Raw genomic sequence first — 72089 nt, 5'->3', positions numbered from 1 at the left:
CATTTTAATAACGAAAAATAATGTAAAAATACAGTAATAATGGTAAATGAAAATTATAATAAAAGGGAAACCCACAAGATGCACAATGCAGATGTTAATCACCTGCTGAATTGCATGAAATGCCTTCCTAAGGAAAAAATGCAAAATCCAAAACCCATTAAAATCACGAGACCGTGGTCATAAACTCACTTTCAGTTACATCCAGAACCACTTTGCAAAGCAGTTACTTAGAGTGCTTCAATTTTGGTAGTCCCAGGTTATTTGAAAGCCAACCCAACAAGTATACTACACTTCACCAGAGTACTCTAAACTGTGTGCTATTGGAGTAATCTGTCAGATAACTACTGGTTAGCCTCTGTTCTGCAGTGTGCATGCCCCATAAGCTGATAGAAAATTTCAGAAGAGTTCTTTATGATTTTTTTTCTTTTTTAAGCAAGGGTATAAATTCTCAGAATTTATTTTACTTCTATAACATACTTGGAATCAAAAAAGTAAAAGAAAGTTACTTGTAGACAAAGAAACATCTGGGTGAAATTTCAGTATAATGAGAAGTAAACCACCTGGAAAATAAAACAAGTAATTCCTTGTATAAGTACAGTTGTGATACTGGTTTCAGTGGCTCTCATATTTAATAACTAAATGGGTCATTAATATCTCCTCAAGGTGTAAGTTGGTTCTTTTCTGACATCACTAATTTCATATTACTTTTCCAAAAATTTGCAAGTAACATTTATCTCTTAACTTCTACCACTGCATCACATTTTGCAAAAGACTACCAACATTTAATTAATAAGTGCATAGTCACAAAAAATTTAAATGCAAGGGAGGATGGTATAAACAAAGCATTATTAATAAAAACAGGCAAAAATGTTGACAAAGACTGGCATAAGTCGATTTGCTGGAGTGACTCAGGAACCCGAAATTCCCATATTTAAGCCACTATATAGGTAATGTGCTCTCAGTCTTGGTTGACACACACCAGAGAGTGTGCAGATGGTCTCTGCAACAATAGTTACCCTCAGGAATAGCCATTTAACAGAGCATTTATGCAAGAATTACCCTGCTAACTCAACAGACACTTAAGGCTTCTACTTTGACACAGATCTCATTGTGTAGCTCTGGTGTAAGTGGTCTGCAACTTTTCTCAAAAAATATTAATACTTTGGAAAACTAAATTTTTTTAAATAATGTATATGAACTTCCAAGAAGTTAAAATATTTTATGTAAAGAAGAGCATGATGTGAGAGGATCTTTCCAGTGACAAACCATTTTAAAAATAGAAGACAACAGTGAAGAGAGAAATGCAAAATTTCTGCACAATAAAGTATCTATCTTGACTAAAAAGTAGTGTAGATAGCATGATTAGACCTTAGCATCTAGCAGATAGAATGTATTCAAAGAAAAATCATATTTTTATTGCTGGGGTTTAAAGAAAATTTAAAAGAAAAGGTATGTCATATTTTTAAACCACAAGCATATTTTTCTCTCAGAATATAACATTTGATAACATTTGAGGCTTGCTTGATACTAAATGCTCATTATCTTTGGTCAAATCTAGTCTAAACCACAGAAGCCTAGAGGTTGCCTAGCTTTAATTGTCTCTAAATGTTAACATAATTTATTATGTCTTCTGTGAAATGGCTAACTTACACATAAGAGTGCTCTATTAAATGCACTTCTATTGTCAAAGTCAGCTGCTTCTGGCAGTGCCATTCTTGAAATTCTGCTGATCTAAAGGTAATGAGAACTGACAGGCAACATCACAAACATTCCATGGTAAACAGTCTGTTAGATGAGGAATTAAGTGAGTGCTACTGATTGATTCTTTCTACATTAGTGAGAGCTACCAGAAAGAATAAGGGTTTCTTGACATTCACTTGCACATCAGGATGAATAATCCTATACATTAAAACATATTGGAAATAACCAGCTACTCTAAAATACATGGAGGCATGTATATAAATGACTTTCAAAAAATTTTAGTATCATGGCACCATAAATCACAAATTTCTTATGTTTTCCTTTGCTGCACAGTTTTTGTTGTATCTGTGTGAATTAGAGAACCCCAAAAGAGTAAAACAGGGGGAATGTTCTCACAGATGAGAGAATATCCTAGTTCAGTGCAATTCTTTCCAACTTTCAATACAGTGGTGTAACTAATGGTTACAGACCCAATTTATAGGTGTCGTGCCATATTCCTCAATTAGTGACAAAAATAGAGAGCTCTAAGTTCTGGCTGTGCATGTCTATAACTGCAGGGATCAATATAATCATTTGAAGTGTATGTGCTTGGATTGGTCTGTGACCACTACTTTTTGTCCTATATCTTGTGGACCCAGCAGTGTAATTTCTTCCTACTGACAGCTTTAACATAGCATTATCATGTCATCCTCTCAGTTCTCTGCTTTAAACAATCCCAATTATTTTTTGAACAGCTCTGTTGCTATCCACTGGACTGTTTCTAAGTAATTTAATGTATTCAAATGCTCAGTGCTTTTCCTTAAATTTTCATGTACTTTACAAACTGGTTAACATTTTTCTCATACAGTGTCTAAATGTTTAATTACAAAACTGAATAGTATGAAACCTGGAACAGACTTTTTGAATGCCTGCTTGATAAAACTTTCAATTTAAGAACTATTCAACATTGTTCAACTCTCTATGTACCCTTCTATTATGGTTTCATCTAGACAATGTTTGCCTGACTTCCCTATGAAAATTTTGTATGTATTCTTATCTCTAATTTCCTACTCTTCTCTCATGCACAACTTTTTTCCTGTCAAAAAAAGACATTAAGCTGTTTTGATTTGTTTTGCTGTTGACAGATGAATGTTGACTGTTAAAAATAAATGGCTTATGTTTTTGTTCCAGATTTCTGAGCATTTTTTGTATATTGAATCTAGCCTGAATTAGCTACAAGTCCCTGACCATTTTACTTTTTTTCCTTATTGTTTTTTCTTCAAAGACAACGTATAAATTTCTAACTTTCTAATCCTCAGTAACTCTTCCCTTCCTTCACAATTTCTGATATTTTTTTAACGCTCAAGAACACACAGTTCCTTATGTTGCTTATATGAATAGCTGTAGGTCCACTTTATCTGAGACTTTTACCAATATTCCAACATCCAAACATTCCTGTCCTCACATTAGCTCCCACAATTATACATGTCCTTAGTCGTACTGAGTTTCTGATACTACTTATGTTAATAATATAAGCTGAGAAAAAAATCTTCAAAAAATTGTGGCTCTTGTCATCTATCATCAACCTTCTGTTTTCGCTGAACACCTCACATAGGCATTTCTTGGTTTTATTCTACTAATTTAGTTATGTCTTTTTTTCATTCTTGTCCCTCTTTTCCTAGTGGTTTATTCTGTTCCTTATCCCTCCAGGTTTTCTCCTCTCATGCTATAGCAGTTTGTCTTAATCCTTAGGAATATCATTATTTCTGAATTGATTGATTCCTTCTTGAGTTTCAGATCATTGTAAAGCTGAATTTAGTCAGAATGAACTAAAAATATAATTTATTCCTAATTGCCTTACTCTTTAATTTTGACCCATCCCAATTCCTTCTTCTTCAGTGTGTTTTTCAGAAGTTGGAAATCCTTTATCAAAAATCCCCTTCATAATTCACTTGTAAAATGCCCAATTAGATGCATAAGAGCAACTCTACTGTGGCTTTCTAGCTTCTGAGTACTTGCCTTTACACTCTGAATAATATATTGTAAAACCATGTAAAAGAAAACAGAAAAGACAAAATTGTTGCCTTTAAATACCATTTCCCCACCCTTCACATTTTCAATAGTTGTACCTTTCACACACAGCAATACAGAAATTTAGACTGTTAGAAATTCTACAGCTGCTTCCTATGACAGGTTTGTTAAATCATGGTAAGAAAATTCACACAAAAAATGTTTCATTTAAAAGTCAATAAAATCAAAAATTTTCAAGATAACAGCTTTAGTGCATGTGAATTTTTCAAAGCAAAAAATTTTGCCTTTTATCTGATTTCACAAGGAACTGTTCAGAAATTGTACAGAGGTAAGAAAAATTTTGTAAATTATTAGCTTTAGATATGGAAAGACAGATTATTTGGGAAGGTTAAGTCACATGTTATTGACTGTGGTTGTTTAGTTTGCCTTTTTTGTCAGTAAATTCAGAAAGGACAGTAGCAACTTTTATAACTCAGGTTCCTTCAGAGTGGAGATGCACTAATGTTGATCAACCCAACCTGACTAAACAAAACACTTATTTTTCAGTATTCAGTTAAATAAAAACCAGCTAAAACACATACGTGAGTGCACACACACATACACACACAATGTTGTGCACAAACTTTCACACTCATGGAAGAGCTGCTTTTCTAAAGCCATCTGTTTCCCACTGATTGTTCAATAAGAATACAGGCAGCACACACTGAGAAAGATCAGAGAACCCTGTGCTCCTCATAGCTATTACTTTGTATATCTAATTTATAAAGCCAGCCAAAATATTTCCATCCTCTCTGTATTTCTTAGTATTGATTTGTCACACTGTAAAACATAAACTTCCAAAAGCAATTGACCTCTGAATGTACGCAGCCTATCCTCTGAAAATTCTTTGTCTATGTCAATAGAAAAACTAATTCTTACAGCTCTCAGTTAATATCTAGAAAATACAGATTATGAAGTTGAACATAGTCCTTTAAAACGAGCTACGCTTGTAAATAACTCAACTTAGCCGAGACCACTTTAGGAATGGACATTCACTTCTTGTGTCATTGAAATTGACTTAATTATAAAACATGTGACAGGAGGTGATTGCGGTATTTAATCCTACCCTGAGTATATAGCCAGGGAAATAGTGGCTTTCATACCATTTCATCTGATGATAAAGTCACATTTCCTAGCTCTCTCATATTAGAACAAAAAATCCAAATAAAGGACATAGATATGCACTGGAAAGTGAAGACCAAGGAGATTGGTACATAACAAAAATAAATGAAAGTCTCAATCACTATTTCATATAGACTGAGAAAGCAGGAATACAGGTTTTTGTGAGTAAGCTGAGCAAGAGTCCAGATATAGAAAACAGCAATATAGCTGTCCTCTTGACTGTAACCTGATATAGGAAGATCCAAATGGACCACCACAGAGAGAATTGCATTTACTGTGCTGGGGTATTATGTAAAGATGGCATAGTTAGGAATTCAGGACTTCCTTCTAGATTTTTCCCCAGTAACTTTGCTTTAAGGTTTTTTAATAAAGAACTTTCAGCATAATTACTTTTTTTAAAATGATCTTTTCTTAATTAACATTAAACATTTCCTTTAAAACTTGATTTAATATTTTAATTATCATTAAAAAATTCCTTTAAAACTTGATTTAAATTTAATAACTTGATAGTCCTTGAATAGGACTATCTCTGATATTCTCAAAGGAATAACAAGAGTTATTTAGACAATACAGAGGCGATATCTCTTAAACTCTTAAATTGCTCTCCCTTGTGGTTCTACTTATTATTTGGAGATGATAAGAGAAGGATCAAATGATGTTTGGAGAAGAGAAAAAAATTCTCTGCTTTGCTTTGAACATCATTAGTCCCTGGTTAATAATTACAGAAGAAAATATTGAATTACTGTCTGCTAATTCAACTTCAGTCTGATAGGAATTCACATAGATGGTGCTTCTCACATCATCCTACAAAACACCTACTTCTTTATGACAATGAATATTTCAGATTCATAGAATCATAGCATAGTCTGGATGGAAGGCACTTCTGTGATGATCTAGTTCAACCCCCTGCCATGGGCAGGGACACATTCCAGTGGACCAGGTCGCCACAAACCCCACCCAACCTGTCCTTGAACCCTTCCAGGGATGAGGCAGACATGATTTTTCCGGGCAACCTGTTGCAGTGGCTCACCAATCTTCTGTTCTTGTCAGTTTTTCTAATGCAATAAACTAAAGTACTAAATTCCATAACTAAACGCAAGGAACTCCCTTTCAGAATGTTAATTACCATAACCCCTAAGTCTTTTTTGCTGTCTGTACATTGACATTATGATTAATCATCTTAAAAATGTACTTACAGGATTTTTTCCCCATGTATGACCTTTCAGCTTTAGTGAAAGAAACTTCTGCTGTCTTAAAGCACAGATTAAGAAAAAATATTTTAATGGGCAGTTCAGAATAATTTCTGAGTATTATTTATTAACCAAACAATCATGATTTTCTATTTTCTGCAGCTTTTCATCACAGTTTTATGTTATTTCCAAGTCATGGTAAATATAACATGGGATTAGAAGGAGATTTGTCATGAATTTTCAATTAAATGTTCTAATAATCTGGTATAGTACTTTTTCTTTGACAATTGTAATATGGGGTAAATAAAACAAAAATATCCTTGCTGATTATGATCTTTGTCATCATCATGGCTATTATATGCATGAATTCTACGTGCTAAACACATATCAATGCTTTTCTAAAATATGAAAGATGTTGATTGTTGGATACTAAATGCAAAGAAATTTAATAAGACTAAACATGCAGTAAAGCCAGACTGAAATTAAATCTAGGAAAAATAAATAACATACTGTTATTTATTCACTTAAAAATTAGATTGGATGCAGATATTTTTTCTTTTCTTGCATTTCAATAATATTATTTCCCTTCTAAATTTCATTAATATTAGATTTTGCTGATGCACTAAGAAAAAATCTATAAAATATGACATATTAAAATAGAAACAAATGCAATGAGTCTAAGGCAGATTATTGGAAGAGGGGAAACAAATGCAATACTTTTCCCTAAAGGTCTTTCTATCATGAAACAGAAGATAACTTTTGAATTCAGATTTTCCAGAAATATTCATATGGAAGTTGTTTCTGGAAGGCAAATGATTCACGAACGAAACAGATATAATAACTCACAAATAGCATGTAATAATGTTCAAAATTAAAGATAAAAATACACAGGATGACAGTTGCATAAAGTGACTAGCTTTTGAGGTTAGAGTGTAGGAAGATCATAATGAAAGCTTTCCTCAAAATGGGATGCATCACTTCATGGTGTTTTTCAGCCAAAATGTAAGAAAAAACCCAAACCCTCCCCTATAAGGTGTTATATATAGCATCAAAATATTATGTAGAACCCTGTTGATATGGGGTAATTTTGCATACTTACTTGTTTACTGACTGACTAAAAAAGATTTTTAATATTCAGCACATCAAAATTTTAAGTTGCAAAATTTTAGTCAACACCTTTTTATTTTTTAAGATTTAAGGTATAAGATTTAAGATATAAGGATAAAAGGAGAGCTAGACTTATGTGGGAATTAAAAGCTTCACAAATGTAACTGTTTAACTATTTATTCATGTTGATTGATGTGCTTGTGATTTGTTGATATTTTTACATGTTCTGAAAGGAAAACAAATTCTCTGAATGTATTTATATGTATATAAAATGTAGGCTAAAATAGAACGGTCTCCTAGTTCAACAAACTAAGGATATGTCCAAGGAAACTGCAGAAAAGACATTTGGAATAGAATATTCTCAGCAAAAATAATATTATGACATTTTTCTGTCACCAGGTGGAGGAGCCTGACCTTTCCAGTCAGGAACTCAGTGGTCCTGACTGGAACTTGAACTGTGATTGTCACTCTGGCATGCAGGAGAGTATTGGGGCATTTCTAGGTAAACAGCTACCAGAAGAGGTATTTGCCAGCTGCAAGATTATGAGTTATGATTTTCAGCGTGTAACCTGTCAAAATCTATTAATCTCTTCTTCTCTTCATGCACACTTCTCTTGGGCATGTACTGACCAGGCTAGTGATGTGTTGAGACAAGACCTTGAGTGTATACAGTTCTACGATACAACAACCTGCGCATTTACTTCAGAACAGGACATAGAAAATATCAAAGCTATGTTTTATTGGAATTTTATCTTCAAAATGAGTTAATTTAGATGGAGAAAACTCAGAGTATCTGAACAGAATAGAGGTCAGAGTTATGCAAGAAAATGTCTTCCTTCTCCAGCAGTCTTTCAGAGTGGGTTTTTCTTCAAGTTTACTTTCAAGCCAGCAACTGTCAGTGGGTTTTTGGCTTGCACTAAACATTAGGGAACACCTGAAAGAAATTATCTTTTTTTTTTCTTTTTACTTGTTCAGTGTCATGACTATCTTCTACCTGTTTTTCTTAGTCCTCTCAGTCTCTGCTCTTGCAATCCTCCTCTAACGGATGAGTATCTTCCTCCTCTCTCCTTCCAGCCTGCCTATTATCCTATGAGTGTGATTGCACAGTATACCACATCACAACATAATCTTCCAACAGATAGAAGAAAAACGAAACATAGATGACAACCACTTCCAAAACTGTTCTCACCATTCAGAAAGATTGAGTTAGTTTTCCTACAAATACTTGGAGTTGACTACTCACAACCTTTATAATTCAATCCTTACTCTATTATAAATGTCAGCATACTTCAGTTATCAGGACTATGTAATTAACCACATGGATTAATTTCCTGTTTTGACTGATGTATCCATGCTGCAAAAATTAATGGAACTTTTATGTGCTTTGGATACAGAACCTATTTTCTAAAAATTAGTAGTGTGGTAGTTGCATAACAAAGGTGTGAAAACTTGACTCAGCAGTGAACGTCCACACTAGAAAAAAATGAAAAAAAATTGAATGTTGGAGTTGCCAAAAACATCTTATCAGCAAAAAGAGTTGGTTGACTGAGCTCCTGACTGGAAGGTATGAACCAAATGAGGCAAGGATGACTGAACCTGCAGTGTTCATGCTGAGAAAATCAGCTGTCTTGTCAAGAAAGGAAACGTGTCGTTAACCCATGATAAAGTAAGTCAATGATTAATAAAAGTACATTGAACTACAGAAAATAACCTCTCCTCCTCACAGTGGAAATAACACTGCTTTTTTACTTATGGACACACTGGTAGTTCGAAGTAATTTGAGTTAAAATGTAAACATGGCTGCATAAAAATATTGTCAGTGGGTTCAGTAGACTTTGAAGGAAATGAAAATAATTATGTTAAAAATAATTCCTTCTCTAATTTGACTCTTTCTGCACGGCTTAAAATTCTATTACTTTTAATGTCATTCTTGTTTATTCTCTTTTGTAAAAAAGGATCCTTCTAGCAGTACTCAGATGGCTTTCAAATGTAAATCAGACTTTTATCAAGGTATTCTATGCCAAATATATTATTTCTCCTTTTAGAGTTTTGCTTCTAACTCCTCTTCAGCAGCTTGTACCAGATTGTATAATTAGGAGCCTTTCCCTGCATTTCATTCTAATCCTCAGTACTATCAATGACTTAAGCAGTGAAAGGTCCTGTTCACACATATCCGTTTAGAAAAACCCACCAAAATCAAACCACCAAATCTCTTAGCTATATCTGGATTCTATAGCCATCCTATGACCAATTTCAGATTGGTCTTCCTACTCTTAGTGGAATTATAAACTTGAGTAAAAACAGATATTTTAGATTTACAAGAGAGGCCTGACTCCGAGGTATTTGAGTGTGAAATTCTGAGTTTCTTGCATTTGGGTCATCTTGGGCTAATGCAGCTTCCTTATACGACTAATAGATCATTTCTGCTCTATTTGGGATTCCCTGGACAGATGCATTGGAATACAGTAAGATCAGAAATGTCCTAGAACTACCTCTTTCCATTTTGGTAAGTTAAATTCATGCCAAATCACACATTCAATTATTAAAATAATATTCATCCTCAAAGTTGAGCTTAGTAGGGTGTACCTGTCTAGACACTGCTGATTTTTTACAGACACATATTCTTGTCAGGCATTTCTTCTGTTTTCCTGAATATTCTAAATATATCTATTTGAAATATTTATTCCACCTTAGAAAAAAGTTCTCATTCCCTCTCTTCACTATTAGCTATCAAACTGACAGTATCTTCAAACAATGCATTTTTCTGCACAATCACATGACTATGTACCTGTACTGCTTGTGGAGTGGTTTGATTGTATTGATAAGGAGCTTAAGAAAGCAATTTAAATAGCAACAGTTTAAGATGGTAACATTTCCCATTTTTTTTAAAAAACTCAGTTTGTGGAAGCCTTTCTCAAGGGAGTGTTGTGAATACAACTCACATTAAAACTGGTTACACAATACCTAGTTTGTAAAAAATGCATCTATGCAACCACAGGTTTTTTGTTTTTCTTTTTTTTTAATTTTCCCACTGAGAGAAAGAATTTGCAAATATTCTACTGTTAAATTCTGACTGTTTAGCTGGACAAGATAACTGGTAGCTGCTCAGTATGCTCAAATAGCTAGTCAAAATACTCAGGGCATATTCTTGCACCCAATCAGTAAATATAATTTTATATTTGTGTAAAATATCAGCTTAAAACTGAATTATTGTTTTCTCTAATATTTCCTAATGAACACCAGTAACTGAAACAGGTACCCACTGTCTTGCATGATGCTTTGTCATTGGCACCTACTCTTAGAGACGCATCCATCTGGTCAAGTGGCGTTGAAATACTTGTGGTGGCTACATTTTCTGGGGCCTTTCATGTAGTTAGATGGTAATATGGACTTCTACAGACTAAGGAATTAATTACTGACTTCACTGGAAATTTTACCGAAGGAATGCAGTGCTATGCCCAGGGTGTTGTGTTGCTGTAGGTTGACTTGTCTGATTTTTTTAACAGAACTCTAGATGCAGCATAAACTTGCATGACATGAAGTCAGGCTGTGGAGCTCCAGCTTTGTGAGAGAGAGAAACTTTGCATTCAAGCTCAGACTGCATTCAATATTTGATGAATGAAAAGAAGTGCTATCACCCCTTCAGATAGCTCTGAAGTAATAATAATGCATCATGACTGAAATATTAGAATAGCTTCCTCTTTATATTTGTCAGAAAGTCATGGTAGATCAAGTTGGTGATCACACATGTAAGATAAGACCACTATTGATTTTTTTAAATTCATTTTTGTGACTACAGACAGTCTGTAGCACAGACCACACAATTTCCTAAACCTTTCTCCTCTACGCTAAAGACAATATTGTTACAAAGCTGTTTACCAGGGAAAAATCAGCAACCCCTTCCTCTTTCATCACCAGACTGGATTTTCAGTGTATCCAGGGTCATCCTACTTTTACAATCATAGAGTAGTAGAATCACTTATGTTGGAAAAGACTTTTAAGTTCATCAAGTCCAACAATTAACCCAGCACTGCCAAGCCCGCCACTAAACCACGGGCTAAGTTTGCTGAGCTAATGTCTACAAGGAAAATACTTGATGCTCAGGAAGAATGACATGCATTTCCATGGAAACCATAACACTTAAGTTCAAATAAATTTGAATGAAGCTAAGCATTGCATTCCAGCTGAAGAATAGAACGGTCCAAATAACTTGTTTTTTCAAATGCATATCTAAACATATAATCCCCTCTCTCTTAGGAAAGAATGGAAACATTATTTAAATCCTGTCCCTGCTGAAATGAGTAAAATATAGCCTATAATGTTATAACTCCGAATCAGATTTCATATACCTAAAATATGGATAATAAGGAAAACAAATAATTTATCAGAGTTGTGAGTACACCAAACACAAAGAACCAGAAATAGCAGTCTGTGAAAGGACTAAAAGATAAACTGCATTCAGGAAAAAATTGAGACATCTTCAAAGAATATTAGGTATATAAGGACATGTAATAAGGGCAGGAGACGAAAAAGAGGATAATATTTATCCAGTAAAGGGAAATGGGAGAGTAGATGAGAGTAATATAGTTGTGCACAGTGGGAAAGCGATTTTCAAGGATATTAGATATTGACATCTGTTTTTCTTCCTGAACTAAAATGTAAACATCTTCGTGAGTTTAGGGAGAAAAAATATAAATCTCTGTGTGTGTTACAAAAACAGTGTTCACTGTTTGAAACCTATTTTATCTCTTTTTTTCCCCAACATTTTTTTCTTGTGCAGATTGCTGTTACGTAGACAATTTCACACAAATTTAAACCAAGAAAAGAATTTTGATCCACAGTAGGCCCGTGGAATACTGGGGTTTGAGGCTGTATGTACATATTTCCACAAGGTCAATTCCTTCTGTAAAAAAACAAGTCTTTATTTTGGATACCTAGACCTCTCTTGGATATGGTCAAAGGTTACAGTAAAGCTATTTGAACAAAAAAATCATTGCTGTCACAGCACAGCAATCAAATGCAGAGAAAAAGTCAGAAGACAAAGTGAGCTGAAAAACTGAATATTAACATCAGTCAGAAGGCTGATCTTCTCAACAAAACCAGGGTTTTTTCTGCTTCTACCTTTCAATTGGTTTTTAAGAAAAAAAAAATAGCATTTTTTAAATAGCAAATCTATTTGTCTTTCAACTTTACTACTGTATAACAGGACATGGGGTTAGAAGAGAAACACTGATTTGGTTGCAAAAGATGTTTTAGGAATACTTGTCAATTACAAAAAGCCTCTTTTACAATAAAAATAGTCAAGAATTATTGAAGTCCTGAAAATGCCAAAAATTCAAAATAAACTTCCTTTACACACTTTAAATTAAAATCAAAACTGTACATTTTTTTAACTTAGATACTTAGCTTTCTTAACTGTGGAGAGTTTTCTTTCTTCTAGTTTAAGGTACTAAAACTTGAATATTTATTAACATAATGACCAAATAAAAGCTAAGTTATTCTACATCCAAACTGAGCGGCCTAATGCACTCTTTTTAGTGTAGTGGTGAGTCTCTCTTATTCCCCACTCATGCAAAGTGCCAATACATTTATTGCTTTTTCATCTTTGCTGTTTTATCATTTTTTCTGCAGTGATATGCTTCTGTGGGGAATTATGCTTCATTCAGTAATGAAGGTGTTCTGAGAAATCACTTTAATCTGAGGGAGGTCTGTTGCCCATCCCACATCTTGATGGTATGTAACTGGCAAATACAGAAAAAAACCCCACAAACCAAAAAAGCCAGAATAAAAAGATTTGAACAAGGTCTATTAGAAAAAAATTATTTCTAGGGCAACAAAAATATTTCTCAGACGGGGAAATAAGACAGGAGGCCTAATTGGAGAGTTGGAGGTCTTGGGAAGGCAACCTGAGTGTTATTCATTTTAAAGCAAGTTCAACAATTCCAATAGAAAGAGGGGATGTCTCTGCACAGACTGTTTAATTATCTTAGAAAGCTGTCAAAAAAAAGCACGAAAACTGAAAAAAACCCATAACATGGCCTTTCAGAGTGAATAGCTCTTCTTTGAATACTAGTATAGTAAAAGAAATATATCTCAAATAAAAGAACATATTTAAGAAACTACAAAATTAGCAAAGATTTTTCAACTGTGTACCAAGTGGTTTCTTTATTCAGCCAGGGCTCTAAACACTACTCAGTCTCTGTAGACATCAAAGAATGAAGTAACTGTTAATTGAACTGCTAAGTGTAACAATGTGCTACAACTAAGAAAAAATGGAAATATTTTGTGCACAGAAGCTGCTCTTGTTAGGAAAACACAAAGTGAATAATGTAAAACTGGAAAACAGGTTTCCTATGGGAAGCTGATGTCCTTATTAAATCTGAAATAGTGTATGATAAAGATCACAGACAATACATCATAAATGATTGTGTTTAAAAAATCCTGTTCATTGTATTAAAGAACACTACCTTAAAGTGGGGAAGTAAAAATTCATAGGAAAATAAGCTTTTAAAATGAAAAGATAACTTCTATGCAAATTACTAAAAACTGGGCCTGAATCTTCATTTTGCTTTTCCAAGAATTATGAACTTGAAGAGCATCCCTTCATACAGATAACATAAGTCAAAAACATCTAGCTCTTTCTCTTGAGCATTACATAAACATTACAAAGTATTTACACAGAAAGAAAAAAATAAAAAGCAAGGATTTAAATGTTCTGATAAAATTGACAATGCTTTTTGTCTCCCAGCCTGAGAAAGTGGAGAATATGTATAAGAGAAACCTCAAATTTATGAGAGTTGTTGATGCCTTTCACTTTCTTCTGCTTAGTTATTTTAATAATATCCTGAACATGTATTCTCATCCCTTTCCAGACTTAAACATTAGCATGTAAAACCATTAGAAGAGTGAAGGTTCTGACACCACTGAGAGTTTAGTTTTTGCAGAAAAATTATTTTCCCCTCTCCCTCCCTTCTTATTTGCAAGAGGGAGGAGCAGAACGAAAGAGATGTGAGAATCAAGACTACCACTGTCTCTCACTTTTCTGATATATGCATATTTTAAGGTAGATACTTTGAAAATGTGCAAAACCACTACACACAAGTAGTAACAGAATGGTTTTTTTGTTGTTGTTTTAAAGTCTAGAACCTTTAAAAATCATATATAAGAAGGCTTTTCCAAGATGCTAGTTCTCCATTATTCTATTTGATCCAGTTGCTAAACAAAAAACCCAAACAACACAATGAAAAAATTGATAGGATCATGACTTTATCAGTGAGTTTGTACAAGTCTTTTTCTCAAGCAGAAAAGCATTAAAAACAATTTTCCTACTTAGAGCCTCACCTTTAAAAACAAAGCCTAGATTTTAAAACTGATTTAAAACTGATTTTCACAACTTCTTCTGAAGCTTTCACATGCGTATCACCTTCTTCCATACACACATTTCCTAGCAGCCTTCAGCATTAAAAAATGGAAGTCCCACTGCCTCACCGCATTTAGAGCAATTTGCAGCATTTAACAGTTTTGTTTTATTCTTCAGCAAAAAAACTTATGGGCACCTTGAATGCAAAAGAAAAAAAATGGTCCCATGGAATAGGGTGCTGCAATTACTACTCTGCCCACTCTGATGTGGTGGGGGAAGGTTCATGGTGTGGAGCTCCCCACACACCAGGGTGCAGAGGGTTGATAAACCAGGAGTTGCTCTGGCCTTTCTCTTGCTGAATACAGCTCATCTATCCTCCACGAGAAGAGTTTTTGCCCTTCTCCCAGCGTCTGAAATGCAGCAGTAAATTTGTGTCTGTTCAATGATGGATGGAGGTCAAAGTCTCTTTGTTTCAATAAGGTTTGTTTCAGCAAGCCTAATTTATAAATATCAAAATTTACATAAGTGGCAACTCATCTGACATTCTGATGTTTACTTATTTCACTTACTCAAAAGAAGACTTTTTTAATTCTCTTTCTGGATCACTCATAATTTTTGCAACTGACACAATGGGAACACGTATTGATTTTGTTTGAAGATATGGGGAAACTTGCACTACTACTCATTTAATGAGGAACCCACTAACTATTTCTAGTCCAGTGCATCTTCATCTCTTCAGAGTTAAATCTCAAAATAATACAGTCCATCCTGTCAAACAATCCTCCCTGTCAAGAAATTTAAAACCTATCCTTGCAACCAGACAGATGTGGAACAGTAGTAGAAAAAGAAATAATTTCAATTATGCTCAAAACATTCAAGTCAGAGGTGAATAATACAATACCTGCACATTTCCTCCTGTTTGATCACATGGAAAATATCTGTTCAGTATTTCTGGTTTACTTTAATGATTCAGCTGGAGTTCAAAGTATGCCAGCACCACACCTGCTACGTCTACTGCTGAAACGCTTTCCAATTATCAGCAGTTAGCAAAACAAACCACCCAATTCATGCCACATTCCTGGCAACAATATAAACCAAAATGTTTAAGGGTTTTTTAACCTTTACATCCTCATGTGCCATCTGTTCAATGTGCAAAACAGTGTGTTGGAGAGGGGACCTCATAAAGGGGAAATTCACATTTAGGTCTAGTGCTGCAATCCTGAAAAGGGATTTCCTCTGAGTTTAGACAGAGGGAAATTACAGTCTCAGTGACAGAGATATCTCCCAACCTTTACAGGCAAGGGTGAAAAGGGACACTGTTGTCATCTTATTGCAAAGCTCCCATCCCTGCTTGGTGATTTCTCATGGGCACCTCCTCACAGCCCTGACTCTGACTTCTTCACAGCACAGCCAACAAACTCCAACTCTCTCCTCAGCCAGCTACCCCACTCTTTTGTAGCGCTCTTCTTCCTATTGGACACAGCTGTGGCCTATTAAGGGCAGGTCTGTTCCTAATCTTTGGTGATTAGTACAGCTGCAACTCCTCAGGTGTGAGATTGCCTTCTGCACTATTTTCTTACCTTCTATCCCTCCACAGGACACTGCCATCCTTTGGTTTTTTAAGAAGACATGTAGTGAAGAAAGGTGGAGATGAAAGGCAACCTCAAGGAAACTTAAGAAAGCAGAAAACAGTAGTACATATGAGATGCTGACTGGAAGAGGTAGGTGTAAGGTTACTATAAAGTAGAAGTCTCCCCTGTCTGAGTTTTTTAACTAAGAAAACAGGATTTGGAAAACAATTTTTAATTGTTGGTTTTGTTTGATTGATTCTGTTTCTGTTTTGAATGAGAATATATATACCCAAAATAGCTTTGTACTCAAAATTTTGGTAGCAAGACTAAGCCTGTGTTTTAGGCACAAGCTTCATTGGAGAAACTTTGAGTTTGTGTTGCCATTGAAAGAAGAGAGAAGTTTTGGAAGAACACCAGAAATTTCATAGTCTGGAAAAAAAAAGTTGAAAAAAAAAGTTCAACGCAAAACCTGATTATTCTATAGGTGTTATTGGGGCAAAGCTTAGGACAATAGCTAGAAGTTTCCTGAAATGGACCAAAAACTAGATATGATAAATTATAGCAATTATAGCAATTTGTTGGACCAGATGCTACAAAATGTTCATTTCACAGAGCTATTTTGTAAAACTCCTATTTTCCCATGGTAAAAGACATCAAAGAGAGGAAAGGCTGAATAACAAACCAAAGATTTTCCCACAAAACAGGCAAGAGACATGGAAACATCAGTTTTAAGCCTTCTAAGAGAGGTGATTTGTACCAAATATTAAAAGAACTTTAAAAGATTATAAGGTGACAAACCCTGGTGTGAAACAAATAATTACAACAAAGAACAGATTAAAAATTGAAATTTTAGTAATTTATCAGAATGTTCCATCCATGAAAATTGTATTAAATTTATTCTCCAAAACATTTTTGTAGCAAGACTTCTACAGTACTCGTAGTAGGGATTCTGGGAATACCTGGAGATGAATCTTTCCATTGTCAATTTCTTCTCACAAATGGCTCAACATAGGAATAAACACATGGTGTCTATATATTCAGGTCAACCTGTAGCAACATATCAACTATGAGATTATTTCTGAAGCTACATAAAAAGCACATTATGGAAATTTTCTGATTTTCTAGGAGGTATTCAACAAAAAAAAAGATTAAACTAAAAGCATGAGTGAAGCTATAAACATCTGAAGACAGGTAAGACTTAAGAGAAACTCATAAAAGCTCCAAGTTTATAAATGGGCACACTATGGCAATCCCAAATAGTGAACAAACCCAACCCCCTGTGAATAGAAGACTACGCAATACATGAGCCATGAGAATTCTGTACAGAGTTCAGGTATCACATTAAAGCTACATGAGGTTTTATTAGAGCCATAATAAGTTCTATTTTATCTTGGTACTTTAAATGCACTTTCATTTTGTTTTAAGTACACCACAGGACATCTAATTCAATATTTATTGAGAGTGTCACAAATGATATATGAAACAACAGTTCCTAAGGATTTGTGTAATGTTTAGTGACAACTCTAGATTGCCATCAAGGTCATATGCCTACCTTTCTTGTTCTCTTTTGTCATTCACTATTTTGACATTCCTTTTCCCTTCAACGAAATTCAAATTAGCCTATAATTAGAAGTACCAGGAACACTTTCTATTCCATTTAGTTTTATGCACAACACTTGGAAAATTTAGACAGAATTAGGCAGCTTCTTGTAGCAACAAGTAAAAGAGCTTCCATTATATTTTTAAAAGATAAGAAACAACAAAATAAAATTATATTTCCATTTGGATATAAAGGAAAATAAATTTGACATACAATCCTCCAACTGTTTTGAGACAATTGAACCTGTGGTTGGACTCTCCTTTCCACAAGAATCATGTAAGAAGATGTTGGCAATTTGGTTATGCTATGTGCCTTTGGACTGATCTTAATTATCAACCACCGATATAAAAAAAGTTCAAAGGGACTCTGTTGTCCTGTGGAAAGGATAAATGGACAAAGGAACAAGAGAGAAGGAACCATCACAGAAAACTAATCCCCTCTGAGGCACCAAAAAAATTGCAGCTGTAAATGTCAGTGCAGAAAGACCATTGTCCTAGTCTAGAAGACAGTGACTGAGGTGGTTTTTAACAAAGCACCAAGAACAACAGACAGTAATGGCAAATACACATCATAAATGAGGGGCCTTCTGCTTTTGTGCCAGGCACCAAAAAGATTCTACATATCCAGCATAAATGAATTAATGTGTTGGTTTTTTTAAATTTTTTTAAAGTCTTTGCAATTCAAGTGATGTCTCCATAATAACACAGCACCCTTCTGTCCTTAGGGAATAAGAATGTGCCTCTTTTTGTTGGAAATTTCAGGCTTCTTTTACCTTTCCTCTATGCACTGAAAGCGGCTAAGATTTGTGGGAAAAATAAAAATTTACATTTATGTAATTGAAGTGAATTCTATAATTATTTTCTTTACTGCAGCATATTAAGCATTGGTAAATTTGGGTGAAATGAGTTAACAATATTATGACAGTGCTGTGAGCTGGGCCCCAGCATGGTAAGGTTCCTGCAATGTCTGCTATATTTTTCACAGGACATATCAGTTGTGATACAGATTATTCATTCTCATGACTTTGTATTTTACCAGAGAATAGATTTTTATGTTATGAGAGAAAACAAGATAAAAATGTTCCTTGAACATTGAATTTGTGTTAATACTACTGTATTTTTTCAAAGCACATTGTTTCATGTGACATTGTCAAAAAATAAGGAAAATCCAGTGCTACCTACTTATTAAAGATATGATAGTCTTTGTTATGCCACTTGACAAGTTAATAATTTTAACCTCTGATTGCACTCCCTGCATGATCAACATTGCAAATTAGTGTTTGTCGTGACTGTATAAAAATTTATATTTCTTGCATGTAAGTTTTGCATAAGATTTTACTAAAACACTTAGCTACATTGATAAAATTTGAATTGTGACCTCAAAAGGGCTAAGTACTCTTAAAAATAAGAAAAAATATAGAGCTTTGATTTTCTAGAAAATTGCTTTAACATGAACCACTATGAAGAATTATTGACTTGCAGGCTTCATAATTAAAGTCTTAGTCGTTATTTATACATTTGTTTCAATGCTGTATTTTTTCCAAAAGCATTTAATTATTTTCGCTAACACAAATATTAGTGAGTGTGACAATAATTTATTCTTTACAATATTTTTACATTGTAATTTTTCATTTGTGAGTATGTAATATTGATTCACAAATTGAAGACCAATGTAGCAAAGAGACTGAGATTCAAATAAGAAGCTGAACTATTCTGTGTTAAAATTCTGATTTACAATTCATTAATTTCTTTTGAACAGATTATTCTCTTCACTGTTTTTTCCTGCTTAGACTTTCCTTAGACTTTTTCTATGAACCTAAGCATTGTAATAATTACATATCTGCAAACTCATTGCAAGAAGAATGCATTCTGTTGCTTGCTGCCAAAACCTACAGTTCATGTAGCCAATTGTTATCTAAGTAATTTTATTTATTGGTTGACAGGATGGACTTTCTTTTATATAATTCACAGCTGAAATATAATTTAATCAACTAAACTTGTTTCATGAAAAGATTTAAAAGTAGTATTAGCCCCAAACTGATTTTCTATGAACATAGCAATACTTAGGCCTCATAAATTATTGATGAGAAACAAACTGATGACATAAAAGGCCACCAAGTTCACTGAAATGTTTGTGAAAAAGTATTTACACCTCTAGTCATTTTAATTGAGAGAAAATTGAAAAATATAAAGAGATAATAATAAAAAAAACTAGGAAAGGATTTTCTATTCTCCAATTAAACTATTTAAATTCTATATTGAATATACTTTTTTTTCTGAAAGAGATTTTAGTTTTTCCACAGTTTGAAAATATTTTACCAGGGCCACGTAATTCAATAAAGCAACAAAATATCAAAAAGTCAAACATATTCTTTATCCTATTATAGTAGTCCCTCAACCAATCTTTCTTATTAAATTAACCCCCTCAAAGCAATATGCTTTTTCCTGAATTCTTTTTTTGTACAGCAACATTTCTCTTCCCTGTTGCAAAATTCTCTGACTTCCTCTTTTTTTCATCAAAACAGAAACCAATGAAAAATGTGCCCAGTATGTGGCACAGATGAAATTTCCTTGCACTGCTCTGTGAAACAGAAGTGGAGGGGCTGACTGATTCTCCTTCTAGGAGCTGGTGAGCAGGGTTAATCTACCAGCTGTAGCACATTGACTGGCACACTTTGGAGAGGCTGGATGATGCAGTGAAATTCATCCCTTACCCAAAGCCACTTTGCTCAGCTTGTTGAGGAGCACATACTGCCTTTCAGTCCTTCAGGAAATCAGGTATTTTCCTATCTTTCAGATGATACCCTAAAGAAAATTACTTTGATGAGTATGTTTTTTTAGCACAGTCTAGAGAATGCAAGACAGAAATAATAAAACAAACAAAATATTTTTACTACTGTCTCCCAATTGTGTACCTATTTTCAGAAATCTTGGGTGTTTTCCATTTTCCACAAATTCACAGCTTTAAAGAAAAGCATTTTAAATTTCCCAGATCAGCATTTTCATTCAGCTTTTTTAGCTTTGAGGTAAATGGCCCTTCATGGATTTTTTGTCCATGAATTTTTCTGATTTCTTTTAAACTGCTGGTAATCTTCAAATTTTCATTTCTGTGGCATAATTCCCAAAAATGTATGCAAAAGTATCCCAAAAATATGCAAAAAAGTATTTAATTTTTCCTGCTTTGAACTTGTCACCTCTAAGTGATATTTGATTGCTCACTAATTGCTTTGTGTCTCCATGTAACACAATGTTTTATACATACCAGCATGACTTTCTCCTTATGTCCCTTTGGAAAAATCATAGTCTGCTCAGCTATTTCTGAGAAAAAGCTGGATATTTGATTATCCTGCCTGTCATTTTATTTTCCAAATTTTGGTTAATTTTTTTTTTCTGATAAGACAATTCTATTTGTAGACAGTATTCAAGAAATGGACTCTGATTTTCATGATGTTCTACTGGTCTTCATGATTTTATTATCCAGAATTAAAACAACTTAAAGGGTTAAATTAATGCTACATACTTATACTTATTTGAAATTACTAAAATGAGAAAGAAGTATAACTTTAATTTACAGAAAGAGAAACTTTCTCTTCTTATCTGACAAATTATAGCCTCTGATGGTTGCTTTACTGCTACCACTGTCCATCCAGCATTTAAATTACTGTTTGACCCTCTGTGGTATCTATAGAAGAAGCTAAATGCAAGGCTTCTCCTAGTGTGCCTTGGCTTGGACCTTCATTCTAGCAATCCCAGTATCCCAGATTGTGTTTATTATCCATCCATTTCATCAATTAAACAGCCAAGGAGATCAGTTCCATAATTGACATATCCCCTCAATATTGGGCATAACCCGAGTCTTCCCAGCTTCTTCTCTTAAAGTATCTGTTTTCATTTTTCTCCTTTGAGGTTCCAAGTTCTAAACACAGGTGGCTTTTTCCTTAAAACACATTTGGAAAATATAGTGAAACTTCCTCCTCTCTTATTGTGACAGACTCTTAGCTATGCCTGATTCTTTTGACATCCAGTGTCAGGAGGAGAGTAGTAATCCTGGGAAGCGGAGATTAGCGCAAAATAGTTCTTTGAACAATATGTAGCAGTGGCACCAGTAAATGTATCTCTGACCCTTAAAGTTGTTTTTTTTAATGTTACTTTTTTAGAATAAATAGAGGAAATGATATTGGAGACCATTTATACTAAGAGTTATGGGGCAAAATAGCTGTACAGAGAAAGGTGTCAGAAAGTTATCAGGATGTCTGTCTGCACAGACTCATTTGTATCTTCTGGAGAAAATAATTTGGATTCAGTGGGTAATTAATTTTATGCTTCCCTCCTCTGTAGTATGATCCCAGAATATAGAAAAATATGTAAAAGCAAGGGACCATACAGTGCTTTGTACAGGTGAGACATAGATCAGTGCATCCTTAGTTTATTGTTTATCTGTTACAAAATCAAAGACCAAATCTGTGCAGCAGCTGATCTTAGTGTAAATTTCTAGGCTATGTAAGGTTTAATTCTACCAGTACAAATTGAAATGAAGCCTGGGAATTCAGTTTGCTGTGTTCCCATTCATGCCTGTGTTTTTTGCAAACTTCCATCAGGAATGCTAATTTGTGTTAATTGATGCAGCTTTTTTCTCCTGTTCATGATAACACTCATTGTGAATCTGCTTGCCAATCAGAAAGATCATAATAGACCACAATGGAAAGTTTACTAAGAATAACCAGCCACTTCTGCAACTAATATCAGTAGCATTTTCCTATTACATATGCCTCTTCAGGGTGAAATAAAAGCTACAGGAAAAAATTGTCAGGAGCATCAATTAGCACCATGAGAGATTTTTACACATTCAGAGAAAAAGAAGGAGCAAATTGTTAATGTATAGAATATGGTGCTGAAATTGAATGAAAAGCAAACCAAAACAAAAGAGATTATTTCTAAACCTGAACCACACTACAGAAAGAAACAGCAATTGAAACTTTTCAAGTGATTGGATAGGATAATAGAACATAAGTTCATAGCTCACTTAGAAATAAGAGGGCTGAAGATTAGGTAAGTTTTAAAGCTTGGGTTTTTTCATCTCTTTCCTATATGTTTTAATGCTGTATACTGGAAAGAGTATACAGCTCTTGCACTCATTTTGTGGTAATTTCTTTGCAGTGAAATGGTAATTTTGAGAAGGCTACTGCCTTTCAGGAAAGTTTTTGATGAACTGATGTGTATCCTCTGTCTAAATAACACTGGCATGGAGGCTGGTGTTACATGGAAAAGCAGATTTACAATTTCTTCTTTCATTACAGGGGTGTAAGATACTTCTTTGTATCCTCCCATGCATGATATCAAATTTTTTATCCAGTTCTAGCATGCGGTGAGTTAAAGCAAAAATATATTCACCTGAGGGAAGATGTCTTTCCCCTTTTCCTAAGCACCACAGATCTATCAATTTATCTCCTGAGAACTGTTCTTAGAGGCAGTCCTTGATCATAAATCTGCATTTATGATCCCACTCCAAAATCTACAGCATGGCCATACCACTTTGAATCTCTTTGGCCTGCCTAATCTAAGTTTTCAGTTAAAAATCATACCCTTTACCTGAAATAAAAATGCCATCATTAAAAAATAAAATTCTATTTCAATGCTTCCTGTAAGCGCCAGTGGTTTTTCACAACTAAATTAACCCTTAGGCCAAGAATTTAGAAATGGTATTATATTTTTTCTGGGCTCACAGTCAAAAGGAAATTGAGATGCATCTTGGAGACACCTAAAACATAATTCTTCAGTGAGCATGACTATCTTTAAAACATGCTACTCTTTCCAGAAACAGAGGTTGAGATTAAAAGATAGTATGTAGGCCATTGACTCTCATCTACTCAACAGAGAAATTAAGAGTGCAGGTTAATAAATACAATAAAATAGTGTGTTCCAGCCACTGATCTATAGCCCCTCTAAAAATTGCAGACAGGCTGTAGAACAAACAAACAAAAAACTCAAGCAGATAAAAAAATCCAACAAAGTTTAAGCAAGACAGTCTGAGTTAGATTTTTAGCTATCAAAACTACAAGGGCTTGGAAGTCTTTTGGTATTTTTTGGCCTTGACCTATATGGTGGACTAACACATAGCAGCATGACAACATCAGGTGGTCCCAATTAATGATCTGACACTATTAGTCAGGGGTTTGTCTTTTTTTTTTATTATTTTTAGAGCTGTTGATCCAAATGTAAACAATTTTGCTCGGGAAATGATTGAGAGTGGACAAACAACAATGTCCTCTTGGAACAGCTGTTATAGCAGGAGAAAATATTTTGAACTCTGCACTCATTAATTTACAAGGTAAGAGGAGGAGCATGTCAAGCAGTAGGGAGCCTGAGAGAAGAACAGAGAACTGGATGAGGTCAAAGAAACTGCCAGATCTCTCTGCTTACTATTGGAAACTGTTTCAGATGCTAGGAGCAAGGAAAATAACTAATCAACTGTCTACTCCCTTCACAAGTCCCAGAACAACCTCTGAGGCTGCCATCTGTCCAAAAGAGATTACAGCTCGACAACCCCTCATTAACTATCTAAAAGTTGTGAAGTAGAAGGGGTTGAAAGTCTTCCACTGCAATACCTTTCTGTTAAAAGCATCTGATCTGAAAATCTATTGTAAAGGAACAGATACATTTGGCAAAGAAATATTGACCAATATCGATAGGAATGTTCCATCAATGTTGATTCTTGTTTTCCTGCCTTGGGCTTTGGGCAGTCCTGCAAGGCAAGTGTTCAAAAGTTCTGTGATTACTGTTCTGTGTGATGAGTGGCTCCCAGTGAAGTGTGTTGAACTGTCAATGCAAAGAGCTGTACACAAGCCACAACAGCACCTTTCATAGGATCCCAGTCTTATGCCAAGGCCCTGACACACAGAAGATAGCTGCTGTTAACACCAAAAGCATAGTAAATATGGTCTATCCAAGCAATCAGTAGATGCACAATTGTTCACTTAATGCAAATAAGCAAAATTACACAAATAAGAAAAATAGAGATAAAACGTTTGAATAGGAAATCACATATAAAAAGAATAGAATAAAATTAAAAATTGGTTTGCAAGCTGTCATTTAAATGCTGTCACAGATTTCTTGCTGAAATTGAGTACAATCAACTCAGTACACCCACAGGCAGTATCAAGAAATGAAATAAAATAATAATCTGCAGTCTGATAGTCTTAATATCGCATATTGTGGTGGGCTACTCTTGCTGATAAAAGATACTGTATCATGGCCCATCCTCAAGTGGGCAGGGGACAGAAAATAGAGTGAAAAGTTCATGGGTTGAGTAAGGGCAGGGAGAGATCATTTAACAGTTACTGTCAAACAGATATGAAACAGACTTGACTTGGGGAAATTATTGATTTCATTACCAAACAAATCAGAGCAGGGTAATAAGAAGTAAATCCAAATCTTAGGAATAGCTTTCCCAACTCTTTCCTTCTTCCTAGCGTAACATTATTTCCAATTCTCTATCTCCTTCCCCCAGAAGCACAGAGTGACAGGAAATGGGGGCTGTGGTCAGTTTATTACCCACTGTCTCTGCCTCTCCTTCCTCCTGACTGTTGTCCCCTTCTCCGGCGTGGGACCCCTCCCATAGGAGACAGCTCTCTATAAACTTTTCCAAAGTGACTCCTTCCCATGGGCTGCAGTATTTAATAAACTGCTCCAGTGTGTGGATGTTGGACCCACAACATCCAAAAGCAGCGTGTGGGGATGCGTGTGTGTATGTTGGACTGGTGATCCCCTTTTCACATCTATCTGATTTCCTATTCATTTTCTCTTTCTTCCCTCATTTCTTTTATTATTTTATTCCTCTTACTATAGATAGGGGTATAGCATGTATCAATTTCCGTGTTGAGTGTGTAGTATGATAATAAAATTTTGTGAGCTTCTTTGGACTCTTTTGACTTTGCCATTCATTTTTACCCGTAAGGATCTACAAATTCTGGGTGCTCCTTTTGGCATAGGTATGAGAGGTTCCACACTAGCATGACATCATAATGAATGTAGCGTGTAGCTTTCAGTGACAGATTTAGAGTTTTACCCAGATATAAAAAGAAGGACTTACCTAAAGTGGATTTAACTCATTAGCAGAGATGGAAGTGAAATTTAGATTTCTCTGATTCATAGAGAGTTTAGTAGATTATTTGGACAGCAGAGTTATTCTAGATAAATAGAGTTATTCTAGATAAAAAAGAACAGTTTTCAGAAAACTCTCAGCAGAGTTGATGAGAACCCATTTGAACATGAATTTTCAGGACACTGCATGGCAAATTAAAAGTCTGATGATCTGCCTCCATTTTCACAGAAGGTCAGGAAAAAAAGAATTGCAACCCAGACTGGAATAAATGGAATGGACAGTGTACTAGTCAAATAGTTGAAGACCAGAAAGAACATCAGTTCAGAGAGAATATGACTGGTCACTAAAAAAAGGGTTATCATTACTGAAGCACAAAATATCAAATTCAGTCCAGATACAATCTGATTAATGGATAAAGAAAAATGTGAAGGACATATACTTTTTTCATGGATTCAAGCCAGATGACAGAAGTTTTTATCATCAGTGTAAGCACCACAGGACAAGATGTATTACAGAAGTTTACAGATAAAATTAACTTTGTGCACAACATGTTTTTTTTGAAACACCTTTTACTGATATATTGGACAACTGCTACTTAAGAACATGGCAATGTTCATGATGTGGCACTGAAGCATGACTGTGTAAAGCATCAGTGCTTAGACTCTCTGACACCACCATGGCAAGTATATGCATCCAAAGAAATTTTTAGAGCTTATCTGAAAACAGTCATCATCTCATATGCAAGACAATTTCTGAATAAATTGTGTCCAGATTGAGATGTAATTACTATGTTCTCCATCACAAAAGGCATGTAAACTGAGAACACTGTAGTAGGGTCACATCACTATCTATGGAAAGCAACATGATCTAGAAAAATCTAATAAAAGCTGCAACACATTTGGATATAGCTGCACAAATATTTAAAAATTTATGTTATCTCAAATACAAAAATGCGATTTTTTAGATGATACATAGAACTGCAGTGAAACACGTCAAAGCCAGGGAATGAAATTTTACCTCTAATGTGATCTAACTCTGTGGCTGCAAAAATGTTATGAAACAGAGAGAGATAATGTAATTTCACCTTCACATCAAGTTTTCACACAAAAAGTTTTTTATGAGGATTGGCTTCAAAGGACATGATGGGCCATGGAGCGTAGTGGGCTACAGAAGATGCTATGGTACTCTGTTAGTGTAGAAGCTTTGTTGATGATAAATGACAGGAAGAAATAGTCTGAGAATATAGAAAAAAGAACCATCAATATAAAATTATAGTGCTTGCTTTTCTTAGGTTGAAGATATTCAGAAAGAACTAGTGTGCGAAGAAGTAGCTGTGTCTGAAACTACAAACATAAAATAAAAATCAAATAACCAAAAGTGTTATTGTCTAGCAAGACTGATGAAGTGTACAAAAGATGCTGACATTTTAATGAGCATTTATATGCTTATTTTTTCCAAAATGCATTGTGTTTATGAGACAACTGAGCATAATGGGCCATTCTTGAACTAGGGGTTATTTTTGCATGATGGTATATTTAAATAATCATGAATTAGACAAAAAGGAAAGTTCTGCTACCACAAACTAAATCTGCCAGTTGGGACCATTAAAAAGGGCAATAATTTTGTTACTCCCCTTTGTAAAGAGATTTATGGTCTGTTGACTACAAGTGTCATGTTACCCCAAGGAATAGTCAAGTGTTCAAATTACTGGAAATGTATTATCCATGATATGAAATGAATTGATTTTTAATGGGTAAATCAGCCATATATTTTTGGATTTGTGTATTTTTTGCTTGGATAACTTGGAAGAATTACGTCCTTTCAATATAGCCATTAGAGAATATAAGGTTGCATTTAGTTGGCAAAAGCCAGCACAAATAAAGGCAATAGAGACCTATTAAGAATTACAGTAAAAACAAATACAAAACCAGAATGAGTAGGAGAGTCATAACAGCTGTAGGAAAGAAATAGGACTACAAAAAAACTGACTGAAGACAACTTTCCTCCATTTTGTGCTGCATAAGATTATCGTGGGGATATTGCTATGGTCCCATATTGCCTAATAAAACAAAACAAAGCAAAACCAAAACACCTGGGCACTGATATGGGACTTACATTCCCAAATAAATGTAAATAGGAGTATACAGGAACTATTTGGAGATGTAATTTTAGAGAGGTTTATAATATCTTTGTCTTTATATAATAAAAAACAAAGGGGGAACAAACTCTATTTCAGTTGAAAAAAATTATACTCAGGGTTTGTTTTGTTATGTGGTGCCAAGGGAATGAATGATGAACTGAATCAGGATGTAGATATTTGTGTTAATTAAACACACTTGTTGGATAGCTCAGCCCACTGAATGTTTTCTTGGTGTATCCAATGATGAAACAGTTTTCACTGCAAGCTGTATTTCTCCCAGATTTTGGAACACGTCTCTAAAGTTTATGCAGTTCTATTCACCCTCGTTCTCTCTTCAGAAGCAGCACAACTAATGATGAAACCAACTTTAAACAGGCTGCCAACAACTTTTTGTCTCCTATCTAGTATTTTCCCTTTTGCATGTACTGTTCTGGAATGCAACAGATTGCAAACAAAATGTTTTTAGAATTTTTATTTGATATACACAAGGGAAAGTAGATATATATGTTTACTTTTGTAAGGAGGAAGCTTTATACCTGTTTGAAAACTATCTCTGTTAATTATTCATTGACTGTCAGAACACTGCTTGAATTTGAATTGCACAATCGCAGAATAATTTAGGTTGGAAGGCACCTTCAACGCACCTATTTTCCAATCTTCTGCTCAAAGCAAGTTGAGTTATACTAAGGGGTGTATGAAAGTGATGTTTGGTGGGACACTGAGGCAGGATGGCCACCAGCTGGCACCAACTGGCTTATGGGGAGAAGAGTGAATCCCTGCACATTCCCAATGGCAGTGTTGTCACATGCATAGTGCAGAAGAAACATGTCACTTGTAACTGTGCTTTTATGTGCATTTCAATATGTAACACCAACACTGAAAACATCTGGAACCCCAACAATGCTATATAAAACCCCAGATGAAGAATCCTGTTTTCTGATGCACTTTCATATGGGTAAAAGTCTTTAATAAAGTTTTCTGACATTGTTTTTGTCAACATATGGTCCACATTAATATTTATGTTTAAGAGAACAAAAGAGAGAAACAGAGGAATGATTATATGAAAATCAAAATACAAATATAAAAACGAGGAAAATATAGGTAAAACAACCAATACATGATGTTGCTAGTGCTGCAATTACTCAGGAAAACATGTCAATCTATCTAATAACAAAATTATAATGGAAATAACTAAATGCCTTATCAGACAGGAAAACAGATGAACAGGAGGTAGGAAAGCACTTATGTAAATAGCAACACAGCAAGTAAACAAAACAAATCACATGCAGACAGTCACACAACTTGCTACCTTTGATAAATAAATAAATATATAAATAAAGTATTCTTACTCTAGACAAGGACAGAATTATAGAAATAGGGTATCCAGTCTCCCCAGCTTTATAGGAAAACATAGAAGGAAAAGTTTACAATAGAGAAACTATGTAATCACTGTAAAGAAACATAAATCTGGAGATTTATGTTGCTGATAGTAAACACTGTTAAGCACCAGCAGTAATCAGAACAGGCATATTTGCTTAACAAAATTGCAGAATATGTTTTGATTGGTTTTTGGTTTGCTTCTTATACTCTGTAATTTATTTGTATTGCTCCAGCTGGCAAGAACAGTGTTGCCAGACACTTTTGTGTTTATGACCCTGGAAACATACCTGAGAGTACAGAATAGAAAAAAAGTAGTAGGAGTTGTTTAAAGAAATCCTCTATGATATCTTAGTGTGAAAAATAAAAAGTCTCAAGTTAGATAAGCAATTTCACAGTTGTTTACGAGCATAATAATTTTTTAAACCATATTAATGAGCAGATTAATTATCAACAATTTATAAATAGAGTTTTTATACCCTGATTATATTTTAACAGATTACAGTTCTGTGGTCAGCCTCTTCTTCCTCCTTCCATTGATTGATTCAGCAGAAAACTAACTCCTTCTTGTCTCCTCCTTCCCCTCCAAAGATACAGCTACAATGTTTTAGCCAGATTATGTCCCTGACCCTTAAAACTGCACATTCCCACACATCCTAGCACAAGTTAGTGAAGTAAATTTGCATAAACCCATGTTAAGTTTGGTTCAAACTATCAGGAAACCTCATCCTAAAAGCTCAATACTGCAAACAGAATCAACATGGAAATGCTAGTATTGCCAAGTTCCTCTTTATTGTTTGGTATAACACTTTTGTTCATTAGCTTAGTCCACTTTGAGTACTTCCATCTGCATTCAAGAAACTGGTCAAGCATTTCTGTCAGCCCATCTTGATATGGAATTAATATTACATCTCTGAAAATCACCTATGAACTGGAAAATTCTAACCCAAAATATTCCCTTTTACATGGTCATACAATCCTACTGATGCCTCAGTTATTTTATTTCTTTATTTTAATCTTAAAATATTACATGGTGCCTCAGCACATCATTAGAGACATCCCAGCTTTGACAGGTCTGATGTTTAAATTAGCACTTCAGCAAATTAAACTCCTAATTCCTCCTTGTGCATCTTAAACCACATTTTAATAAAACCTTGGATTTTTCACAGCATGTCTTTTGAAAATATGGAGTTAAATTTAGCTCTGTAATATTCGCATATAACAAAGCTAACCTGATAAGCTTCTTTATTTTCTTCCTGTAGGGACCTGTACATATTTTTCTACTATTTACCCTCATCTTATAATTCCTAATTCTGACTGCACATTTACCCTCCTCAAAGTATTCTCAGAAGTATTTACTAGTGTTGCAAATCTTGGCCATGTAAGAGCCGGGCCTTAAATCCTTGCTGCACAGGGAGTTAAACTTCTCTAGAGTTGTGAAAGACCCTACAGATGGAGTTGGAGAAAGAGGGACTTAAAGTGTCAAATGAAAGACTGAGTCACCCAGAGCATCAGGGTGGAGCACTAATGGACTGGTGAGCCATTTTCATGTGCTGTCACAGGACTCAAGACTGTTGTCCAGGTCTGGGCTCCACAGTACAAGACAGGCATGGAGCTCCTGGAGCGAATCCAGCAGTGTGAAGTGAATACAGTTAGGGGACTGGAGCTACTCCCTTAAGAGGAGAGGTTGAGGGATCTGGGCTTGTTTAACCTTATGAATATAAACAAGTATTTGGAGGGAGAGCGCCAAGAGGATGGAGCCAGGCTCTTCTTGGTGGTGCCCGCCAATAAAACAAGAGGCAACAGGCAGAAACTGTGCACAGGAAATTCCAACTGAATATGAAGAACTTCACTGGGTGAGCATGAACTAGAACATATTGTCTGGGAGGTTGTAGAGTATCCCTTACTGAAGATATGAACTTTTGGATGCAATCCTGTGCCATGGGATGATGCTGCTTGAAAAGAGAGGTTGGATCAGATGAACCCACTGTGGTCCCTTCCAGCCTTAGCCACTTAACCACTCTGGACTTCTGTGATTTTGTGTGGCCCCAGAGGTAAGGACTTAAAGAGCACAGTTGTTTGTCTTGAACACGGTCAAGATAATGAAATGAACTTCCCATAGGATGAGTCACCACAATGGGCCTGAGATAAGCACAGAAGGCAGGCAGGCCTGGCAGAGGCAAGATCTGGTTAGCACATCCTGGGTAATGCATCTGGACAAAACTTCCCACTATGACAAACTGTGGGAAAGGAAGCAACCTCTCATGCACTTATCACCCCAAGTTATGGAAGAGATAACATCTGCAATGACCACTGAATCATTTCCAGATGCTTCATTTTTGGGGCCTTCCATTAGAAGACTGTTCATGACTCACAGCATTAAAACCCCCTCTCCAGGGGAGGTACCTGGGCATTCCCACATGAACCTAAATTTACACCAGCCTGTTGAATTCTTTGTTTCGTGGGCATCCCCCACCCCAAATGGATGGCCTGTGACCATGACTGACCAACAGATATCTACTTTTCTCATTGCTGAACTCACAGGTGTTGATATCTTTCATCTTCACTGTCTGCTCTTAGGCTTTCTTTGTCTTTGTTTATTTTCCTTATAAATTTTCTTAGATCATATTTTATATTTTTATATTGATATATTTCTATAGATAATATATAGGTATATGCACCAGTCATTCAGGGTTGTTCCACTCTAATCTACCCCAAGAGATGTCTTATCTAGAACCTCAGAGGTGCCTCAGAGGGGTAATACCATGATGGTCTCAATCACCCAATCAACTGGAGGAACCACCCCCGCCCATTCTTGAAAGGAAATGATTACAAAAATGTCTCCAAATCCCAAGGTTTCACTTTAAAATAGAAGTGCACAGATATTTAAATGGGGAAAAGAATCTACAAGCAGAAACAGAAAACAATTCTACTTTCTTTATCTCTACATGTTCAGTCTTTTCCTCTGGTTACTGGAACAACCCAAAACAAATTCCATACTTTTTTTCCTGTGCCTAAGATTTTAGAATGAATTATCTCTTAGTCTTTATAGATCCTGTAGATGGCAAACTTCCTCTACTGAGTGTGCTCACCCATCGCAAAAAACTCCTTTCATGAGCCTACCTTAAACTTTTTTAAAAGGATACCTAGTGTTTATACAGAAACTGAAAACCAAATACATAGTTTTATTATCTATCATGTTGTATTTCAAAGGCAAAGAATGAGTTTTTATCAGAAACTTAAAAATAGAGTTTTAAAGTCTTGCTTTTAAGTCAGTTTTAGACTTGGACAGAAGGACTATAGTTAACCTTGGAAAGTTCTCCGCAAAAGCCAGTCATTATTCTCAGCGTGTTTTATCAACAGCTTGTGACTGTTGCTGTCTTGTAGATCTTACTGCAAGGTGCTACTGTTTCCCTGCACTGCAGAGGGGTTTTGGAGCATAAAATTGTTTTTGAAATAGCACTATGGCTAAGCTGATGTTTTGACTGACTCTTAAAATGCTCAGTTTAGTCCTGGGCCCAGATTTAAATCCTGCCTGCATTGCTACATTTAATTCAGCTGCATGCACTACTGATAAAGTTGTTCCTGAGATCACTACTCTTGAAATTTGAAATTACCCATATAGTCTTCTCAGTGCAATACAGAATTACTCTACCAAAGCTCAAGTTCTATTTCTTGGATTAACTCCATGTGCTTTCCATATAATATTCCAATATCTTTGGTTTTGGTATAGATATGTCAGTTTCTGCTTTTCTACTTTTATATTTAAATTTCCTGCATCTTCATCAGCCCATATCACATTAAAATGTATATACTTACTTATTTTGTTGGTCTTCATACTGCCTTCCTTTCTTCCTCTCTCTCTCACCTTTTTATTTCATTTTTTAAATATAAATATTTCTACTATGGTAACCTGTGATGGGTCAGACAGATTTTAAAGAGCTTTTACTTGCACTAATCCATTTTAGGAACTTCTTTATTGGTTTAGAGAGGCAATAATTCTTTTGTGGCACAGCACAACAAGCCAGGTAAACAGAAAAGAACTTTGGCATGGATTCAGATTTTTTATGAAGCTGTGCCTGACTTTAAAAAGATTTTTGCTTGATTGCTTTTTATTGTCTCCTCCTTAATATTAGTGATATAATTTTGGAGGTAACTGTATGTTAACCCAGAAGACTGAAGGATCAGAAATCATGGGAAAGTCCAGTCAAAATAAAGGAATCAGAGAGTAACATAGACAATCTTAGTTAACCTCGTAAATTGGGAAAAACAGAGTTATCCTGTGTACTGACAAGTTTTCATCTGATGAGCTGCAGGCATCCCATTAAAACTTGGTTGTATTACTTACCATAGGATGCCTATAAACCTCTCCAGCATATGACAGCTGAATGGGAAAAGTAAATGAAATACAAGATTTTAACGTGAATTATTTCCTGCAGAGCTGAGAATGCTATTTCACAGGACTGAGCTGAAATCTTGTTGGGATATTGCAGTGAAAAAAAAAAATCTGCCAGCTGATATAGGGAAGGACAGCTAAAAGGAACAAAAAAAAAAATGTAGAGCTTGTCTTATTGAAATAAAAAAAAAATGTTTTGGCTTAAGTAGAAGGAAGAAGAGAGAGAATATCAATACATTTTGTTTAGACAGTGAAAAATCAGGCAAGAGGAGACCTATTAAAGCTAAAGGATAAAGTTGTCAAAAGAAGAAAAAAATGCAATGTGAGCATGAATAAATTTATGTTGCTAATTAGTCATTTCAGACCGTGAGAAGCATCAAGTATTGAAACATCATTTTATTCACAGCAGTGAAGGACAAAAAAATTCAAAAACCTCCTAAGATGAAGATTAAGAAATGTACAAGAAGGCTTATACACTATATCTTCCTTCAATAACAGGAGCTCAAGTCACTGACCCAGAAATCTTATAGCCTTGAGTTCCCAAGTGCACATGTATTTTTTTTAATTTCAAAGTTAATATAAAAGAAATTGCATTTTAGTCCAGGTTCTATAAATCAGATTTTAATATTTGGCTATTTTAGAACTGCATAAATTTCTTTAGAGGAGTTGTTACTGTAGAAGACAGTGAGATGCTCTTCGAGCAACTGGTGATAATATTAACTTCACTTGATTGATACAGTGAATGTGACCACATAGTATACACTACCTGGAACTATTTCCATGTAATTATTGCTGTGACATTTTTCAGAATGGCTCTACTTGACATTTACAGTGAAATGTAGTGCTATTCTGAAAAATGTTTCCTTATATTCACTTTTTTTGTGGACATTTTAGTCTGCCATCACAGTAGGACACACACTGTATATGAACTTTCACTTGTACAATGATTTTCTTTAAATTGGATAACTTATGCAGTAACCTTTAGTATAAGGACAGACATTTTATTAAATTTATCCCTCTGTTGAGTACAGTTTCAATTTCTCAGTATGCATACAAAAATTTTCTGTATGTGAACTATTACTACTACTCTGAAGATGCTATACTGAAAGTATAATAAGACAGACAGAAGTATTTTTGCATTCTTCTGAATGCTGTAAATAGAAAAATAGAGATCATATTAAAATGTAAATGTTGCATGACCTCTAAATTAATTTTTCTTCATAGAATGCATATAGTTTCATTTATAACGTATATAATTTCATTTATTCTCCCTCCATTTTAAAGACAAAAATAGAGATTCTTTGTAGTTAGTACTTTGAGGGACTGCAGAAATATGACTAGTATTTTATTGGGCTTTTTTTGTTGTTTTTGTTTACTTGGTGAAAAGCTTCACTTTGTATTTTAGGAAAAAGGAAATATTTATTAACATAAAAGTGAGACACAATTCTTATTTTAGCAATCACTTCTATACAATTTGAAAATATCAGTTACATTGCATATTTTTACATGCAACATAAAATCTTCCTAACTTAAGGAAAATAGGGACTTAGGTGGAGCTTGGCATCTTAGCTACATTACTGTCCCAGTTTTATTGTAAAATTTGTCCAAACACTCTACATCTACCTATACTAATCTTTTTTTTTATTGAGGAGAAATCCAGCACGGAGTTATACACAATTTCCAAGGAAGCCTATTAGTGTGCAATTATTAGCATTACATCAGCAAAGCTCTTTGCTGTCCTGTCTCATACCGAGGTGCCCACTGCAAAAAGGCTGGGTGCAGTATTTGTCCTAGGAAAAATAATTGACCCCAAGTTTTCCAGCATAAGGATAATATGTTACAGGCTGTTTCTTGCTGCTGTGTCTTTCCTTTAGGATGTGGTGAGATATTTTCAGTCATCATCCATCACTGGCAATTGCTGTCCCTTTCTAGATGGGTGATTAACAGACACCAACGATATTGTAGGAATTTGTAGACTATGCAAAAGACTGCTAGCACAACTCTGCCAGTTACAGCCTCAACAAAAACTTTCTCCATTTTTCACAACAATTTATTATACATTTTTGAAAGTCCCAGAAACATTTGCATCTTTTCATATTGCCAGATTGTGGAACCCAAATAATTTACTTACATGAAAATTCCTTGGTCATGAAATATAACATTTTCTAAAGCTCCATTATTTTATTGAAATAAATCTTTAACATCTCCTTTGAAACAGCTTGTGATTTTCCAGGTTCTTCTTTTTAATTGTTTTGTAGTCCAGCCTATTATCGACTGTTTACTCATTCTAATTTGTGGATTTTAACTCTGAGTTTGCAAAATTCAGATGGAAATTGTAGAGTATAAATACTCTTAAGCCATTCTAATATATTAATTTACTGAGTATTTGAAGGAATTAATTCTTTTGATATTGAGTATGAATTCAATATAAATTTTGACACTGAATATATTATTTTGATATTTGATATGTTGAAATAAGTTACAATTTCAACTGATGTTTTTGGAAGAATTTTCATCACTTTAGGGTTTTTTTTTGTTTGTTTGTTTTCCCTACTTTTTCCCCTGAAGGGATCATTAATAGTTTATTTTGCTTGTTGATTTAAGAGTTAGGAAAGAAACTCCACTGCTTTAAATGATGCTTTTGTTTCACTACTTAGAAATTCAGATGTACAGACTAATACTCTCAAAAGTTTTTTTCTTTAGATTATTAGTGCTATTCTAGGAAAAATATCAAATTTCTAACAATATCTCCCTTTATAGTCATGCCTTGCTTCATTTTAGCTCACTGCCACATCACAGACATTTCTCAGATCTTCTATGGTAGCTTTATTCTTAGCTTATCATCTTCTCTTTGTAATTAAGACTATCCTACTCCAATATTTAAGTTTTACTAGTTAATAAAACCTCTCTCTTGCTTTTTCTACTTCAATACAACTTCTTCTGCTAAGTTCTCACTGCATTTTTTTAATTTTATGTTGCAATGTCCTTTGTGCGTAGGCTTTGTCCTGAGCTGTCCAAATAACAGTTTGTCCCCTAAAGAAATCAGTAGTATCTACTTCTAGCTCCTCAAAATGTTTCTCTTTTTCCTCCAAATAAATATTAAGTGCTGTGAGTCTTATCTTTAAAAGCATGAAGGGAGAAAGTGTGGTAGTCTTGTGAGAAGGAATTGTTAGAGGTTGCCAAATCAGGTGGTTCATCAGAGGTGAGCCTGCTGCAGCGCAGCTCCTCCAAGTCCAGCTGGTAGCGAGGGTGAACATGTGCTCCCTGTAGGTACACACCCCTACAGACACACAATTGCACTTAATGTAAGTGTGCACATGGATGGTCACACAGAGAAACACTGATAAAATAAAAGCAGAAAAATCTTGGTCCTGCTCTAAATGATCAAGATAAAAATCAGACATGGAAAATACAGAAGTATAGATAATATAGTTTTCATCCAGCAGCTGGCCTCAGTCTTTTGCCCAGCAGCTGGCCCCTGGATTCACCAGGCTGCCTCGTGTAATAACATGCAAATGGCCCTTTTCAGTAGGTGGTACCAAGCTATGGACACACCCAGAGCTGACTGGCAGAGTCCTGGCTTCTCCAGGCAGTCCCTCCTGAAGCCAACTCTCACATTCTTTGGTTCTTCAGAAACTGTTAACCTCTCTGATACCTGGATCCCAAACTTATTCTACTCTCTGGCTAGTCTGGTCTGATTCTCACTGCTGAAGTAGCTGCACAAAGGCTCATACACACACTATATACACATTCTGCTCTCTCCAGGTGCTGCACCATGGACACGTGGGCTCTGACCCTTGGCCTGACCCCAGTAGCTGCACTCAGGCCTCAGGTGAACAAATGTGCTGACAACCGACAGCCCTCAGCCAGTTAGGAGAGGAATTTTATAGGAAGGCAAGGCACATTGCCTACTATTCACTCTATTTTATGATGCTTCCTCCTCCTCAAACTCTGCCCTTTCCCCATCTTAGTTTCTCCTTCAAGCGTTACATAACAAACATTGCATAATTCCAGAATTCTCTTCCCAGCACTTCATAATGAGCCACATCAACCATGGCTCTGTTCACATGCATCAAGTAAAAGAAAATTTAAGCAAATTTTCACCAGCAATTTTTCCATCATCCATCTGGCAGATTTAAGTTCAGTAAAGGAATACTTAAGGAGCTGCCATTGTGACTTTTTGGGCAAGGTAAAGGCTAAATTCAGTCCTAATTTGAGATCTTAATTGGGATAAATTTCACATGTTGGGAATGATTTTTAGATTATAATTTCCAGAGATAATTTTCTCTTTATTGTACATACATTGCATGTTCTACACACTGTGTCTGTAATATGATTTAAAGCTGTAATATACCACAAAGTTATTCACAACTAGGTTCTTTTTCTCATGAGTACCTATTTTGAAAAAAACCAACCAGATGAATATATAGTTGTCATCCTTTTGACGTTGAGTGTATGTATTTTTAATCCATCAAAAATGTAACAGAAGACTGAGTGAATGCATAAATGTGTTTGCAAATACCTCTCCTGAGGCTTTGCATATTTTGTGCTATGTCACTGTGGCAGCAACAACAATAGTCTTTTACTAATGTATATATTTTTATACATCCAGTGAATTGTTTCTCCCTGCAGTAAAAAGCTCTTCTAAAGAAAATTTGAACATATATATTGTTGAATTACAACTGCTAGCCTCTATTTTTTCTGATTTGTATTACATTTAAAAAGATAAATGCAATATCCAATGTACACTTATAACAAAAAATACATATTTTAAAATCATCTGAGCAAAAACTTGCAAAACTGTACCGCAAAATATTTAGAGCTAAATTTACTTAAATTACACTCACTTTAAGTATGTATACCTTAATTTACTCATTTTATATTCTCCAATGGGTAATAAAATGAATGTGGTGAAACATACAAAAACCAATTTTAAGCTAACACATCGAACTAGGAAAATGCTATGTGTTATCAGTATTCATAAAATCTGGTCAGAATAACTTTGTTAGTAAAGGTTTATGAGCAAAAAACTACCAACATAATATGAGAAGAACCCAGTCCTCTCTGAGGATTTTGGCCCTCTGATTTCACTAACTTCCCCATGGAGCTTATTTCTTGAGCCGAGATACTACAGCATAGATAGTCCAAAAATTAATTAAATATTAATAGAATTGAAAAAAACCCCAGTCTGAATAATGAAAAGGTGCTAAACACTGTTGCTAAAATAGTTAAGCTGTGTATAAAAGGCTTAATCTAACCATTAGGAAAACATTTTCAGAAAAGTGTTAGTGATTAAAATTTCTAAAATTAAAGCAAAGAAACTGAAAAGAATTTGAAAAATGCACCTTTTATCCTTATGAAGTTATAATAGTGTGTTCACACAAAATTATTTCAGGGATATTTCAGCAAATAATTTCTGTAGGCATTGGGTTTTTGTTTTGTTTGTTTTCTGCAATTTGAAATTTCACTTGTGGGGCCATCTGTAATCACACCATCTAATGGTTTTACAGATAACTCTCAATAACTGTGTTCTGATGTCAGTGGGCTATAAAATTTTTGTGCAACAATGGACTTAGAGCTTCTGTTGGAGAAAGGGTGCATATCTTGTAAGGAATTTTTCAAAAGTAGGAGAAAACAATATCTGTGGAATTCAATATTTTTTATTCATTATCCTTGAAAAAGTTTCAGGACTGTGAAAGTGTTCCATTTTACAGGACACAATTCAATTACTAAGATTTCTATTTGATCAAAATATACACAGTGTTTTGCTTCACTTACATCAAAAAGGTTTTATCTTTCTATTATATGAAAGTTTTGATATTGTTCCAGTGGTGTTTATGAAATTAATGTTAGTCATAGTTGTGAAAGACTAGGCTGACAACCACCTATCTGCTCATGATGGCTAAATTAAATCCTATCATAGATTTAATCCATGCCTTTTCTATTCCATGCTTACACAAGTTTAATTCAATTGATATTGATGAAACTAGCTGCAGGGTGCAGCTGATAGCACATGATCTGGGAGTGTTTGAGTATTCTCCTGAAAGTGATGAGCTCATGGCCAGGATGCAGCTTTGCCAGTTGCTTTTTTGCAGTTTTAAGATGATGATGATGTCGACAGACCTGGGCAACTACAAGTCTGATGGTATCTGGATGTTTCACCTGTCACTTCTGCACCTCCCCTGCACCATCCTCTAGAATGAAGGATGGGTTTGTGTTGTGCGATTGGGTTTTTGGTTTTTGTCATGTTTAGGCTGAGACATTAAGCAGATCAGTTATTTTCAACATCCAGCAAATTATGACATCACTGTCTGCCTCAGTAGATCTTTCTGGATCCTTAACACTTTTTCTCCCACACTTGAATCTGTTCCTTTCTCTCCCATAAGCATAAATGTGCTCTCATTTACTCCTTTGCCTTTCATCCCAGATTTGCTACACCTGTACTCAAATAGGATTTTTCTGATACTCTCTGTTTATTTTGGGTGGGACAAAGTTAATTTTCTTCACAGTAGCTGAAAAGGGGGCTATGCTTTGGATTTGTGCTTGGAACAGCATTGATAGCACAGGGATGTTTTTGTTATTGCTGAGCAGTGCTCGCACAGTGTCAAGGTCTTTTCCGCTTTTCACTCTGCCCTACCAGGGAGGAGGCTGGTGATGCACAACAAGTTGTGAGGAGACACAGCCAGCACGCCAGACCCCAGCTGGGAGATCCTGATGTCTTTTGTGGTGCTGTCTGTGTGTGTTGCCTGTCATGTCCAGTTGTCTTCTCCATCCTTTGGAATAAGCATACCCTCAGCCAGTACCTGGGCAGGAGTCAAATAATGTGCTTATAGCCTAACTGTGCAACCCCATGATCTTCTATATAAGGTATATTAAATGTTACTGTACCTCTGTTTTTAATAGAATGATTGCTGATGCAGTTTAAGTACTGGATGCAAAAAAACTGCCGTGCTTTCCTTTCCTCATAGATTTCTTTCACATTGCTGATCAGAAACTACCGTTTGTTTCTTTGGTTTTTTTTCAGTAAGATAACAATTTCTGGCAGGGATGTGGTGCACTGTATTTCCACCATGTTCCCACAAACAAAAATTACCGTCTGGCATACTGTGTTGAAATGCCCCCTCTCCCCTGAGCATGGTCATGTGCTGCATGGCTATGTATCTTTGATAATGAGACCCCAGCAGCCTCTCCTGAGATGTGTATTTCAAAGCAGGAATATTTTCTTTTAAAACAGGCAGTAAAGTTATTACTTTTTAGATAATAGCCACTGGTACAAATCCTCAGCAGACAGAAGTTTCATTCAGCATGAGGGAGTTAAAATCCACATATATTGCCAGCAAGATGCAAGCCCTGATCTCAAAGGCTTTAAATTATGCTGGGATTGCAGTTTGTTTATTTGCTGAAGTTTTGCAGATAGCAAGTCAAGGTTTACAGGGCATGTATAGGTTGTTAGATCGATTGACTCTTTAGTCTAGTGTTTTAGACACTGATTGTTCAAAGCCCATAGGCTTAATTCTCTAGTTGTGTTGGATGGTATCAGGATGACATGCAGAAATAGCACTAAGAAGCAGGTTGTCTTTCTCATCTCCCTCTCCTACCTCTCCTAAGGTGCTTTTCCTTCAGTCTGTTTTCTCACTCCCAGTTTGGAAAATGTGTTTTGAAAATATAAGTGTAGGATTTGGAAATTACTGTGGCATTTCATGGGAAAGGCTAATAATCATTAATCATACCACTTCAGAAAGATGAGTGACAGCTCTCTCTCTCTTAAGTAATTTCAGAACAAACAGAAGTCATAGCTATATTTTGTAAAAGAGTTCATTTTCTACATATGTAGGTGAGTACGCACCAGTTTTGAGCATGTTCTGAGAATTGCTTGGGTTACTCTGGAACCAGTGAAATTTAGAGAGGCAATAATCACCAGGCTGCTCAGGCTGGAGTAATTCTGAGGCAGTCCGTAGTTAAACCAGGGAGCAATGATTTCAAGCAGGGAGGCATCCATCTACTTAGACACATCCTGTGTTATACAGCACAGTTAAGCAGGAGCTTTTGCTGTTGAAGAAATTAATTTGAGGACCTCAGTCCTACCTAATCCATGCTTGGAAACTTAATTAATATATTTAATTTTGCCCAGTATTTTTATTAAAATGTTGGATTTGCTGAAATTTCTGAGATTTTGTCAGGATGGCTACAGCCTACAACCAATATAGGCTATGAAAATGTATAGAAGCTGCTGTTAATGACTGAAGAATAGTGCACGAGACATTGGAAAGGCAAAATAACTTGTAATTAGAATAATTAAAACATTTTATATTATATTCAATGAATGGTTTACTAAAGGGCATTAACAAGATAAAGCCAGCTGCAGAGTGTGTATCATAGCTGGGAGAGAGTATTGGGGGAGCACAACATTTTGCTTTTCCCACTAATTAGTAATGTTAAAAAAAGCTTATATCAAATGAATCAGGAGACTGAGTTAATCAGAAGCACATGGAACTGTGTGGCAAGAACTAGTATTAATCAATAAAATATTCTGGAATAATGCTAGACATTAGAAAATGAGGGCATTGCAGGACTATGTATCAAGGTTTGCAATCATCAGTGAACATCTAATGGGAGCTCTTTTCCAGCTGAAGCCCTGAGAGGAGTAACTAACCTGAGAGCATTCACTAGAATACCTTATTAGTACATAAATTCACACATCACCACGGTAGAGAAAAATAGTTTATTAATTTGTTTACTGAAATCAGCAAGGATCATCAGTACGCAGCTCCTGAAGTGCACAAGAAATCTTACTTTCCATAGCCAATCCTCAGGTTGAGGATCCACTATTGATCCACTATTGATCACAGTTCATCAAGAAATAGGAGAGAGAGCACAGAGTTTGCTTAAAAGATGATGAATTTCTTCATCCCATTGCCTAAAGGGCATCTCCTAGTGAAGCCCATTTTATTATCTCAGTAGAATAAGTAGTTCATGACCGAAGCTTTCTTGTACAGTTGCAGAATATATCCATGCTGGGCAATATCAATCCTGCAAATGTATTAAGCTTAGAAGTTTTAATGTTCATACTCTTGCAACTCAAATGGCATTGTTATGTTTGGAGACTGCTTGGATGATGACAACCCACAATCACTGTAGCCTACAGCTATAAGTCTTTAAAATTTCCTTTTTTCGTATAAAGTTTTCCAAGTAACCCTCAGTTATCTTGCATGTCTCAAGACTTTTTCTCTAGAGTAAGAAGAGTTTAGGGTATCAAGGGTATTGTTTATGTCCAGGTAGTATTCTGGTGCAAGGAAATTTTCTAATCACTGGTTGTAGGTTGAATGGCTCTTGTCAAAAAATGTCCTGATTAGGCTTTTTCACTGGGCAAGAGAGGTATTCTGAAGTATGTAAAGCAAGGCCTATGAGATAGAACACAAATATCTTAGAAAACTCCTCCCAGATTTTCACAATTTTTTTGAAAATAAGTGATGAATTTTGTAAGATTTTATTCTCCCTCTTTTTTAAAATTGTTTTCCTCTTAATATTTTCATTTTCTAAGTCTAGACTTCTCTAAGATAAAATTTCTGTACTTAAGAGAGAATTATTGTTGCAGTTACTACAAAACTGAATGAACTAAATAGGAAAACTACTAGTCAAACTCCATGCTTTTTAATCATAAATTTCCATCAGTTTAGGAATTAAGAGTAAGAGTTACAGCTGAGGTGCTTTATTTTATCATTGTTGTCTAAGGGACATTTTATAGACAGATTATACCCCAGTGAACCCAGGACTACCATCCTTCAGGGGTGGTGATCAGCAGTGGTGTTTCCTGGCCTAAGAGGAACTAAAATTTTAGCTATCTGACCTGTACACTGACCTGCTGAACTACTGGCTCAGAGTGACAGATTCCTGACAGTTTTTCATGTTATGTCAAAGCTAAGTTTGTCACTTCCCCCCAAAAAAATTAAATGTTTCAGTTCAAAGATATCAAAGATATGATCTCACAAAACCAAAACTGATTCAGGCTCAGCTCTCACCATGACAGCCTGTAGTTCTACAGTAAAGGAAAACAAACATTTAAGACACTATTATAAGCAGAGGTTACTAAAGATGGAAATTTATAAATAAATGCTAGAAATTGTAATTTTTTTATGACTCATAAAATATACAGGAATCTGAACCACAGAGTTAAATTACTCTTTTCTTTTGTGTTATTTTTCATAGTATTTTTTAAATTGAAAAATATGTAAAAAAATATATGAAGGGTTCAGAAAAGCATCTCTCAATTTGCAAAAGAGGCTGGATGGAAACTCAGTTGACTACTTCTGAGTTTGTGTCACTCTTGTCAGGTAAGTGAAACCTTTTCTGAGACCTCTTGTCTACTGGAAAAGTGAGAACCTGGAGCAGGTGTGCCTTGAGGGAACTCTTTGTACCAGGTAATTTTTTACATTGACCATGCTCTACATTGCAGAGATGACACAAAGAATCATTCCTCCAGGACAGGATATTCCATTTAGTGAAGAAAAATATTTTTATTTTCTTTCATGTTTCTTTCTAGATTTCATAAATTATAAAACTCTTCATTATTGCTAACAGTAATAAAAATTAAAAAACCACCCCTTTAACACTTTTCATAATGTTACCATTTTCAATGAAAACTGCTTATCAATTTAAATCATATTTGGTTTGTGCAAAGACTGAAAAAAAGTTCGTTTCATTTTAAAGTCAAATACTAGTTCTTAAATATGTTTTAAATATATGTAACCAGATGTCTGTGCAGGTGTGTAGACAGTCAATGCCAGTGTGAAATTAGTTCTGCAGTAAGAAGCTTCATTGGAGGGACACAGGAGCACCATCTGTGAAGCTGTTGTACTTCAGACTGCACATCTAAAGATGCTGAGCTAAAGCTAAAATTGAGAAGGTTTACAAGTCACCAACTTTTTTTCTTCATCTTTTTGGCTGTTCCTAAGTCTAATTTATGCATGAGAGATTCTGGGCCTTTCTATGCCAATGCATTCTTCTGTGATGTTATTGGTGTAATTTTAGATTTTGAAGATAAGAGAAAAATGTCTCTGGCGTCTTTGTATTTAGCTTCCTGTATTGGAGAAATCGAGAAATTAATGAGATTTTCAAAATATCAGGTTATCTTGTATTATTTTAATATCAGATAAAAATATTTCTTTTGATTGAAATTTATGAAAGAGTTTTTATATGTGAGTAGTGTTATAGTTCTGTTGTGAGAGCCAGAGAGGCTTAACTAAAAATATCAGAAGAGCATTTTCAACTTTCTTGGGCAGATTTCCCTAATACATGTATTTCTTATGGCCTTGTCTTGCTTGGGATGTGACAGCAATACAATTTTGAACTCTGAGTGGCCTTTGATTTGAGCTGCATATTAACATAGGAAATATATGGACAATATCAGGAGTGACTTGCTGTTAAGACTTTTTTTTTGTCTTTCAGGGGACATGTTAGATTAAAATAACAACAGAAAATTGTTGAGTTTCTGCTAGACATTCATTGATAGATTTCAAAGGTTTATAACTAATTTCTTTTACATCCCTGAATTTTCTTGTACTGAAATTAGTTATAGAAATTTTATGGTGAAATGTGCTCAGGGAAAAGAAATTGCATTTGGTGTTATTTTAGGTAGTTTAAGAAGAAAGGTAACTATTTATTCCAATCTTTGACCCCAAATAGATGGTTTTGCTTTGTGTTTGGTTTGTGGAGTTCTTTTTTTTGTTTGTTGGGTTTTGTTTTTTGTTTGTTTTTTAAAAGATTTGAAGTACTTTAACTAGGAACATGGATATGAGCAAAGCTATTATACATTCACTATGCAACAAAGCAGATTTTCCTCTCAAAGGTACAAGCATTTAACATTTGCTTTGATTATTTATCTATAAAGACAACTATTAAGGAAACAAATATATTTCTGCTTTTGTGAGTCAGGCTATTAAATTAAATTTTTGAAGGGACCAAATTTCTTTGTCCATTTTAAGAAAAAAAAAATTATTTTTCTTGATAATCCAAAATGCATAATTTTCATGGAATATCTAAAAAAAAAAAAGAAAAAAATTCCCACAAAATGATACAGGAGCTTTATGTTTCTTTGAAGACCTGTAGGAGGAAGATAAGTCAGAAATGTTATGAATCTTCATGAACAATGAACATAACAGTAAATCCAGTCTTAAAGAAAAATGAGAGATTACACTGAATGGGTAATATGCATGTGTGTAGGGATATAAAAAGGCCTGGCAGTATCTTATTTCTCCTCCATGACACCACTTTTTTATGTCTGTAATGGGAAACCAGAACTAACTGTGACAAATTCTTTGAGATGTTTTGTTGCCTATTGAGCCTGAAAAATCTCCACCATCTCTTATATAAAAGAAAAATTTTTAGTAAAGAGTAGAATATATCAACCTCTAGACTTAAAGACAGGCTTTTTTGGGAGTTACCTGTAAAACAATTTTAAAGAATTATTTTATTATGTACCAAATTCAAAACTTAAATACAATTGAATTTCTGAGCCTTGAAACTTCTTTTCCAGAAATTTTCTTACTTGTAATATCCTTTTGATAACTTAAGCTTTACTTCTTTTCATCTTCATTTCTCTCTTGCATTCATGGTTATTCTATATGGTAAAAAGATTGCATATCTCTTCAGCTTAAACATTCAGTTCCATTTTACAACTGTATTTTATACAAATTATTTATAATTTACATGGTTTCAGAATGTATATCTTAAACCTAAAAGAACCTATGATACATCTGCTTTGCGGGTGTACAATGTTCTCATAGGAATCAGTGGAATGATATGAATCTGTTTATCTTGCATAGGTGTAATTCTGTCAAATTTATCATAAATTAAATTTATAGAGGGGATTAAGTTGAATTATGGTGAGAATTAAGGGGGTTTTTGCTTGTGAATATGTGAATAAAATATGACAGTTTGTGTGGAGCTTGTTGAACTGAAAATTGGAACTTATGCTTTTAGCTAAGCAAGGACAAAATATTGCTAATATTTGAGCTTGAGGGAAGAAAAATGTATTTGCAATTGCTTTCTTATTGTATTGAAATCATAAACGTCATGGTTTTTAACTTGCAATTGCCTTAATGTCACAAAAAACATGTGCAGAATAGGTTTGCATGATAAAGCAAACACTATTTTGTGATAGCAAAAAGGGCTCCTTGTGATAGTGTGAAGTTACTATGAAGATCAATGATAAAAAATAGTACCATAAAGTTGATGCAATAATTTCAGTCAACCCCCAGATCTCTCAGTTCCTGAATTCTCTCTTATTTTCTGTGAATCACCTTCCTCATAGGATTCCTATACCAACAATATTGCTTTTATTAATATTTGTAGGTCATAAGATACTTAATATATTCCTGGACTATAGTCACTTCTAATTCTACAGGCTGCATTTACAAAACTTTTACTTTAATTGGAAAAGATGACACATAACACAGCAGAAAATTGCTATTTTTAAGTATCTGGAAGCTAAAAATAAGCATGGAGAAACACAGAGAAGCAGTTTTTGGATTCTTAGGCATCTTAAAAATGTGATTAAGATGGGAAAAGTGAGAGGGAGAGGGTCTTTTTCTTTCCAACTCAGATAGTCACGTATTGATTTTTTCCCCTTTTCCTCTTCTTGCTTAATTTTTTCCTTTCCCATTTGTCAAGTGCACATTCTGAATGTCAGTTGGAAATCTGCAGTGTTTGTTTGAGATTAGTCTGTGCTAAGAAGTGTGAATACTGAATTATCTTCTAAGTACACTGGAATTTTAAGTTTAGAGAAAGTGGTATAATACTCATGTACTGTCCATCATGCTAAGTAAACTTAACACATAATCTTTCTCATCAAACACTCCTTTTTATGCAAGAGCATGTACTGTGACTGCTGGAGAGCCATCTTTGTTTTAACAGTGTGGGCCTTTTTGCTTTCCAATGGGGAACAATTTGTTCTAGCAGATTCTAAATTTATTTTCATAAATATAAAGCAAGCCGATTGATTTCCTAACATACTTCTCAAGGCATGCTGTGACTTTAGAAGTAGCTATTAAGAGTTCAGTCCATCTCCTTTCCTATAAGGTTTATTTAGAAATGTGCAACAAAAACATTCTCTCGCCTCCTTTCTACTCATTCTGGATACTTCATGAAAGTTTACTATCAGAGTGTCATAGGAGAGTTCAAGCTGGAAGGGACCCCAGGAGGTTCAAATTCCTACACGAGGCAAGTCAGCTGCGAAATCAAATCAGGTTGCTCTAGGCTTTATCCAGTTGTGTCTTGAAGACTTCCAAAGAGGGAGACTGCACAGCTTCTCAGTTCCAGTGTTTGACTGTTCTCATAGCGAAAAAAGGTTATCGTTACACTCAGTCTAAACCTTTCTTGTTTCAACTTTTATCAATTTCTTTGCTTCCTCCCATTGTGAAGATTCTGCTTTCACCTTCTAACTGACCTCCTCATAGATGCTGGCACATGCTACTAGTTGGGTCTAAAGTTGTTTCGTCTTGAGGCTAAACAAACCCTCTCTCTTTATCCTCTCTACACAGGGTAAGTGCTCCTTTTGAATCCTTAGGAATTTGCCCTTATATCCACAAGTTTCTAAAAATGAGAGGATGGTCTTGCAAACCCATTAGCCAGCTCTCTAAGCATCACTGGAAGCAACCCATCTGGACTTGCGCTCAACCTACACTAAACAAGTGGAGTGGTAGAAGTTTTTCATCTTGCCCTTGACAGACAAGTTTCATCAAGCTTATTTTTAAACAGCTTCATATTCTCCAACTGAGTAATGACTTGTGATTTTCTCCATTAGGATAATAATGTACCTGCTTTTCATGGATATCTAGAAATGTGTAAAAGACATAGTTGATGCTGACACCTGTCCCTTTTTCTATGTTAGATGTATGCTTTATACTCAGAAGAAGAAGATTTGGTTGTTAAGGAAAAGATTAATAGAAAAATATTTTTACTTTCTTTAGTATTAGATACACAGTTGTGTTTCATTATTTTAAAAATTCATGCTTTTATGCTGCTCACTGTTACACTCACCCTCTTTTAAAAAAAAAGTAATAATGAAATTCCAAAGTACTTTAACAAAATTAGAATGAGGACAATGAAAAGACCGAAAATATTTCTACTCAGTTGTGACTTACTCTATCTTCTTTGGTTAGATATACAATACAAATTATTATAACAATGCAATTGTTAATTATTAAGTCTTTTCAAACTTGGATTGTGTTTAGATACAAAATTGACAGTTCTGAAAAGTAAAAAGGAAAATACAGGATATGGGCTACATATTTTAATTTACAAACTTGGGAAATCATTCCTTTTTTTTAAACTTTTTTTAATGAAGTCTTTGAGGTCCTTGTGTTGAAACTAGGTAAGGTACTCTGCATTACTTATTTATTAAAGAGAAAGATTTCAGTAGAAATGGATAGGACAGAGTTTAAATGTTTCTTACTAAGAATGAAATCTCTAATGAAACAAGGTAAGTGCTCTTGAACCTGATAAACTCCTCCATGGATGAGGAGAGGAGCTTGGTTCCCTCTTTTAGAACTCCTCATGCTTCCAATCTATGTCTTTAACAAACTTAGACAAGTAAAGGGAATGACATGGACTGAAATAGATCAGAGCGATGATAACACGCAAGCAACATCTTTAATTGGCCTCTTATGGTCTGCTTATTATTTGGAATAGACACAGGTGGTAGAAATGAAGTATGTGCTGAGGCATTACTTCAACCATAAAGAAGAATTTTCAAGAACATTTATTAGAGAAACCCAGATGGTTTCTTTGTGTGAATGCCGCTGGTGCAAGAGGAAGCCTGTATAGCTCTATCCTGTATGGCCATCTGCTGAATTTCTGACGCCACCCCACTATCGTTATAAAATGTGTCGCAGCCTTTGGAGTTGTCACTGTCCAGAAACCACCCCAGATGGATGTTTGGGGATTGTGCTTTAGGGTGGTGTATGCACAGGAATTGTCTGGTTACAGGGAGGGGACTCTTTCCTTGGCTTCTACAATATTCCTTACACATTAGGCTTTTATGATCTCATGAGTACAAGGCCTTACTGTACTTTCTCTTCAGATGGACAACTTCAGTAGACATCTAACAAATCTCCTTTGTTCAGTGTTGAAAGTACTTTGGGGCGTAATTCACCTTCAGAAGTTTGTCTGGGCTTATAAATTCTACAGTTAAGTGAGACGTTGATGAATAATTTCTTTAGTTTGTTAGACAGATGACATTTGATTCAGCAACTAGAGGAGTCTCTTTATGTTGACCTTTAATACTCTCTCTATTTCATTGCCCTACAAGTATTTGTAGTCCAGTATTTATTGGAAACTGCTGACTCGGTGCTGTAATGCTTTATTTTTGTGTCAAATTTCAGCACATTAGTATTGCCATCTAACCAGTAATATTAATCATTACATGCACTTCTTCATAATTTTCTTTAATAAATCTTGTTAATAATTAATGTGGTTCCTTTGATAACTCCAAGTCAAGCTAGGAAAGATTTAATAACTTTTCTCCAAACGACCTATCAAGGTCTCAAAATCTATTATAATAATTAATGTTTAACTGTGAAGTTGAGCATATTTCACATAACTTTTAATGTGTGCTTCTGATAAATATTTTTTACAATACCAGTGATTAATCAGTGTTATAACTACATGTCCATATGCATAAAGGAGAAACACCCAGAAGTGAATTTAAATTTTAGTATTATTGGAGCTAGACAAGAGAAATTGTGAGTTGTATATGAGGTAAAGAGCAAGAAGGCTTGGTAGAACTGCCTCTGAAGCAAATGTGACACATTCACAGTGATGTATTTGTACCTCTAGGACTGCAGTTTCACCATTATGATGATATAGGACGCACTTTAGGGCTGAGTTCATAGAAATGTATGAATGTGGTGTGGTTTTCCAAACAGAGCTTTTAGTGATGCAGCTCTTCAAATTGCTAATATAATTGTATTTTGAGACAGACTGCTAACTTCATGTTATATAGTTGAGCCAGCCCAACAAAGGTAATTCCTTAACCTAATCTTCATTTTAGATTCAAAAATACCTAGATAAAAATATATGACCCTTCATATTGTGGGTAAAATTAATTATATCACTTATGTAGTTTCTCATTCTGGAAAATAACTAATATATAACAAATGCCATTAAATACTGTTCTCTATTCATTCCAGTATGAAATTTCTGAATGTAACCAGCCTTAAAATGTATATCGTCCTAGGGTGACGTTGTGATGTTTGTATCCCCAATCGTCTGTTCTGTTTATGCTGGATATTATGTTCTGTGCCTTCAAGACTAGCTCTGAAGAGTGAAAGTTTTGTTTTGTTTTGTTATCAGCCTGCTCACTCCCCCACAATCGGCAGGGCACAGCGATGGGGCAATACATAGCGCTGCTTTTGCTTTTTTTTGCGCTTGCTTTCGCTTTGCTCTTGCTCCTGCTTTGCTCTTGCTTTTGCTTCTGCTCATTAGTTAGTTTAGCTAGACAGTCCAAATTTTCCCTGGACTGTTTTTCTTTCGCTTTCTTGGAACCACTCTAGCTTGCTCTGGACTGGGACCTGGGAAACACCAAGAGTTTGCACCTTGTGGTTGCAGCAGCTGCCCCAGCACCGGAGGGACTGACAACAGCGATCACCCCCAGAGAGACTTTCTGAATTTGTCATCTTTTTCAGAGCAATCAAAGAGTGCTATCATCTGGTATTGTTAATTTTATGTGCTGGGGGGTGCTTTGCCTGTTAAATAAACAGGTTCTTTCCACTTCTCTCTGAGGAATCCTTCCCAAACTGGTTGGGGCAAGGGGCCATTTGGGTTTGCTTTCTGCAGGGGCCCCCTTTGGAGGCTTTCACCCAAATAGGCCCTAAACTGGGACATATATGAATAATTATTCTTCTGTAAAAGAACTGTGGGGTTTTTTAAGATATTTTGCACTATGATAATCTTCCACATGCAGAGGTAAGAACTACATTTATGATAGAATAGTCCTCATAATTTTCCTGTGATTGATCTTCTGGTACTAAATTTGAATATTTGCTCTTTATTTAAAAAAAATAAATGAAATGAAAAGAAAAGAGAAAAGAAAAGAAAAGAAAAGAAAAGAAAAGAAAAGAAAAGAAAAGAAAAGAAAAGAAAAGAAAAGAAAAGAAAAGAAAAGAAAAGAAAAGAAAAAGAAAAGAAAAGAAAGAAAAGACATATTGCATGTAGAAAGATTTCTTATGCACATCTCTCCTCCCCTGAGGAAACTGAATGCCTTTGGGAGTATTACTACATCCAGCTGGTGGGTAGAACATGACAGAAACAAACCTAGTGTCATCATGTAGCAGTTTTTTCTTTATCAGAACTCTAAAGAACTTGTCAGTCTGCAAGAAAAAGCTTGTCTAAAACATTAATTTTAGTATTGTAATTATTTGCCAATAGAATCTCTCCCTGGATATTCTTAACCCCAGAATATGTAGCAGCCACTTACATGCATGTGCTATGCATTAAAATGGCAAAAATCTAATGCGTCTGTGGTCTTATTCTGAGGCACAAACATTTAAAAAATTATAAGTATTCTCTAAGATTTCCCTTTTTTGGCATGTTATTTTGAGGGGTTGGGGACTTCATGGATAGTTTTCATAGTGCCCCATAACCCTTTGAAAAACCCCTAACACAGATGGATAATCATACTATTAAGGTTCACACTAGGTGGATCACATTAGGTGAAACAGCTAAAAGAAAAAGAAATTGAAGTGCTCAATTTTTTTTCTTTAATTCCTAAAAGCAAACACAATTTTAGAAATAATATAATTATTAATATATTTATTGCTATTTTTTGTTTCCTAAATTCGCTTGTGTGTACTTCCTAATTTGTTTCATCTGCTCCTACTGTGATACTATCTGACCATAATGGTGCTTTTAAGGTCTGATAGTTGCTAACCAAATCCAGAAAATTATTTTACACCATGGTGCTACCTATAGATCTCACAAATGTTTCTGGTCCTGTAAACAGAATATATAGCAAGCATACAATTTAAATGCAGGTAATTTCTTTCTCCAAAAGAAGTTAAAATGTACAGGAGCCTTTGATTTTCAGTATGAACAAAGTGATATTAGGTGCAAGCATTCTAATGTTATGTCTCAAAAAATTATTATTGCATTTCCAGATGTTTCTTTATACTAGTTGTAGTTTGTGGTTGCAAAACCTGTAATTCTGAGAGAAATTAAAGCCTTGTATTCAACTACTACTATATTCAAAAATACCCAAGTTTGAATGCTGTCTGGAATTTTAGGTACAAGCAGTGATTCAGTAGAATCCCATGTCTGTTCCAGTAATTCTTTAGGAAGACACTCAACTAGTCTACCATGTTCTGTGCCTTGAGGCATGTGCAGCCTTGGTAAATCTCACCAGGAAGTGGGAAAGAAGGTGTCTGTAAACCTCTGCAAGTCCTAATGTGTGTATTCAGTATTATTTAACTTGAAGCTTAAATTCTAAAATAAACTTGTTTCAAAGTGATGGGTATATGCTACGAATATATTTCTGATGATATTTGGATAAGTTTGTATCATCTTTTCTTTTCAAGAAATAAAACAAATTATTTATGCTTAAGTTATAACTGGTGGCATAAGACTTACCAAAGGCTTATTTTCATCTTTTCATCCTGAAAGGGCAATGTGGCTGGAGAGAAGGTCTTATCACTATCTTCTTTATTTTGGAGAAAGAAAATATTCCTTGTTCAAGACCTAGTTAAGATTGTATGTTATTTAATTTTTCTTTATGAAAGACAGAATGTTCTTAGCAAGAAATCTGTTTCTATTTTTACATGTTTATTTATTTATTTATTTATTTATTTATTTACTTATTTTATGTAATCTACAATTCTAATTTTTTTATAACCCCGAACTCCTATGTAAAGTTGATCAGATACAAAATCAAGTAAGATTACCAATTCTTTTGGGACTGTAAATTTTCCCTTACTGTAATGGTTCTGTGTTGATCTTTTAGAAGTGTCTTATTTGAAAGTAATTCACTAGGGATACTTGGAACAATAGTATACAGAATAAAAGATTTTGTGGCAAAAATATTAGTGGCCAGTATCCTTTTGGGGAAAAGCTTAGCATATTTTCTAGTCTTCTGACAAATACAGCATCAAGCAGTGAAACATAGTATCAAGGACAGAATACAGAATATATGTTTGCACTTTGTATGGGGCACATGGTGTAAACCAGCTGCATCATGTATGACCAAGTACAAGAAAAGATACAGTAAAAACAGCAGATTTTAAATCTTATTTAAGGAATACTAGAACCTGAACTTTTACTTTCTTTTTAAGGTCAAATATAATTTATTGTGAATCTGAGTCATGCTTACTGTTTACTCATGTTTCATTTCTCCTACTCACATCCCTTTGCTTCCTGAAATATTTTCTTTTTTCACAGTGTTCAGGTTTGTTGTATGACATTCTGTCCTTTCTTCCACTCTAGTGATGTGTCATGGCATTATGAAAACAAGGACAGAACTGGCTGCTGAAACCTTTTCTACATTGCATTCAGTGTGTTTCAGCAAACTTCTGATAAAGCTTTTGTGTAAGGAAAGAATAAGAGAAATTTATAACAATAGTTCATTTTATGGACTGATGAAGGATGAGTATCATCTGTTGGAGTGCACCTTCTAAACTACCCTGAAGTCAGAAAATGTGCTGTCTCCTAGGAGCAGAAGGAAAAGCACGAAGCATGGTAGTTGTAAGAGTATATCCTAAGTTTAGCAGAAAGCACTCAGCAGTCAGTGTCTGAGAAGCCATTAATTTAGTTACTGAGGGCTTTATCCAACATGTTTGTACATTGTATTCTTTGGGAGTTTGCACCCTCTTTATTATTCTGGATTAGTTTCCCTGAGCCTTTGTTGGGCTTCCTGAATCAAGACACAGAAGCTTACTCAATTTCTGTGTGGCAAGGCGATGCCAATTGTCTCCAAGCCAATAAAGAGGGTGCTGGGGCATGACTTTTTTGCAGGTGACTTCATTATATTCTCATGTTTACTTTCAGCTGAAATTAAATATTAAAATGTGTCTGCAGAATTATGTTTCCTGCCCTACTAGAGTGGAAAGTGTACTGTGAATATAAAATATTAAATCTGTAGTGTTCATTTGTGGGTAGGAGGCCAGAAGGAGCAAAAAGAGTATAGTATTTAAGAAACTTTTCTGTTTTAAATACACATTTGCAAAGGAAGGAGATAGTAAAGTGGCATTTACCTTTCCTTATAAAAAGAGGTATTATATAATAAACACTTTTTTCTTCCCGGTTCTCATTGGAAATTAGTGTGAGAGACCATATGGGATTTAAAATTATTTAAATTAACCCATTCTTAATGTACAGACCTGAACATTGAAATAGATGTAACACAGGCATAGAGGAATATATAATCTCCAGAGCTTTCCAAGATTTCCATATCTATTAAGGTAAGCTGATTTTAAACTCCCATTTCTCTGTAAACAAAATTAAATCAGGATTTTTTAAAGGTACCTGAGTATTTTGAGGTGCAGAAAACTTGTCCCATCTTATGTTTGAATAAGAAATAAAATATTGTTTAATTTTATCATTGGATTACAGCCATATAGTTTAATAAAGTTACTAAATGCTACTTCATCATTACAATAAGCAGCATTGTTTTCAAAGTAGTTCTATAAAATTGTTAAAATATAGTAATCTTAACTTTATGTAATTACCTGTAGTAGAAACTGCTATTTTCTTTAATTCTATATAAGAATTTACTACTACACTATTATTTTTATACCTAAAGTTGGAACACTGCTCTTACAGATTTTGAAATACTTAATTCCTCCAGAGATGAGAATGAAATAAAGGAAATATTATAAAGAAATAAAATTCTGAACTCACTCTGAAAATTAACTATAAGTTAAAGTTGTTTTAAAACATTTTAAAAAGGGAAGGCAGTGATATTATTCACCAACAATATAGTTTTGCTTCTGCTTTTTTATCAGGGTGATCAATGTTAGTAATTCCATTGTAATACTCAAATAGAGAAATTTCATTATGGCAATGGAAGCCCAGTTCTGGGAAGCAAGCAGTATGGGAATATAAAATGGAACTTGATTATTTGTGCTGCAATAAATTTCCTAAGCTCCATCACACCTAGAATTTTATAGTCACTTAGATACTGTGCACTTCCAGTATCATTGCAAAAACCCACCCACTTCAGAAGACCTCTGTCCTTTTTTGGGAGTCTCATCTCTAGGTTTGATACACTGACTTTTGCAATTAAATGAGGAAAGATTCTAATGTTTAATTCACAATGACATTTTTTGCTTTCTTTTGTTGTAGTTTTCATGAGCTGTAATCAATTCTGTCATTAATCACATTTGAAATTTTAAAAAAAAAGATTTTCCCAGTATTTTATGGAAATGAATAGAAAATTAGGTTGTTCAGTTGGATGGGTCTTGTGGCATTGGTTAAGGAAATGCAGACTCAAGTTCAGACTGGTGTTATTCAGGATGTGGAGTAGGAATCAAAGAAATTTCTTCCCTAAAGGACTATCACAGTCATTTACTAAGTATAGTTGCTCTATTATTCCTCCTCTATCTTTTCCTTAATCCAAAATTGCTGAATTTGAAAAATATTTCAAAAATGTTATAACTGAAAACAAGTTAAAAGTGAAACAGCTATAACTGTAAAAATACCTGGAGTTCAAAAAGAAGTCAGCTCTAATTTTTCAATGACACTGCTATAGGTTCTGCAACATATTGTTTAACCATATATGATAAAGGTCTAAAACTAATAAGCTATCTACTCATTAACTTAATTATTAATTCAAAGTGTTTTTTTATTATTTTTAAAAATAATTACGTAATTTGAGCTGTCCTACCACCATTAACACTCGATAAATTATAACTAATCTTTGTATTTGAACTCTTCTCTGAAGAACTTAATTAGTCAAATACTAAACTCTTGGCTCAATGTATGGCGTGTTCTCTTCCTGGGCATAATGAATTTTAGGTCTAACATGGAAGGGTTTTTTCACTGTTAAAGACACCTGTTTCAGCTTAGATATGTGTATTTCTTCTGTGTTTATCTATTTGAGTTTATTTGACATTTGATGAAATTTTTCATTCAAGCAGGTGGTAAGCCTTTACTTTCTTCCTTGCACTGTTTAAACAGGACAATTGGATGGGAGAGAGAAGTCAAAATGCTAATTGGGATGAAACAATCTAGTGAATCCCCATGGAAATGTTTTTGCCATGTCTACAGGAATCATGCGTAGGTAGTTTAGAAATTACATTAAAAACTAACAATTTTCTTTTCTATTATCAGGAATTTTTCCTAAGAGATATAGAACCAAAGCTTTTGAAGTTTTTAAGTTACTATTTGCTTGAGATAAAATATTCAGTAGAATACATTAACTTTCAGGCACAAAATGCTTTACTCAGGTCGAATGTTTGATTTTTGGACAGAAATACTATATTTTCTGCATGGATAAGAAGGCATGGTATAAAGTCATTCAGAGCAGGTAGACTAAATCTGAAATATTTGGAATGGGTGCACAGACCAGAACAGAAGAGTTACTTTTATGAAATGCTATATCCACAGTGTAGGCTTGCACTGCAGGCCCGCAGTGCCTGTTGCGTGTCTATACTTAATTAAGGTTTTCTTGATGCTCTTTGATATGCAACTGGTACTTCCTACTCTATTGATTTAAAGTCTTCTTTTAACAATGTCTTAAGCAGTGATTTCTCAAAAGTGGCAGTAGCCAACATAGCCAACAATACCATCCAAAAGCAAATGTACTGATTATTTGCTAAGCCATATAAATTGCAGGTTTCAGATAAGATGAATAGAGACTAGTGAAATACTGCGGTTTGCTGTTCTTTGTAGGGCTTTATCTTTCTACAAAGGATAATTGTGTCTAAAACTGCTCTAAATTTGGATCACATAGAGTAAACATTTTCCCCTGCTCTTTGCAGATTTTAAAGCAATCTACACATTTTAGAAAAGCAGTTGTTTTTGGAAGGAGGTGTTTCACAAAATATCGGTACTACATGCTGCTCTTGGACTATTGTCTGCTGTCAGATGTTTATGTGCATATACACTTCTGATGATCTGGTTAAAAAGCAGCTTGAGTACATCACACAGCAGAAATGCAATATGGTGTAGAAAAACATTTAGTTCTAAAAGTATAAAAATCTTCCTATATTGTCAAAAAAAAATGCAGGGCTTGGCCATTTTCCACACAATTCCTATAGGTAATGCACACTTCAAGACAAAAATCTAAAGTGATACTTTTCTCGTTGGAAATGATTGATTGTGTTTTTCTTGCTGCTCAACAAGTCAGTGCTGGTTCAGTAGGACAATAGCTGATTGGTAACCTGGCCCCACTGCTCTCTTCCTTTGAAGGAACCTGCAGGCAGGAGAGAGGTGTGAGGATTGGAGTATGATTGCCCAAGAGGAGCGAAGGAGCTTTCAGGTATGGACAATTTGGAGGACAGAGCTGATATTTATTTTGTATACCAGAGTTTATTTTTCTTTTGAAAGAGAACAAAAAAGTGCCTCCTGGCTCTTGCCCTAGCATCTATCTAAATCCCTAGCAGAAGGAACAAAAATTTCAAAGGTATAACAGATGTGAACTTTGACTGAAAGAAATTCACTACATGGTACATGGCTGCTACTCAATGTGACTGAGGATAGGGATTGCCCTGTGTTGCCCTGCTAGAAAATAAGACATTTTTAGGTACGCAAGTAAATTAAGGTCTGTCACACAGATAGATATTCATATGATCTCCTGAAGTATGAATGTACATATGGAAAGCTACTGTAATGAACCGATTTAATTTTTGTGTCATCAAAGTTGCAATGAAATATAGATAGGAATTCAAATCCATTGACTTTTTGGATCACTAATTCTACATATTGAAGAATGTTTCACATGGATGGAGCTTCCATTCCTTATTTTGGTGTAGATGAGACATTCTAAAAATATCATTTTTGGATCTCAAACCTTGAGAAAAATTTTCTTTGTGCACTTTTTAAAAGATGATCAGTTCAATGACACTGACAGTGCAATTACAAAGGGTTGAGCACTTCTGCCATTTAGCTGCAAGGGAAAATGAGACTGATTTTAGTGTTTTGGGAGATTTTGAATATATTAAAATTCTTTCTAAGAAGTTTGTGTGGTGTTATCTTTATCCCTACTTACTTTTGTGTAGTTTTCAGTACTTTGTGTTAAAACAGAAACATGCTGAATTCCTTCTTATGGCTTTGAAGTGAATTTGTCTGGTTTATGGAAACTAAGGAAAAAAACAGGGTTTTAATAGGAAAATCTGAGAATTTTGTTTACTACTCTGATATATTTTCTCTGTACTTCCTCTATCAACACATCATAAAACAACAGCTTTTTTTTTTTCTTTTAAGAGGGTAAATTAAGAAAAAGATAATAAAAGAGGAACATTTGTTTAAGGAAGTTGCATGCAGTTGTGTATCAGGATCTGACCCTTTTACTAGTTCCAGACAGCTAAATTCCTCCTTTCAATGAAATGCCTACATTCACTCTTGTCTTATTTGGTAGTTGGTTCTTGGTAGTTTTTTTCTTTTTTTTTTGTTTTTTTTTTCTTTGGTTTTTTTGTTTTGTTTTGTTTTGGGGGCTTTTTTTTTGTTTGTTTGGTTGGTTTTTGTTGGTTAGTTGTTGATTTGGTTTGTTGGTTTTATTTGTTTGCTTGCTATTTCCATTTAGATGTTCTTTGTATTGCTTAGGCCCTTCCTTCCTTCCTTCCTTCCTTCCTTCCTTCCCCGAAAAGAGCTATTGCAGACCAAATATTAACCTTGAGAGAATATAGCCTTGAGAATGATGCAAGTTTCCTCACCTGCATGCCCAGTTAGGTGCCAGCTGTTTCCTGTTTAAACCCTTACATGGTTTTTCCCTCTTACATTAATCAACACAATCTCAATAAAAACAAACATCAAATCTTTGAGAAACTGAGGAAATGTAGTTAAAATCAATCTGCATCTCAGGTGGGAAAAATCGATAATAAAATTGTTCTAGTATAGAACTTAGTCTTAGAAACGCTCGAGTTTTTCAGGGGCTATGGTCTGCTATTCATTTTTAATCAGGTTGATATAGCAGGCATGCAATGTTATGTCGTGATCTATGTCAATTTTGAGTTTGCTTGTCCTGGTTCCAGCCAGAAGGGGGCTTTGCCAAGCTCTGGAGGTTATTCTGTACCACCTGGTGTCATTGCTGGGGGCAGAGGGAAGGGAGTCACTTCTGGGCAAAGGGGGGTCCCTTCCATTTGAGTAAGTGCGACAGAGGGAGTGTAGGCTAACACCAATCCTGAGCATTTTGCATGTGAACCACTCACCTCTCTCTTGTATATTTTTGTTATTAATATTTTGCTGTTACTGATAGTTATTTAATTGCAGCTTCCAGTAAATTGTTCTTTTGCTCTTTTCTCAGCCCTTGATCTTTACCCTTGTGTCTCCAGCTCTCCTATGCAGCCTGCCACAGGGGAGAGGAGAGAGGGAGAAAGTGAGTGGCAGCATGGCTTGAAGGGTCTCAGTAGGAGCACTAAACTGGGGAGCACCATTCCCAAACTATGACATGCTTATTAAACAGTTGGTGGAGAGAACAGCTGAAGACATCAAGAAGTTTCTTTCAACCTGGTAATTTTTAAATTAGCATGGTAGATATTAAATCCACTAAGATAATAAGTTTGAATATTCTTAACAGAATATATGAAGGTACAATATCACCTCCAGGGGAGCAAAACAGGGTTCATAAAATGTTGCTATTACTTTAGCACTGTTTTCTGTGAGGCAGTTTCAGACCTGTCTCAGGCTCATGCTGGGACTTCAAATAAGGTCTGAGTTATTGAACCCTTGTGACCATCAAAGGTAGCATGCTGGTTTTTCATTATCATAATATAAGTTACTGCTAAATTCTTAGTTAGGAGCTGTTTTTAAACTGAATCCTAGAATTTCTAGGCAGTTGCAATATATGTAGAGCCTTTCATCTACTGATAAGCTCTAGATGATGAAACTGATGGTTTGCAATTACTTCTCCACTCCTATGAAAATTACTGCATAAATTGCTTTGATCAGTCAATATGTGTTAATAAGAAGTAATATTCAGATAGCAAAATACCATGTGATTCCTTCTGTTATATTCAGGAGCTACTGCTATATCATTGTCTTGCTCTGTACCTGAAACTGTCAGGGTGCTCCTGAATTTCAGTTTCTTGTTTATGAAAATAGTTGCAGTGAAGATTATATCTAATCTCAAAAATAAAATATTTTCCTTTTACTAATGTCAGTATAGTGGTGTTATGACAGAAAAGTTGCAATAATAGGACTGATTCTCTGCAACACTCAGCATGAATACTGTGATAAAACTAAGGTATTTACAACACTTACCCTTGTTACTTTCACTTTGATATCCTGCATAGAAATATTTGACCCTTGGCTGCACTTGCACCTGGCATGCTTCTGTTTAGAGCCACACAACTCTTCTCCTTTCATCTCTTGTCTTTTCCATTGCTGACTGCTAAATGAATGTGTTTTTTTCTTTTCTACTCCACAGTAGTTCTTACTTGTTTTTATATTATTATATTATTATTAGCATATTGCCAGAGCAGAACTGCCATACATGAGAATCAGTAAAAGCAGAATACTGTCACTTCGATTCAAAATCATTTTACACCTGCTGCACACGCAAGCAGTACTTTGTCTGGAATGGATGTTTCTCTGACACCTTATTCCAGGCCAGTAAATCTGAGTTACACTCTTTCCTTTTCAAGTGGTCAGACCATGTCTCTGCTACTCCTGTGGGTATGACACCATGATCTAATATGACTTCAGCCAGACTCATGCACTGCAGTTCTTGTCCCCTGACTTCCAACCAAAAAACAGGTTTGACATGTACAGAGTTTTGCTTTTGCAGCTTATAGGCAGTAAGAATGTGGACTGACAGAGGAATGATTTATGATTTATTTGTTTGAAGGAGAATAGAATTCACTATGTTTATGACACACTGTATTAACCATATCTGGCATTTCAGTGAAGCCTGATATGATGTAGCCTTGCTAAATCTTGCAATTTGCCATGTCTCTTTGGGAACAAAGCATGTCCTAATTCAAATTACCCTCACTCTTTCAATATGTCAGATTCTAGATGCTGTGAGGCAGATTACTCAGATGACAAGTATATAACCTCTATTTAAAATCTCTCTGTTCCTGTTTACATCCATGGGACTGAAGAATTATATCTTCACAGCTTCAGAAGAGAAGGATATGCTGAACAGAGTTCTGTAAATGACTGTCTTGGGTCTAGTCATGTTCAGTATTCAGTTACAAAAAAGGACACCACATAAGCATGCTAATTAAAATTTATTTAAAAGAAAAAATTGGAAAGGTCTACAGTTACAGGAAGGAAACAAAAAAAAAAGCCCAAGATTTTAAACAATCATTAATAAATGTCCCAAAGATGAAATAGTCAATAACCATATCTGCACATATGGCATATTTAGAATATTTAGTTACACCAATGCATAGAAATAATTTACCATATAGGTGAGGCTGAAGAAGTGTTGAAATTGATCATGAAATGAAGCAAAAATCAATGTTGTGTCCAACACGATGTGTTAGGAGCAGTAAATACCAAAAAAATATGTGAATAATGCTTCAGTGATGCTTGGGAGCTGTAAGATTCCAGTAAGAGCAATCTGTGTAATTCTGGACATTCCAGTTAAAGAATTATGTAAACCAGTTAGGATAAGCCTAATGGACATTAACAAGAATGCCTAAAGGTAGCAAAAATGAGGTTCATGAGGAAAGGTAGAATGAATTATATATATATATATGTGTGTGTGTGTGAGAGAGAGAGAGCGAGAAAAGAAAGGAAATAATATGGTCTTCAAGTCCAAAAAAAGCTTCTTACAACAGGAAATACTCTGCATATCCTTGGTGACCACAATAGGATGTAATGGAAAATATTATAGAGATAGGAGAACTTTTGACTGTGAGGGGAGTAAAAAATGCAGAGAGGTTGTGGAGCCCCCAGATGAGGCATCCTTTGAAAAAAAATTGGCTAAATATCTTTCAGGAGTGGTGCAAATGTAATTATGTCCTGAGATTAAGACATATTTTTTCTTATTATTGTTTCATAAATTCTAATACTTCTTTATTTCTCTGTTTGAATAGCCCACGTATTTTGCAAGCCTTGAAAACAAACCCTATTTAGACAAGTAGAATCTAGTGAACCTTGTATCATATAAGAGCAGTGTGCGTGAGAGACAATTATATCTATCCAGATGTAAACAACTTTGGATTGAAACAGAAGAGAGGAAAAAAAAATGACATAGGTATAAAAGAGCTATTGGTAGGTATATTCCATCATATGTTAGTTCACACCATATACAGTTTTAACTGTCAGAAGAGTTACAGTCTATCTGTTTTTATCATTATAGTCTTCTCCAAATATTGACAGTTTTCTCATGAAAGTTTCTTTTTTCGGGCCAAAGGATTTATTTTATGGCACATGAGGATAAAAGATCCTCACTGAAAATTTTGGAAGATGGACAAATCCTTTAAAGGGCAGTACCAGGTGACAGCTGGACTGCAGGTAAGTGAGATTGTGCTGTTTGTGCCAACACTGTCGTCCCAGAAAGTTCCCAGAAAGTCAGTGCTTTAGCTTGCATTGTCCCTGGTTGAACAATGGCTTGAGATTGAAATGACACTGCAAAAAACATTAAAACAATATGTTTTAGCAATGTGTCAAATAGCTCTCTCAAAGGGCTATTTACAAAGGGTTATTTTCTCCAACCTCCAAATATCATGACATTTTTGTTGAGTTAAAGGGCAGATTTCCCATGCGTTTTCTTGAAGAATTATGGCACTTTTTGTATTTACACATATACTGTAAATTTCAGTCCAGCATTTTTCCCTTTGTTTAAGAGTAACACCAAGCCTAATGTTTTCTTTAGTTTATATTCTCTGGTCTGCAGAACTACCTGACGTTTTATATTATGATAAAAAAAAACATACTTGTTACAGACATCTGTTCTATTTAAAATACAACATATCCTTTATAAAACTCAGGATATAAAACTTAAGTCTGTGTACAGATATTCAGGTGTTTAAGTTTTACTATGAGGCTGAAGACTCTCATTAGTACATCAGAGTTTTTTCATAATTTTCACTTTTTCTCTGTAAAAGGTGATCACTTCCTGGCAGTATCAATTTATTCATCATTATGATTCACTTAAGCAAATAATTCCTTGTTATAATTACAATACATGTCCTGTACTGCTTACTTCAAACATTAATAATTATTCCATTATTATTATTATTATTATTATTATTATTATTATTATTATTATTAAGTATTTGATTGACATTTGACAATAAATAGACTCCTTCTAATAATCCAGAAAACACTAAATTATCAACTGAAATGTCTGATTTTGAGAGCCTTTCAGGTCACATGAACAGTAGGTGTGATTTCCTTACTTGTCTTTCCATTATGTATTTATACAATAGATTTTAAAAAAATATTATTGAAAGACTGAAGGGTAAAGTAACTATAGATTTAGATCATCATAACCTGGCTTACTGAAATCAGTTTTCAAGTGTAGTCTATTTTGATGGGTGAGATTTCATTAGAAATGTTTTTAAAATCACAACAGTTTAGATTTGGAGAAGACATTTGCAAACCTTTTAAATGAAGTGTTGTTTTCTGCATTTCTTCAGGTTAAATGAAGCCTTGTTTTTTTGCCAAATATTTTTATTACTAAGAGTAATGTGAAAGAGAGCGTGTTCTTTATACTAGCAGAGAAGAAGCACTGCAGAGTATTGGTTTGTAAGCTGGCCATAGCAATTCAGCTCTATATAAAAACTGTTGTGGGCTGAAGTGATTTTCTTCATAGACACTGAGAAAATAATGTGTAGCATTTAGATAGAACTATGCAGTTGCCATTAGAGACTGCTGGGTTCACAGAATCACAGAATACTCCAAGTTAGAACTACTTTTTTATCATACACAGAAAGAAAAATAGAAGAATCTACAAATTCTAATTGTTCACAGAGCTTGAACATGCAGCTAGTACTATTTTTCATAAAAAACATATTTTTATTTTCATGAGAAAAAAAAAAGCAGGAAAAACAGGGACCTGGAAAGATTGCTTTAAGAGAAGTATAACAGTGATTCAGGGCATTTTATACTACCTGATGTTACTTCCTAAAAACTTCATCACATTTTTGTTGAGTGACACAAGCAACAAGCTTTGGTTAGAAAGTATGGAATTAATCTCCAATATGGTATTATAACAGCACAATATACAATAATGAAATTTGAGACCTATTTGAGTCTCTGTAGAGATTGTGGTAAATTACAAATCAAACACCTTTAGGAATATTTAGAAAAAATGTATTAGATTGTGAAAGTAGGACATAAAAAGTGTATTTAGAGCTCTTGGAGCTCTTTCCACATCTGATCCTTGTGTACTTGTCATTGCCACAATTTACCCTTTCTTACCCTTGCAAATGAGGCTGTAAATAAAATACACTAAATATATTTGCCCAGCATATTTTGTCTTGTTTTCTATCAGGTATATCATAGAAGGTAGTTTCTCATGGAGCAATATATATCAATGTCGAGAACTAATCATGTCACTAAATAATTCAGTCTGATGGAATGATCCCTTTACATCAAGTTGCTGATTTTAGTAGGTGTGTTCCAGAAAGTCTCAAAGAGAATAAACATGTAAACAACAGTTCTACCAATGTAAACAATACATCAAAGACTTTAAAAAGGTCTATTATTCTGGTTTCCATTCATCCTCTTTCAACAAAAAGAAATCCAAGATGGAAGTGATATTCTCAAAAAATTAAAATATTCCTATTAATTTATGTTTTCTTCTGCCAGCAAAGTTTCAAACCATGTCATTGGAAAAAGCTGATCTACTCTACCAGAGGAGATCTTTTCTCTAAACAGAAACAATAAAATTAAAGATTTTATGGAACAACATTCATTTTCTTCTCAACGGTTCAGATACAAAACTCTTCAGTCTACAGAATCCTCAATCTGAATTTTTATTATGTACTAAATTTAAAAATTATTTTGCTCAGGTGTGGATATTGTATAAATATAAAAGAAGCGTTTAATACCTATATATATGTATAGTTATGGATAACTTCTCCCCAGTAAGCTTTCATAAAAATTTTTCTTGCAGACATATTGTTAACCATGCAAGACCTAAAATACCAGTGGATTTAAAAACTCTTAAATTGTAATTGCTCATTAGCCTTTGAGAGCATGAATATATCTTAAACATTTTTCCAGCCCATGAAGTAACATGGTTTCTCATAAGACCTTTTACAAAAGCATGTCCATAAATTTCTTTTAATTCAATGATTGTGACTAAAGTGTCCTCACAATCCTAAGCAAATATGCATCTTTTCCCCCTCATTGACACTTGTCTTTAAATAATTTACAGGAACATTGCAAGAAAAGCATCTACATCTACAGAAAGTCCATGATGGTGATCTGGAGTTCACCAAAATCACTAGGAGTTTGCAGAAGATTTTATTTGGACTATATGCCTCCACTGCATTTCTGTGTGGACTGATTCTCTGATCTTCAGAAACTGGGGAGCCAGAAATAAGAATTCCACTGATCTGCTACAATGAATACTATTCTTCATGTCACCTTCAGCCCTTAATGTAACCTTGCTATTCTAGGGATTACTTTCACCAAAATTTCAAGTATGTATTAGGCATTAAGCTATCAATAAATATCACCTTTGTGTATGCTGTGTATGCTGTCAGACACACCATTTGTACAGCTGTGGCCATGAGGTGCCAAAGAGCTGTGTCTGATGTTTTGTGCCTGTCAAACAACAGGTCTGCAACACCACACAGGTCTGCAGCGCTCCTGTGATGAGAGATAAGGTTCTTAAGAAGCATAAGACATAAATGCCTATGTTATTCAGTTTCATTTCTAAAATAATTTACTGCTTGCTCAGACTGCTTGTGGCAGTGTAGACATTCCACTTCTAAAGAAAGATTTGTGCTCTTGGGAAAAATGGAATTCACCGCAAGGCAGACTTTGCAGACATATGAAAGATAGTTGGAGGCTCGATTATTTCTTTCAAGATCTGAACACAGTGGCAGACAGAAAGTGTTTATAGTTCTTCCCTTTAGCTGTCCATTACTCATGGGAGTGATTCTCACTTCTCTGTTCTCCCTTTGAAAATCTGTTGGCTTTGGTGTAGCTGTAGGCAGCACTGCAAATCATTGCATTATGTGACTTTTTTTCTTTCATGTAGAAGGTGAGTATTTGCAGGGATTTATACAGTAAAATCAGTTAAGCAATTCGCTGTTACAAATTTCTTTTTCTTTTTCTTTTTTTTTCTTGGAAAGTCACATTAAGTGTAAATTTCTCTGTTCCCTCCCTTGTTTTGGGCTTTATACATTTTAAAGTGAATGTGATAAAGATGATAAAGAGACGACAATGCCTTGGCATAAATAACATATGATATTGATTAATGCTATGCTGAATTTTAAATTAAACTAATATTTATAGTATATATGTCTTAGAATTTAACTTATAAAAGACAGTAAACTTATGTTTTGTTCATTCTTAGATTTTGGGATCCACAAACAAAATTTTCAACAGATTTTTATAATTATTTTATTTTTTAGAAAGATGTAAAAGCCTTATTTTGGTGGTTGTTACCATTTTATAATTATTAATGCTTTAGAAATAAAAAACCAATAAAAATTGTAAATCATACAGAAAAATGGAAGAGAAGGTATTTTTGTGTCTAAAAAACAAGAAGGAAATTTTTAATGATTTTTTTTCTGTAATTATAGCCAGTCCACAATAGTCCAGAGAAATAAAAAATCCTCAGGGGTTAACTTTTGAAAAAGACAAGAACATAAAATAGATAGAATTAACTCAAAATACTGATGATTATGTACAAATAATAGATTGACGTTTCTTTAAGAAAGGATATAAAGTTCAAAAATTATTACTTTTTTTAATGTCAGAAATCTTAATTTCTACTCTCAATATTCATTAGTAAGTGTAGTCCCCTTGCATAATTAGAGCTCCAGCTACACCTGCCAAGCTGGTAATTTTGCCTGTGATGCTTCTTTGCTTGTCTGTTTTGGGACTTGCATTATTGCTCAACTGAAAATAATTGAAGAAGGAGAATATTGACTGTGCAGATGATATGAATAGATTACATTAGTACAAACCTCCTACAACCAGAATTTCCACTGAACAGTAGGGCTCTTATTCTTGTTGTGGCAAGTATTTGCCAGGCATGGACCGTGAAAAGTATAAGTTTTAATTATCTACATAGATTCTACTAATGCAATGTATTTCATTTTACTTACTGTAGTCAAATGCAACCCAACCAAGAGGATTTCTGCTACATTATATTGAGAGATCAACAGGTGCCTAGCTGGGTAGCGCTTGGTGCTTGGGAGGGTTTGCCTGAGCTCAAGCTGGTGCCAGATTGCTCTAACAAAGATCTGGTGGCCGCAACAGCATTGCTTGACCCGAGTCAAACTTCTGTGACAGCTGGAGGTGGATGAAGCTGGTCAAACCAGACATCCACTGCCAGTTGCCTGTGGTGTCTCCCAGGGCTGGGAGAGGTTGTGATGCCTCATCCAAATGGGGCTGGAGGCCAGGCAGAGGCAATCAGGTGTGAGAACATTGGAAAAACAGAGCTGATCATGAAAGAAAGGAATTTCCCCATTCCACCTTGAACACCACTCCCCACCCAGCACAGAGCTTGGGATGCTAACTCACTTTGACACCTCATCGTCTCTCTGGGTGAAGAAGTCTGGTGCTGTTGAACAGAGGGACATTGGAGTGCAAGAACAGCACCAGAATAACAGGGCAGCTGAAAGTATGCTCTCAGGAGTAACAGTTTGCAAGAATATTATTACCAATGAAGCTTTTCTATATTCGGACTATGTATATCATTATAACAGGACTAAAGATAGATGTTTGCTAGATTTTGATCACATCAAGATTTTAATTTGGCTAACAATAAATTCTTAGCTCCATACAAAAAATATGTTCCCTTTGACTGTTTTACATTTTGTTTTAAACCTGATTAGAGCCCAAATAAACACTTCATACTGCACACCATATGCACCTAGCACATTATTAAGGAAGAACTTCACAAGTTACCTAATTTATAGGAGAAAAACTGATTTTCACAGATTTTGCAGGCTAAATGTGATCTGTTAATCTATTGCTAGCAATTTTTTACCTTAAATTTATGTCTTCATGAACAGTCATAAGTCAATATAAAGTGCTAGACATTGGTAATAAGCATGCTGATTATGCTGATATGTATTTGTTTAGTACCAGACTTCTGTCGGGTTCCACAATCACATTAATAAGAAATTCAATTTTAGTACTATGTTTACGTGAAGTGGCTTTCTGCTTTTTTTTTTCCTGCTTCCTCTCTTTGTTTAAAAGCTAACTTGGACTTTGCTCTCATCCCAGTGGAACCAATTCCCACAAGTAAACCTGCACAGACTGCCTCTTGTGGGAAAGCTGTTTAAGGTAATGCCAGTGAGTAATAAATGGAACATATGGCTTTAAGTAGTATAGCACCAGGTCTGAGAGCAAGAGAGCACTGTCCCATTTTTCATATTTGTTCTTCACTTCAGTAACAGGTGAATTAAAAAATGCACTGTTTAATAATGTTTCCATTTCAGTGGTTGAGTATATAGTAAAAATATTACCATTTGCTTTCAATGCTTTTGCTTTTATAAATTTTTGCACTTTAGTCAGGGGGGAAAAAAGTCCAATGCTGCACTTTAAAAGTCAAAACTGCTTTTCATTTTAAGTTTTGTCATTAGAAGCTAGAGGAACAAGAGACATATACACCTTTCTGGAAACTCAGACTGAAAAGCAGTGAAGAAAAGGACATTGACAAGAGAAGATAACTTGCTGGAAAACCAAAATGGCAATACTTAGATAAATTATGTGAATGATTAAATAGGGAAACTTTTCAAACCACAGCTTCAAATGATTAAATGTATGAAATAAAGTGAGAATTAATAGAACCCTTAAGAAATTCACCTGCATACTTTTTTTGATGTTGCTGCTACTGAGATAGAGGAGGAAATTAGCACTGAATAAACATTGAAATATACTACTTCCTACTTTTTCAGCCTTAAGAGCTTAAATTGAAACATGATCTGAAGAGGTTTTTCATAAGTAACCCATTAAATGTGCTACTTTAACTGTTAAGATTGAGTGTTAATAAGTCAGCTTTGAGAAATCTTGATTTCAAGATTTTTCCAAGTGTACTTAATTTAATTTAGTTTATACTTCACATTTTTAAACTAAATAATTCCAGTTGAGTATCCTTTTTCCCCTTTTGTACTGGCCTCTTTTAGACAGATGCATAATACTTAGTGTAATCCTGATGCTGCAGGCTTTATTTGGGAATAGTTCCATCCATGCAGTTGTTTCTTTTTAGAGTAAATGTTTACAGAATGTTGAGAGACATTGATATCTATGATAATATTTTATTTCCGTATTTCATGAGGGCATTGAGGGCATTTCTTCTGTTATTATGGACCTTTCTTTCTCTCCACAATGTCTTAAGTGTGATAGAAAGAAGTGTCACAATGATATCTGTTGTGTCTTAGCACTTTGATATCCATCCTGTCTGGTTGCACAGGGCAGAGAATACCACTCTAATCTAAAAAAAAAATTAAACCTGAACTTATAGTTTAAACATAAACTTATGGAGGAATACAGTATTTAAATATAATTTCAATTGAAAGCAGTATATCTTAATTTGCTACAGAATTCCACAGGGGCTCTCAGAGCAGTGGGTCTTCCCAGGTACCATAAGAAACGCAATGACCAGACATAATGAGACCAGGTAAAGATAGTATTTTCACCTTATTTCTAATTGCTTGACTTTAACCAACCTAGGAGCTTTCATTTGTGTTTCAAGAAGTCCTTTTTCATTTCACATGTCTGGGTATAGACTCAATACTAGTTATCTTATCTTGAAAATCAAGCATCTAGCTATATCTGCACTGCATCAACAGTCTATTTTCATATTATCCCCAAGTGAAATTAATAAAAATTGATGTGTATACTTTAAAGAGAGACTATAGATTACTGTTTTTCTATATTCATAGATAATGAGGGCAACAGGGAGAAGTGAAAGCATTTATGCTTTAGCTAAATATCTTCTGGTCTATTTAAAAAGAAGGTTTTTTCTTTTTTTTTTTTTTTGTTATTTTTACCATGTGCAGAGTGAAATGTACTAATATAATTTTTCAATAATAAGTTGTGACTTGGGTCTGGCTGAGATAAAGCTAATTTTCCTCACAGCAGTGCCCTTGGAGGTGTGCTTTGGTAGCTAGAAAGGTGCTGATAACACACCAGTGTTTCGGGTACCGCTGAGCAGTGCTCACACAGCACAAGGTCAGTTTTCCAACATTCCTCCTTGCCGGTAGGCAGGGGGTGGGCAACTTCTTGAAAGGGGACATAGCCAGGGCACATGACCTGAACAGACCAAAGGGTTATTCCACACCATATGACATCTGATCAGCAATAAAAGGTAACAAAAAGGAGGAGAAAGGGGGATGGGCATTATTATTATGTTTGTCTTCCAGAGGCACCATTATGCATATTGAAACCCTACTTCCCAAAATGTGCCTGGCCATCACTTCCTCATGGGAAGTAGAGAATAATTATTTTGTTTTTCTTTGCTTCTACATGTGACTTTTGCTTTTGTTGCTGTTTTATTCAACTGATTTTATCTTCACCCATGAATTTTCTTCAAACTTATTTTGTACCTGCTCCATCCTGCTGAGGAGGGGAGGGATAGAGTAACATGGTGAGCATCTGGCATCCAACCAAGGTCAATACACCACAATTCTTAGACAGGATTTAGTTTGTTAATATAATCTTGCTAATTGATGCAACAAATCTTTCATAAATACAATCAGAATTTGAGCTACTGCCTTTTTATGAATATTGTGTTTGTTAATGCCACCTCATTTGCACCAACGCATGTGATCATGAAAGAGTGACTTGTTCATACAGAGGGTGAAATAGCTGCTTATGTTCAGAATTACTAAATCTCTGGTTGCATTATATTCAAAGCAGACCACAAGGATAGTTACTGCATAGCAACACTAAATTACACATAACCTTTTCTCCTCAAACTCTTTATAACCTCTAATTTTTAGTACATGCAGATACCAGGGAGACAAATCAACACATGCTAAATAAATAGATGTAGCAAAAATGTTTTCCAGTCCTCATTCTTCTATTATTCTTAATTTTAGATAGATGCCAGTAGTTACAGAAAGAAACTGCAAAGCCAAGATAGAT

Source organism: Geospiza fortis, unplaced genomic scaffold (assembly GCF_000277835.1).
Source record: "Geospiza fortis unplaced genomic scaffold, GeoFor_1.0 scaffold252, whole genome shotgun sequence".
Taxonomy (NCBI): domain Eukaryota; kingdom Metazoa; phylum Chordata; class Aves; order Passeriformes; family Thraupidae; genus Geospiza; species Geospiza fortis.
This window is presented reverse-complemented; position numbering follows the sequence as displayed.